Raw genomic sequence first — 72,089 nt, 5'->3', positions numbered from 1 at the left:
ATCAAAGCCTATGGCATCTCACAGTGCTGATTTGTTTGAAGCTATGAGCTCCAACCCTTCTGGTCTTCAAAACATGACTACAACAGTAGCCATGAATTCCATTTCCAACATTTCTCCATCTCATCATCAAGCTAAATGGAGAAAATTTTCTTCTATGCAGGGATCAACTTCTGCCAGTTCTCAAGGCCTACAAACTGATGGGCTTGATTGATGGTTCAGCCAAGGCACCACCAGAGGAAATTTCAGATCCCAATGATGGTAGTAAGAAAATTCTTAACCCAAACTATTCTTTATGGGTACAGTTGGACCAACTTGTTTTAAGTTGGCTTGTTGCATCTCTGACAAAGGGCGTATTAGCCCAAGTTGTTGGACTGTCTACTGCAACTGAAGTTTGGAGTGCCCTAGAAAGATCGTTTTCTTCTCACTCACGATCTAGGGTGCTACAACTAAGGTGGAAGCTACAAAATCTTAAGAAAGGCAATCTGTTCATAAGTGAGTATGTTCAGAAAGCAAAAACTATTGTAGACAATCTATCTGCTATTTCTGAATCAGTAGCTAAGGAAGACCTTGTTCTTTACATCCTATCTGGACTAGCAAGCCAATATGAATCTCTCATCACTGCTATTACAGATAGAACTAATGTTGATCATTTAGGCATCAATGATGTTCTTGGTCTACTACTTAACCATGAATCTTTGCTTGTTCAGCACAATGTTTCCAGTGAAGCTCCCAATGCCAATATAGCTGCAAATAACAATAATAATGGCAAGAATAGCAATGATAATTCTCAGTTTTAGAATAGCAAAGGGAACTATGGCCACGACAGAGGCAAGAGGTGTGGCAATCAGTCTGGACGTGGACAAGGTCGAGGTAGAGGTAATACAATTATCTACCAGGTAAGTAACAAGCCTGGCCACATTGCACTCAAGTGCTACAAACAGTACGACCTCTCGTACCAAGGAGAAAATAACCATACTTCTCTAGATCATGCGGTTGTGTTTCATAGTGGTATGTCTTCTTACAATGGCTCAACAAATAATTTCAATCCTGCTTGATACCCTGATAGTAGAGCAACTCATTACATGACTTCAGATGCTAACAACTTACAAAACAAGTCTGAATTTTTTGGTACGGACCAAGTGAAAGTTGGTAATGATGAAGGTTTGACAATTAAGAGTATTGGTTCTTCTTCATTAAATTATGATCATTATCAGTTTAATCTGAAAAATATTTATCATGTTCCTTCCTAACAAAGAATTTGATCTCTGTTAGCAAATTTATAAGAGATAATAATTTGGTAATTGAATTTCACCTGGATTTCTTTTTAGTGAAGGATCGTATGGGGAGAATTTTACTCAGCAGACCCAGTAGAGATGAACTTTATCAGTTCCTCGGAGCCATTGATGATAGAGAAAAATAAACTGAAGCACTTGTTGGAGAAAGTGCCTCTTTCCAGGATTAGCATCATCGCATAGGATATACATCATTGAAAACAGTTAAATTAGTAATTTCTAAATTTGGTTTACCTTATTCAGAACATGTAAATGATCAGTTTGTTTGTGAGGCTTGTCAATTAGGCAAAGCACATCATTTAAATTTGTCAATTTCTTCTAGTAAAGTCTCTCAACCTCTAAAGTTAATTTATTCAGATGTGTGGGGACCTGCCCTAGTTTTGTCTACAAAAGGCTATAAATATTATGTTTTATTTATGGATGCATATTCAAAGTTTTATTGGATTTATCCACTTGAAAGGAAATCAGAGGTGTTTGATGCTTTTGTTAAATTTAAGAGACACGTTGAAAATCTATTTTCCACTAAAATTAAGATGTTTCAAAGTGATTGGGGAGGAGAGTTTCGAAAATTATCCCCCTTCTTGGATAGTGAAGGAATTTCACACAAGGTCAGCTGTCCTCATACTCTTGAGCAGAACGGAAATGCTAAAAGGAAGCACCGGCATATTATTGAGTCCACTCTCTCTCTACTGACATCCTCCTCTCTCCCCAAATCCTTCTGGGTGAAAGCAGTAGCAATTGTAGTGTTTCTCATTAACAGGTTGCCTACTCCAACACTTGGTAATCTCTCTCCTTATGAAAAGTTGTTTGGTCGAAAACCTAATTATTCTATATTACGAAGTTTTGCTTGTGTTTGCTATCCTTTCATTCGGCCATATAACAAGCACAAGATGGACTATAGATTTATTAGATGCATTTTTATTGGATATAGTTCCTCTCATAAAGGGTACAAGTGCTATAATCCGATTACTTCACAAGAAACTATTGCAAGACATGTGATTTTTGATGAGACACAGATTTTGGGACTTTCTCAAGAGAGAAATTTTTCTAAAACTTTGAATACGACACCAGTCACCCTGCTACCTGTTCCTTCAGTCACTGATGCGTAGGAGAATGATATCACCTTTCATGACCTTCCGTCTCTTAAACAAGGTATAACTGCAAGTTCATCTTCTAGTGATACTAATGAGTCTTTGTCTCATGATGATAATCAGATAGTTCAACCATGACAGAGAGCACGGCTGATTCAAGATATTCTCAACACCACACCTGTTGTTCCTGCTCCGGCTGTATGGACATATTCTATGACTACTCGTTCCATGAGTTCCCACCATGTGCAGACTGTCACAAGGTATCCCTTACCTAAAGGGCTACTTGCAGATGGTAGTCTGAATGATCCAGAACTAACTTCTTACTCTCAGGCATCCATTTCTGCACACTGGCACATTGCTATGGCATTTGAATTTCATGCTCTCATATAGTATGGTACGTGGCAGCTTGTTCCTTATGACTCTTCCATGAATGTTGTTGGCTCTAAGTGGGTGTACAAAATTAAGAGAAAATTTGATGGTTCTGTGGAACAATACAAAGCTAGACTAGTAACTCAAGGTTTCTCTCAAGTTTCTAGTGTTGACTTCACTGATACTTTCAGCCTTGTTGTTAAGACAGCCATTGTCCGTACAGTTTTATCTTTGGCCACCTCACAAGGGTGGGGCATTAAGCAGCTATATGTTCATAATGCCTTCTTGAATGGATTTATTCAAGAAAATATTTATATGAAACAACCCCTTGGGCTTGGTTCTCTCGACTCAGTAGCAGACTTCATGAGCTTGGCTTCAGAAGCTCTCAGTGTGATCCCTCTCTCTTCATCTACACCAAAAATAATATTTCTCTATATATTTTGGTTTATGTTGATGATATTATTGTTATTGGTTCTTCTGCTGCTCATGTTTCTCAACTCATTTTGGAATTGTCTCGGAGTTTCTCTCTTAAGGATCTCAGATCTCTACACTATTTTCTTGGAGTATACGCTCATCATGACAAGACTGGACTGTTTCTTTCTCAGAGGCATTACATTTTGGGTCTCCTATAGAAAACTAATTTGGCAGGCTCTAAACCCTTGTCCATGCCTATGGCTCCCACGTCTAGATTGTCTAAATTTCATGGAGATCCGTTCCTTGATCCTACTTAGTATTGTAGCACTGTCGGGGCCCTACAGTATGTTACACTTACACGTCCAGATGTGGCATTTGCGGTGAACAAAGCCTATCAATTCCTTCAAAACCCGACCAATGATCATTGGATGGCAATGAAACGCATTCTGCGTTATCTCAAAGGAACAATTGAGCATGGACTATTTTTTGCATCAAATTCTCCTGGGTATTTAGTTGCTTTTTCAGGTGCTGATTGGGCTGGTTGCCTTGATGACCGCCGGTCTACTGGTGATTATGGTATTTTTCTTGGATTTCATTTAATCTCTTGGAGTGCGAAGAAATAGCCCACCGTTACCCGTTCTAGCACAGAAGCCGAATTTCGCTCATTAGCTAACTCCACAACCGAATTAGTGTGGCTTCAGTCTTTACTACGAGATTGGGTATTTGTCAATCTATTCTGCCTATTCTTTACTGTGACAATATTGGTGCCACATACTTGGCAGTGCATCCGGTGTTTCACGCTCGTATCAAAAACATCGAAGTGGACTTTTATTTTTTGCGTGATCATATTCTTCGAAAAAATCAGGATGTTCGATATATCTCTACTAATGATCAACTGGCCGACATATTTACTAAACCTCTTGCTCCAGTTCGGTTTGATTTTCTCCAGTTCAAGCTTCACATGCTTCCCGCCCCGTTTCGCTTAAGGGGGCATATTAAGGAAAGCTCTCCAGAAGGTAACTCCACAAGACTGGCAGTTACCAATGGAGGCTCTCAGTCCAGAATAGCAGCTACTAATAAAGGATATTTAGCATCTGCCAATGAGAGATCTCCTCCAGTTACCAATGAAGGCTCTCACACAGATTTGGCAACCACTAAATTAGAAAGAAGAATTAATTAGGAATTTTTGTACATTGACAACTACCTATTCTATTCTTAATTTCTCTATTTATTCTTTGATCTTTGTGTAAATATACTATAAGTCAAACAATACAACAATTCTTTTATTTATTTTTTTTATTTTCTCTCTTCTACAATTTTATCTCTTTAAAACTCGTTGCAATTCTGCCAAAGGAGGCGAGTTCTTTCTCATGAATTCTCATTCTTCCATTAGTTTTGACAATCATTCTTTCCATCCTATTCATAATTCTTCATCACATGCTGAGGTGTCTTTAACTTTGAATTCTATGGATGTGGATGAGGATATATTGGCACCTACTATTCACTCTCCCCCGATCTCTGTCAGCGACAAGTCCAATCATACTGCTGCTACTAATATCATGGATCTTCACATCAGGAAGGTGGGTCTACAACCAAACTTGTGGATAGTATACCCGCCAAATCAGGCAAGTGTTTACATAGACCGAAAGCCTCCCTCCCTTCCTTGATTGCCATCTCTCAATTAAGTATTGTCCAATCTAACGTATTCCCTTCTGTGGAGGTCTGTCTATCACTGACAAAGCATTTGCATTCACTTGTTCAACTTTTGAAGGGGAAACTGATCGAGGCTCCTAGTTCCTCAGTTGCCTCTTCTACGAAACATAAGCACAATTTCAAAAAACGTACACGTTCGTCAATCAACCTTCACGCTTTGGTTGGAGCATGGAATTTCAGTTTCCATTTCTCACTCATCTTCACATCTCATTATAGCTGACATTGTCAATCAACCTGCACACTTTGGTTGGAGCATATTTTGTACTTATGGACATCCAATTAGCTCTAAACGTCACATTGTTTGGTCTGAGATTCGAAGTTTGGCCCATTCGTCTGTGCGTGCATCATTGGATTAATTTATTATGGGAGATTTAAATTAATTCTCCTCTATTTCAGATAAAGAATGAGGTAGACCTGTTACTCTGCGTCAAACTGTTGGGTTAAATTCTCTTATTTCTGATTATGATCTTCTGGATCTTAGTTATCATGGTCCCCACTTCACTTGGTCTAACTGTCGACATGGGTATCTGATTCAAGAGAGGTTGGATAAGGTTTTGGTTACTCCACCTTGGCTAGCCTTTTTCTCTTCATCATGGATTAAACACTTGCCTGCAGTTGGTTCTAATCATACTCCGCTAATTCTTTAATATTACACAAAAAGGTACAATTCAAAGCAACTGTCGTCATGTAGATTTGAATCTAATTGGCTGCAAATTGATGGATTCAAAGACCGAGTGAGAGAGTCCTGGAACCTTGATTCCATTGATTTTCTTTCTAAGTCCAATGCTTGTATTCAAAAACTTCACGTACTGGTGGGCTCAAGATAAAGTTGGCAACCTCAAACACAAACGGCTACAATTGCTTGACCAAATTGCTACCTTACAGTCTCATGGTCGTGCTAATGGTATTTCATTCTTCTGAAGAAAAGAAGTTGACCTCTGATCTTGAACATCTTCTGGAAATGGAGGAGGCTTATTAGCATCAACGATCTCGATATAACTGGCTTCAGGCAGGCGATCGTAATAGTAAATTTTTTTTTTTCATTTATTTGCACCCAATAGGAAATGAAAAAATACAATTTGTTGCTTGAAAGATGAACATGGACTTTGGACTTATGATGACATGCATGCTATTGAAATTCTCATTCGAGATTATTATGCCAATCTATTCACTTCCACTGCACCACCAGATTTATCAAATTTCCAAAGCATGAACTTGCTCCTTTGTCTATTACTCCTGCTGACAATGAATTCCTATATATGTGTAGTGTACCTACCGTACGTAAAAGAAATTCAAAATGCTCTTTAATTTTGCAATTGATCCCACTAAATTCCCCGGCCCTGATGGTATCCCTGCTATATATCTTTTACCAAAAATTGGTCTGAGGTGCAGTTTCTTTTATTCAAACTTGTTTTATTGATCCAACTCTCATCAACAAAATCAATGGCACCAACATTGTGCTCATACCTAAGAAAGACTGTTCTGAAACTATCAATGCATGATTATAGACCCATTGGTCTCACTAATGTAAATTACAAGATTGTGGATAAGATAATAACTGCCCGGTTGTCCGCTATCGCCCTATTTGTTCATCTTGGCTCTTGATGTTCTATCTTGAATGTTGCTTTATGATCTCCACTTGAAACAAATGCATGAAGTTCGTCTAGGTGCTGGTGTCTGTTGATAAAACCTATTCAAGGACCTTACTTAACAATTTAAGCTTTTAGGTTCAATGGTTCTTTGAGATGGTATCAGAGCCACTTTGACCAAGTGGTCTAGTGTTAGATTCTCGTCACCCCATTATAATTAATTAAGTTTCAACAAAATGTATGGGTGGGCCTGCATTGTCCATGCTTCAATCCCAATGAGCTTTCGTGTGAGAGTCATGTTAGGGAATAAAACCTATTCAAGGACCTCACTTAACAGCTTAAGTTTTTAGGTTCAATGGTTCTTTGAGAGCGGTGCATGAGTGGTCTAGTGTTAGATTCTCATCACCCCATTATAATTAATTAAGTGTCAACAAAATGTATGGGTGGGCCTGTATTGTCCATGCTTCAATCCCAATGAGCTTTCGTGTGAGGGTCATGTTAGGGAATAAAACCTATTCAAGGACCTCACTTAACAGCTTAAACTTTTAGGTTCAATGGTTCTTTGAGAGCAGTGCATGACTCTTAATTATGTCAAGTATGCTGATGACATCTTAATTCGTGGGTGCCACTCCATGCATGAAAGAGATCATTCATTTAAAATCGGTGCTGGATGCTTTTTCTTCCTAGTCGGGACAGCAAATCATCTATTTGCTTTAGTAAAAGTATTGTTGTAAAAATTGTAAATAGAGACAGAATGGAACTTATCAGTAACAACTTTCCAAACCAAAGTTGCATTGCTGTGATGTTGTTGTAGAAACTCGGAACTGAGAATTACGAGGAGGGCTGAGTCGTGCCACTTGGTCACTCTCCTTAAAACCATATTTGCCCCCTATGGTGCAGCCGGGTGATCGCAAATCGGTCGACGGTCGCCAAGATGAAATACCCCACAGGCCAATGGTAGGTGTGTACTCGTTTACCAAACCTCCGCGAACCACAAAAATGATGCTCAGATTTCACAAAGATAATAGAGAAGAAGACTGTCGAAAATATTGTGTGTTGACTGGGTCGGCCAACACTCTTCTTAAAGAGTGCTCTCAGACCCGAATGGACATTTCAGATGGGAGCCTCTTCAGAATAGTGCACCTGTTCGAAGAGGCATAAGCAGGAAGAAGAGACACGAATGGGAGAAAACGTTTTTTATTTAGAATTGAATTCAAAAATGAAGAGACAATTTTAAAAATTGAAAAAGTTTAATTCAGTTAAAACAAAATGATTCGGTGCATCGTGTGTACAAGTACATGCACCGACACCTACGCCTGCGCCCGTGCCCACGCCCTAATCCGAACTAGCCTGGCCCAGCTCGGCTCGGCTCAGCACACGCGTGTGAAAAGCACCCCCAACACTCCTTCACATGCATTGAATATCTATAATGCTCTCCTCCTATGGGTTCCTACCCATAGAGAGAGAAAGAGAGAGAGAGAGCAAAGCTACAAATATACTCAACTTCAACTCTTTTCCAAAGCAATGTGGGACAAAGAGTCTTCCCATGCACTCAAATGTGAAAAGAGGTAAAAATAAGAGGGAGGAGATAGATTCTTGAAATTTTGAATCCCCCTTTAACAATCTCCCACAAGATTCAAAATTACAAGAAGGTCAAATAATCAGAGCATCACGATGACACAAGTATTCATGGTGATGTCTTTTGGTCTTTAAACAACACTTAGGTATGACTGGCTATGTTACAGAGTACGATTGGAGTCAGAATCCTTCAACCTTTTCTCTTTGTCATAACTAGCTAACCTTCCAACCAACTCAATTTACCATTTCTTTAGAGGTTCTTTTGTTTTGGAACATTTCAGCCTTGTTCCCCTCTTGGAATCATGAGTGTTTTAGAGAGCCAGCCCTAGATCTCTCTTAGAAGCGGCCATGCTTCACACTCACTCAGGTCAATTATTTAGCGTGCACTGCACACACTATTATTAATTGATTAAGAACCTCATGCTCAACCTCCTCAAATTACAATGAGCATTATCTTACCTCGACATCTTAAATGGAACACAAATTGATAGTGCTTTCCCAAGTCATCTAACGACTTGTTTTTACCCATTCAACCTAATTCTAGGGATCTCCTTTCACATAGGTTGGGTGTCCATCACTAATGACATTATAACGGGCTTCAACCTCATTCCTACCAAAATCTCAGAAACCACCTTAGAAGATTGTGGTTTGGTTAATGAATCTGCAAGGTTCTTTTTAGACCTTACAAAATCCAAAGTGATTGTACCTTCGCTGAGGTATTGTCTTATCAAGTTATGCATTAAGCGGATGTGCCTTCTTTTACCGTTGTATGCCTAGTTCTTGGCTCTAGATATTGATGCTTGGCTATCACAATGGAGAGATATGAACGGAACTGGCAGTGGCCAAAGTGGTATATCTACCAGCAAGTTCCTTAGCCACTCTCCCTCGGACCCTGCCAATTCTAATACAATGAACTCTGCCTCCATTGTTGAACTTGTATTACATGACTGCTTTACCGATTTCCATGATACTGCTCCTCCACCTAGAGTAAACACATATCCATTGGTGGAAGTACTATCCTTTGAATTGAAATCCAATTCACATCAGTAAAGCCCTCTAAAACAGAAAGAAAAACCTAAGTAGTGTAAACCAAAATTTATGATTCCTTTTAAATATTTTAATAATCTTACTAGAGTTTCCAAATGTTCATTTCCGAGATTATGAGTATGCTGACTTAATTTTCCCACAGCTATAGCTATGTCTGGTCTTGTACAGTTCATTAAGTAAGATACAGATCCAATTATACTTGCATACTCGTTTTATGAAACAGGTTCTCCTACATGTTTCCTTAAGTGAATACTATAGTCAAGAGGTGTTTTAACCGGTTTACAATCATAGTGTCCAAATTTCCTAAGGATACTCTCTACATAATTTGATTGGGAGAGAATAAAGTTTCCTTTTTGTTTATGGATTTTAATCCCCAAGATTACATCAGCCTCACCCAAGTCCTTGGTATCAAATTTGGACGTTAGAAATTGTTTTCTTTCTTTTACTACCTCTAGACTACATACAGAGACTTTTACATACTTTATTTTCTTGTCATGGCATTATGAAACCTTCAAGTTGCTTAATGTAAATTTCTTCCTCTAATTCCCCATTCAAGAAAGTTGTTTTCACATCATTTGATCAACTACCAGTTTGTAAATGGATGCTATAACAAACAAAACCCTAATTATTGTTAATCTTGTAACCGGGCAGTAGGTGTCAAAGAAGTCTACATCTTTCTTTTATCTGAACCTCTTAACAACTAATCTGGCCTGGAATTTATCTATTGTTCCATATGGTTTTAGTTTTTTCTTAAAAATCCACTTACAATCTAGTGCCTTAGTTCCAGGTGGGAGATCTACAAGTTCCCAAGTGTGATTAGTGACTAAAGAGTCTATTTCACTTTTTATGGCTTCTTTCCAAAATATTGCATCGGGTGAAGTTACAGCTCCCTGATAGGTTACTGGGTCCTTGTCCACCAGAAATGTGAACATTCTATCACCCAAGTTTATTTCTTTTCTTTGTCTTTTACTTCTCCTTAAATTTGGTTATTGCCTAGGTGAAGTACTAACTCCTTGAGCATCCACTTGTTCTTGCTTTCTAATTTGGTGTTGGGAAGGTTCCCTATTTATTGTTTCTTTTCTCCAAGGAAAGATGTGCTCAAAGAACACTACATCAAGGGACACTGTTATTGTGTTGTTTTCGACAACATTTTCTATTGTTTTAATTACGAGGAACCGATAAGTCGCACTGTTGTGTGCATATCCAATGAGCACACAGTCACAGGTTTTCGGTCCTAATTTCTTTCTTTTAGGTTCAGGTATTCCAACCTTTGCTAGGTAGCCCCAAACTTTTAGATAGTTCAAAATAGGTTTTTTGTTATGCCAAAGTTCAAAGGGTATTTGTCCTTTCTTCTTGGGTGGTATTTAATTATACAAGTGACAAGTTGTTAGGATTGCTTCCCCCCACAAATTCAGAGGTGCACCTGAACTAATCAGTATTGCATTCATCATTTCTTTTAATGTTCTATTCAGATTTTCTGCAACTCCATTAGATTCAGGTTGATAGAGAGTTGTGGTTCCATTTATGATTCCATTTTCTTCAAAGAATTTTCTAATGGTTTATCCATCATACTCAGTTCCTCTATTTGTTCTAAGTCTTTTTATTTTCTTTCCTAACTAATTTTCTACTTCAGTTTTTGTAGTTTATGAAAACTTGATTAGCTTCATCTTTTGATCTAAGTAGAAATACTTTTGCATATCTAGAGAAGTCATCTGTAAATGTTATATAATATCTTTTTCCTCCCCTAGTTTCATGACATTTAAAGTCTCATACATCACTATGTATAAGTTGTAAAAATTCAATTTCTCTTTATATACTTTTATGAGGTTTCTTAGTAAATTTAGCTTCTACACATACTTGGCATCTTTCATTTGTAAAATTAATAGGAACATTTAAAACTCCTAGTTTACATATTCATTTTAAATAAGGAGCACTACAATGTCCTAGTCTAGCATGCCAAATATCAAAAGATTCAACAATATAAGCAGAAGAAGTAGTTTTATTCATAATAATATCAGAAATATTTAGTACAAACAATCCTCCTGCATTGTATCATTTTCCAATAAATACATTATTTTTAGTCAACACGGCCTTGTCTGCTTCAAATGTGAGTTTCAGTCCTACTTTGTTGAGGAGTGCTCCTGATACCAAGTTCCATCGGATCTCTGGCACATGTAACACATCATTCAACATTAGAATTTTTCCTGAAGTCAGTTTCAAGAGCACCTTTCATTTGCCAATAACCTTTGAAATTTGTGAGTTTCCCAAAAAGACTTGCTCTCTTTCAGTCTAAGTTGTATACACATAGAAGGAACTATGGTCCCCACAGATGTGCTTGGTAGCACCAATGTCTAGTACCCACTCCTTCGGCTTATCAACTAAGTTTACCTCAGTTACCATGGATGCGATAACATCCTCAGTCAAATAGACTTTTGGTTTTCCAAAGTCCTTCTTTCGGTGCCAGTAGTCCTTGTAATGTCTAGGTTTGCCACATACATAGCAATTTCCTTTCTTTTGTTTCTTCTTGAATTTCTTATCATTTTTCACATTCAAGTTCTTTTTGAATTTTGCAGTCTTTTCCTTTACCAAATTGGTTTTGGAAAACTAGTCCTCATCTTTCTTTTTGTTCTTTTCTTCTATCTTAATTCGAATCACTACTTAGTCCAAAATAGCATCCTTCTACTTATGCTTCATACTGGTCTTGAAATCATTCCATGTATGTGGCAGTTTCTTTATGAGAGAACCGGCAACGAATTCATTTGGCAGTACCATGCCTTCCTTTGCTAGTTCCCCCACAAGAACTTGGAACTCATCTATTTGGGCAGACACATCCATGTCTTCTTTCATGGTGAAATGCAGGAATTTGGTAATTATATATTTATGATTCCTGGCATTTTCTAGAGCATACTTAGTGTCCAATGCATTCCAAATTTCATAGGCATAAATGTAGGAAGAATAAACATTGTACAGTTCATTGGACAAGCAGTTTAGGATATGGTTGGTGCAGAGGTGGTCGGCTGTAGTCCAGTGTTCTACAACAACAGAACGGGCTGGTTCCTCCATGTTTAGTGGGTTCGGTTCGGTCAAGGCAAAAGCTACCCCTAATTGCACTAAGGCAAACAGTAGATGTTGTCTCCAACGCTTGTAGTTGGTTCCACTAAAGGGTTCAATCTTAAAGAAATGAAGAACTGTTGACAGTATCCGGTTCCTCATGAAGGGGTTAACAGAGATAGGTTCCAAAAATGTGGTTTTAAGATTGTTGTAAAAATAGTAAGTAGAGATACAATAGAACTTATCGGTAATTGCTTTCCAAACCGAAGTTGCACTTTGTGATGTTGCAGAAGCTCGGAATTGAGAATTGCAGGGAGAAGGGGGGCTGAGTCGTGCCACTTGGTCACTCTCCTTAAAACCGCATTTGCCCCCTATGGTGCAGCCGGGTGATCGCAAAGCAGTCACCAACATAAAACAGCCCACAGGCCACTATAGGCGTGCACTCGCTTACTAGAGAAAAGATGATGCTCAGATTTCATAGAGAGAACAGAGAAGAAGACTATCGAAAATGTTGTGTTGACGGGGTCAGCCAGCACTCTTCTTAAAGAGTGCTCTCAGACCCAAATGGACACAGATGTGTCCTTTCAGACATGAACCTCTTCAAAACAGTGCAGGATAGTGCTCATTGCAGTTACATAATGTCTACTAAGCTCTTTCCTAAAACACATTGTTGTACTCAATTCACATCTCTTGCTCATAAGTCTTGGTGGGGTCACTCCATTAATCAATGCCACATCTACCTTAAAAGTTGGTCTTCTTGCTGCCAACCAAAGTGGTATGGGTGGTTTGGGTTTTAAAGAATTTGGGTACTTGAATTTTGCCCTTGTACAAATGAAACAATATATGTGGGTGTTTTTTTTTACTAAACGAGATCACTTATGGGCTAAGGTCTTTGGCATCTAAATACCTCCATCACACTCAAAATTTTTATCCAACTGGTAGAGTCACATTCTCGTTGCACTCATATTTGGAAGAGTATGCTTCAATGCAAGGATCTATTTCGCAAAGGTTGCCGACTCGTTGGTAATGGTTGGTTTGTGGATGCTGTGTATGATCCTTGGTTACCATTAGACATTACTCTCGACATAAAACGTCTGAGTTCACAGGGCATTCAGAACAATTGTCTATCAATACAGATCATCCCCCTATGCTTTTTGGTGGAATGTCTTGGATTAGGCCTCCTCATGTTAAAATCAAATTTGGTGGTGCCTTAAATAATTCTCATGAAGGTCTTGGTATAGTTATTCGGGACTCTTTGTTGGAAAATAATAAAGGAAGAATGGAACTTATCGGTAATCGCTTTCCAAATCAAGAACTTGTAGGAGTGAAGTGTTGCAGAACTATGAAACCGAGAACTAGTAGAGAGAATGAGGGATGATATGTGTCACTTGGTCACTCTCCTTAAAACTGCATTTGCCCCCTACGGTGTAGTCGGGTGATTGCAAATCGTTCACCAAGATAAAACAGTCCACAGGCCATTGGTAGACGTGCACTCGCTTACCAGACCTTTGCGAACCACAAAGAATGATGCTTAGATTGACAGAGAAGAGAGGATTGTCGAATGTTGAATTGGTGCATAAATCTAGGTTGACCAGCACTCCTTTTATAGAGTGTTCTCAATCACCTGAATGGACACAGAGATGTCCTTTCAGATAGACATATCTTCAGAATAATGCACCTGCTCGAAAAGACACAGAGAGGAATGGACACGAACCAGAAAAGAAATGGTTTAAAAAATAAAAAATAAATTTGAAATTTAAAAGTCAAATGCTTAAATTAGTCAAAATCAAAAACATCCGGTGTAGCACGCGTGTTAAAAGCACCCCCAACCCCCCTCACATGCATGAGAATACCTATAGTGCTTTCCTCCTATGAGTCACTACCAATAAAGAGAGCAAAACTATAGATATACTCCACCTCTACTCATTTCCCAAGCAATGTGGGACAAGGAGTCTTCCCATACACTCAAGAGAGGGAAGAGTAAAAGACAAAACTCAAAATACAATGGAGGGAGGAGAATCTCACTCTAACAATCCCCTACAAGAATCAAAATTACAAGAAGATCGAACAATTAGAGCATCGCGGTGACAAAAGTATTCATGGTGATGTCTTTTGGACTTCAATCAACACTTAGGTATGACTAGCTATGTTACAAAGTACGAGTGGAATCAGACTCCTTCAACCTTTTCTCTTTGTCGTAACTAACTAACCTTCCAACTAACTCAATTCACCATTTCTTTAGAGGTTCTTTTGTTTTGGAACATTTCGGCCTTGTTCCTCTCTTGGAATCATGAGTGTTTTAGAAAGTCAACCCCAGATTTCTCTTAAAAGCGACCACACTTCACACTCACTTAAGTCAATTATTTAGTGTGCACTGTACACACTATTATTAATTGATAAAGAACCTCATGCTCAACCTCCTCAAATTACAATGAGCGCTACCTTACCTCGGCATCTGAAATGGGACACAAAATGATAGTGCTTTCCCAAGTCATCTAGTGACTCGTTTTTACCGATTCAACCTAATTCCAGGGATCTCCTTTCACATAGGTTGGGTGTCCATCACTAATGACTTATGTAACGGGCTTTAACCCCATTCCTACTGATGCCTCATAAACCACCTCAAAAGTTTGTGGTTTGGTTAACAAATCTGCAAGGTTCTTTTCAGACCTTACAAAATCCAAAGCGATTGTACATTTGCTAAGGTATTGTCTTACCAGGTTATGCCTTAAGTGAATATTCCTTCTTTTACCATTATAAGTATGGTTCTTGACTCTGGCTATTGCTACTTGGCTATCACAATGAAGAGATATAGACAAAACCAGTCGTGGCCAAAGTGGTATATCTGCCAGCAAGTTCCTTAGCCACTCTGCCTCAAATCCCACCAATTCTAGTGCAATAAATTCAACCTCCATTGTTGAGCTTGTATTACACGACTGTTTTATCGATTTCCAAGATACTGCTCCTCCACCTAAGGTAAAAACATGGCCACTGGTGGAAGTATTATCCTTTGAATCTGAAATCTAATTCACATCAGTAAAGCCTTCTAAAAAGGGAGGAAAACTTGAGTAATGCAAACTAAAATTTATAGTTCCCTTTAAATATTTTAACAACCTTACTAGAACTTCCCAATGTTCATTTCCAAGATTATGAGTATGCTGACTTAATTTTTCCATAGCTATAGCTATATCTAGTCTTGTGTAGTTCATTAAGTAAGACACTGATCCAATTATACTTGCATACTCATTTTTTCTGAAACAGGTTTTCTTACATATTTCCTTAAGTGAATACTACAGTCAATAGGTGTTTTAACATGTTTATAATCATAGTGTCCAAATTTTCTAAGAATAAAGTTTCGTTGTTGTTTATGGATTTTAATCCCCAAGATTACATCGGCCTCACCCAAGTCCTTGGTATCAAATTTGGACATTAGAAATTGTTTTGTTTCTTTTACTACCTCTAGACTTACTCCCATTGTTAGCATATCATCAATTATAAACAGATCATGACTCCTTTATCATCTACAATTTTTATATAGATGCATCTATCAGAATCGTTTCTATTATATCCATTAGTTACTAACACATTATCGAATTTTTCATGGCATTGTTTGGAACCTTGTTTTAAGCCATGCAGAGACTTAATTAATCTACATACTTTATTTTATTGTCCTGGCATTATAAAGCCTTTAGGTTGCTTCATATATATTTCTTCCTCTAATTCCCCATTCAAGAAAGTTGTTTTTACATCCATTTGATGAACTACTAGTTTGTAAATGGATGCTATAGCAAACAAGACTATAATTGTGGTGAACCTTGCGGCCGAGGAGCAAGTGTCAAAGAAATCTATATCTTTCTTTTGTTTGAACCCTTTAGAAAGTAATCTGGCTTTAAATTTTTCTATTGTACCATCAGGTTTTAATTTTTTCTTAAAAATCTATTTACAATCCAATGCCTTAGTTTCAAGAGGGAGATCTACAAGTTCCCATGTGTGAATAGTGACTAGAGTCTATTTCACATTTTATGGCTTCTTTTCAAAATACTGCATTAAGTGAGGTTACGGCTTCCTGATAGGTTATTGGGTCCTTGTCCACCAGAAATGTGAACATTTCGTCACCCAAGTTTATTTCTTTTCTTTGTCTTTTACTTCTCCTTAAGTTTGATTCTTTATTCCTAGAATCGGTGTTGTCTTGACTAAGTGAAGTATTGATTCCTTGAGCATTCAATTGTTCTTGGTTTCTATTTTGGATTTGGGAGGGTTCCCTATTTATTATTTCTCTTCTCCATGGAAAAATGTGCTCAAAGAATTCTGCATCTCGGGACTATTATTTTATTGTTTTCTACAATATTATCAATTGTTTTAATTACAATGAACTGATAAGTTACATTGTTTTGTGCATATCCAATGAACACATAGTCATAGGTTTTCGGTCCCAATTTATTTCTTTTAGGCTCCGTTTGATTTGTGGAATGGGGATAAGAAAAAGGGAATATTCCAAAATCATTTTGGGATGTTAGATCCCAAAATCATGGATTTGGGGTTGCACCAAAACCGTGCGACCCCGGTGGAAAATTTTGAGAAAGCATTGTTACCATCGATGATGAATAGAGAAGGCAACCAATGACGACAAACAGAGGGGGAGAGAACCAGTGCCTTCCCCGTTACCATCAGCGATTTGCTACCTCCCCTTCCTCGTTCAAACCCAGAAGGTAGAGCTGGTTCGGTGAGATTTCACCAACGGCTCTAGTAGTTCTTCCTAAGTTTAAGGCGAATCGAGCAGAGTAATACCTCCTGTGTCTGGACTAAACTCAATTGGCAAATCGAGTAGAGTAGTATCTCTCTTTAGACAAGAACAATAATTTGTGGTTGGTTTGGAGAGATTCACTTAAGAAAACCAAACTTACCAACCATAGCTTTGCAAGTGTTGGGTTTATGTTGAAAACAATACGAGAAACACGATCTACTTTGGTGTACTTCTTTCCTCACCGCCAATAGAGACATTCGGTAGAGGACTAACAAACGGAGAAGAGGATGAAGGGAAGAAGGGAATATGTGAGTAAGATTTAGAAATGGAGAGAGATGGGGGTTCGGTCTGCTGTTACCTATCAATCCGAAGGTAGGAGATGATGAATAGTCACTCCCCTTCCTCCTTTTTCTTCTTCCGAATAGGAAAATTAGGTTTCTCTTTAGTCCAAACGGTTTGTTGCTACCTGTTAGTTCGAACTACTATCTCCGGCGGCACTATTCGCTTTCTAATGGTGACTAGCGACACTGTTCATCGTCTTCACTTTTTGCCGGCGAACTACTGTTCGTCTTCCTCTTGGTGAAAGAGAGCACCCCACAGTGAAGAAGTAGCTCGTCACAGTGCTTTTCCCATTATTTTCCCATATATAAAACCAAATAATGGAAGTGTAAATTTTTACACATTCCCATACCATCCCATCCCATCTTTTCCCATCCCACCCAAATCTTCCCACAAACTAAATGGAGCCTTAGGTTCAGGTATTCCAACATTTGCTAGGCAGCCCCAAACTTTTAGGTAGTTCAAAGTAGGTTTTCTGTTATGTCATAGTTCAAAAGGTATTTGTCCTTTCTTCTTCAATGGTATTTTATTATATAAATGACAAGCCGTTAGGATTGCTTCCCCCTACAAGTTCAGAGGTGCACCTAAACTAATTGGCATTGCATTCATCATTTCTTTTAGTGTTCTATTAAGTCTTTCTACAATTCCATTAGATTCAGGTTGATAGGGGACTGTGGTTTCATGTATGATTTCATTTTCTTCAAATAATTTCTTAATGGTTTCTCCATCATATTCAGTCCCTCTATCTGTTCTAAGTCTTTTTATTTTCTTACCTAACTGATTTTCTACTTCAGTTTTGTAGTTTATAAAAGCTTGATCAGCATCATTTTTTTATCTAAGTAGAACTATTTTTGCATATCTAGAAAAATCATCTGTAAAAGTTATATAATATATTTTTCCTCCTCTAGATTCATGATATTTAAGGTATCCTAGATCACTATGCATAAGTTGTAATAATTCAGTTTCTATCTGTACACTTTAATGACGTCTCTTAGTGAATTTTTCTTCTACACATACTAGGCATTTTTCATTTATAAAACTAATAGGAATATCCACAGCTCCTAATTTACATATAAGTAGAAGAAGAAGTATTCTTATTCATGATAATATCAGAAATATTCAATACAAATAGTCCACCAACATTGTATCATTTTTCAATAAATATATTATTTTTAGTTAACACAGCCTTGTCCGCTTCAAATGTGAGCTCCAATCCTACTTTGTTGAGGAGTGCTCCCGATACCAAGTTTCGTCGGATCTCTAGAACATGCAACACATCATTTAGCATTATAATTTTTCCTGAAGTTAGTTTCAAGAGCACATTTCCTTTGCCAATGACCTTTGAAGTTTGTAAGTTTCCCAGGAAAACTTGCTCTCCCTCAGACTGAGTTGTGTACTCATAGAAGAAGTTGTGGTCCCCACATATGTGGTTAGTAACACCAGTGTCCAATACCCACTCCTTCGGCTTATCAACTAAGTTTGCCTTAGTTACCATGGTCGCAATGACATCCTCAGTCAAATTGATTTTCGGTTTCCTAGAGTCTTTGTTCTTTCAGTACTGGCAACCTTTCTTGTAATGCTTGGGTTTGCCACATACATAGCATTTTCCTTTCTTTTCTTGTTTCTTGAATTTTTTGTCATTTTTCACATTCACATTTTTTTTTGAATTTTGTAGTCGATTCCTCAACTAGATTGGTTTTGGAAATTTGATCCTCATCTTTCTTTCTGTTCTTTTCTTCTATTTTGATCCGGACCACTACTTGATCTAAAGTAGTATCCTTCCTCTTATGCTTCATACTTGTCTTGAAATTATTCCATGTATATGGCAATTTATCTATGAGCAAACTGGCAATGAATTCATCTGGCAGTATCATGCCTTCCTTTGCTAGTTCTCCCACAAGCACCTAAAACTCATCTATTTGGGCAGACACGTCCATGTCTTCTTTCATAATGAAATGCAGGAAAATGGCAATTACATATTTTTTATTTCCAACATTTTCCAGAGCATACTTATTGTCCAATGCATTCCAAATTTCATAAACAAAGTTATAGGAAGAGTAGAAATTGTATAGTTCATTGGATAGGCAGTTGAGAATATGGTTAGTGTAGAGGTGGTTGGTCGTAGTCCAGTGTTTTACAACAATAGAAAGGGTTGGTTCCTCCTTGTTTAATGGGTTCGATTCAATCAAAGCAAAGGCTACCCCTAACTATTCTAAGGCAAACAAAAGGCGTTGTCTCCAATGCTTGTAGTTTCCATTGTAAGGTTCAATCTTAGAGAAATTGGGAACTATTGACAGTATTTGGTTCCTCATGAAGGGGTTAGAAGAGGTAGGTTCCATAAATGTGGTTTTAAGATTGTTGGAAAATAATAAGCAATGCAGAATGGAACCTATCGGTAATCACTTTCCAAACCGAGAACTTGTAGGAGTGAAGTGTAATAGACTATGAAATCGAGAACTTGAAGAGAGAATGAGGGTTAAGTCGTGCCATTTGGTCACTCTCCTTAAATTTGCATTTTGCCCCCTACGATGCAGTCGGGTGATTGAAAATTGGTCGCCAAGGTAAAACAATCCATAGGCCATTGGTAGACGTACACCCACTTACCAGACCTCCGCGAACCACAAAGAATGATGCTCAAATTGATAGAGGAGAGAGGACTGTTGAATATTGAGTTGGTGTGTAAATCTAGGTCAACCAACACTCATTTTATAGAGTATTCTCAGTCACCCGAGTGGATATAGAGGTGTCCCTTCAGATAGACGTCTCTTCAAAATAGTGCACCAGTTCGAAGAGACACAGAAAAGAAGGGACACGAACTAGAAAATAAATGGTTTAAAAAATAAATAATAAATTTGAAATTTAAAAGTCAAATGCTTAAATCGGTCAAAAGCAAAAACATTCGGTGTAGCACGCGTGTATACATACACATACGCGCACCCACGCCCCGACCTAGCTTACCGTGTGCGTGTGAAAAGCACCCCAAACCCCTCCCCCCCTCACATGTATGGGAATATTTATAGTGCTTTCCTCCTATGGGTCCCTACCCATGGAGAGAGCAAAATGTATGTGTATGTGTACACATACACGTACGCGCACCCACTCCCATTCCTCGACCCGGCTCGACATGGATGTTGAAAAGCACCCCTACCCCCCTCACATGCATGGGAATATCTATAATGCTTTCTTCCTATGGGTTCCTACCCATAAAGAGAGCAAAACTATAGATATACTCTACCTCTACTCCTTTCCAAAGCAATATGGGACAAGGAATCTTCTCATTTACTCAAGAGAGAGAAGAGGAAAAGACAAAACTCAAAATACAAGGGAGGGAGAAAAGAGATTCTTGAAATTTTGAATCTCCCTCCAATGGGGGATTTCTGTGTTGGAAGAGCTATTAAAATTTCTATTTTCTCTCTTGTGGAATTGAAAAACCAAGATGCTCTTGCTGCTATTCGACTTGCCCTTAAAGTCGGGTGCTCATTCTATCATTTTAGTGGGAGACTCTCAACTCGTTACAAAGAGTTTGCTTGAGCATGATTGCCCTATTCCTTAGCGTATCAAGTCCTTGATTTCTGATTGCAAACTCATAATGTCTTCACTCCCTCACTGCTCAGTTCATTGGATTTCAAGACATGGAAACAAGACTGCCTATGTGGTAGCCAAACATGCTCTTAGTATTGTTCATACCTGGAGATCTCCTCCAGCTTTCTTACTTGATACTCTTTCTTCTGATTGTATTTCTGAGCAGTAAGAAATGAATATGGCCTTGGTGCCATGGATATCCTGATTGTATTTCTTCTGATTACATATATATATAAGGTATTTTTTCTCTCAACGAAAATATGCCATGGATATCCTCACTGACATGGGCCTACCCATTTGATTGTCGACCATCTTCTCTTCCCATGGATCTGCTGAAGCGGAATTCCACTCTATGGCCAGTAAATCTTGCGAAATTCAATGGCTACAATACCTATTACATGAATGTATGAACACATTGAACTGGACTTCATGTGAGCTCCACTTCTCAATTGGCCCATATTTTCACTAAGCCTTTGGGCAAAGATACCTTCTGTACATTATTCAGCAAGTTATCGAATACAAACAAATTTTTCTTAATCTTTTTAAACTTAATTTATTAGTGATTTATAATTATCCTAATCTAATATGAATTTGGTGGATTGGATTTGATTAAAACTTGAATATTAATAGGTCAATTTTGGTTTTAGGTATGACTCCAGATCTCCTGTCCACAAAAACTTTGCCCACCTCTACCCACAATACACTACTCTCCGTGAATTAGAAACATCTCCCCCTGCATAATACTATGTAGAGGATGAGATGTTCTCCATGTATGGCTGTAATAAATATGAGCAGATTCCATTTTTAACTCTGACAGGATGCAGTTCTAACGTCCTTTGTGTACTATTGAGAAATAAATTATTAAAACGTGTTTCATTTATAATCATAAAATAAACTTTCATTTATTTAATAGTGCTTAACAATGTTTCAATTTCAGGCATTGAGAGATGGGAGTCCGGATCTCCTGCTCACAAGAATTCTGCCCACGTTTATCGGAACCAAACATGGAGAACATCTCATCCTCTGCATAGTATTATGCAGGGGCAGATGTTCCTAATTCACGGGGAGTAGTGTATTATGGGTAGGCGTGGGCAGAATTCTTGTGGGCAGATGATCCGGACTCTTGAGATGGCAATCTAGACCTGAGGCCATTTATGACCAAATAATATCACAGAAATAAAGGCTTTCTCAACAAAAAGCCCGTGCAAAAAGTATCCATCCAAACGCTTAAAAAGTGCTTTTTAAAAAAGCACTTAGGGTGTTTTCCCATGTTTAGAGTAAAAAACACTCCCAAATATCGCCTTCATCGACTTCTATTTACATTGGTAAGTGGTTCCCGAGCTGGGATCAAATCCTGCCTTCGCCCACCCTCAACTCAAGTTCCACCCCCACCCAAAAAAAGGGCAAACCAACATGTCAAGAATAAAAGTTTGGAAAAAATCTATACTGCCGGAAGGGCATTGAGTCAATCCCACCCCCTGAATTTAATAAACAATCACCTAATTGATCAACAGTTTTATGATACTGATCGTTGGTTACAAGTTTTCCCGATACTAAAGTCGAATCCTAAAAATTTTGGTCATTTATCAACCAAAACTGAGGTACCTGTTAACAGTGGAGTGCTGATGCCTTGTTTCGGATTTTGGAGTTGGAATTTTCAAAATCCTTCAACACCAACAATGAATCAGGGCCATTCATTGGTGATCAGGATGTGATTTTTTTTTTTTGTCATTTTGTACAATATGGCATATGCTTGTTCGTTTGTGGTTCTGGCGTTCAGAATTAGAGGACCCAAAATATGGTGGGTCCACTGAATGAATTGTTCAAATGTGGTGTGATTTTAAATCCCACTATCATCATCCCTATAATAAAAGAATTGTATGATTAAGGCTGTTGATGTGATATTATACTGCATGGTTTTTAAAACCGACCCGGTGACCGAACCAGTCAGGGGTTCGGTTACCTGGTCGAACGGTCCGATTGTTCGAATCAAATACTCAGCCCGTTCTACAAAAATTCTAAAAAAATAAAAAACGTTCAAAATTGTTCGAACGATTAATCGTTCGGTTCAACGGTTCATTGACCAAAATCAATGGCTTTGAGGAAAAATTCAGTTTTTGGGAAAAATAGAACCGAGATCACCTGACGGGTTCCCGATTTTTCCAGTCCAACTATCCAATTCCGGTCCGGTTTTGAAAACCATGTTATACTGTTTACTTGTGATTTTAAATCCCGCTATTATCATTTTTATAAAAAAAGAACTGTGTAATTGTTTAGACCGTTGATGTAATGTTATACTGTTCACTTAAAATAACCATCTCCGATTGTCAAATAGTGATTAATACCAAAAAAAAATATGGTGGGTCTGAAACCATACTCTCTTTTTTTATGAACACTACAAAACATAGTGCTTAGAAAGAGGGAATTCTTCGCTGGTGTAATACTTGATTCGACTTGTGATCTTTAATGAGACTTTGACCAGTTAAAAACGAAGGAAAAATCTATGGTGGCGGAAAGACCAATCAAAACCCCTCATTTTGATGAAACCCCACCTCTTTGGTTACCACTTTTAAATAAGAGTACGAAATTCCCGTATCAAAGTCAAGCCCAGGATATGATAGTCCTTGGTTCAGACTTCAGACGACCCTTCTGGCCAAATCATAGACGTCCGCCCTTAAATTGTGACAGGATATTCCATCATTCCCCCACCTGCCACTGTTGCCAACTGTACAAATTCATAAAAATTATGTGGTGGATTGAACAATAAAAACCCTATTTCTTTTGACTTCACATCAGCCTCCCACAAGGGGTTCTCCACCGTCCCACAGCACATCCCAGTCATGTATTGATAACATTTTCCTGTGATGATATCAGAAATGATGAAACATCATTTGGAGATGTTTCCAATACATGACTGGGATGTGCTGTGAGATGTTATGGGGCGCCCCCTAGTGGGGGCTGATGTGAATTCATTTCTTTTCTACGTGCTCATCATATCAATGCCACCTCAATGGCACTACAGCTGTACATTAGCAACATCCCCCCATGAACGGTAACATACAAACATGTGAGATGTTCTCAATGTACAGTTGTAACGAGGCACAGGTAGGGTTATAGTGTATAGGCGATCCTAACTCGAAACCGAATTCAGGCGGTGCAAAGCCCATTCAAACACCCATTATAATTTTGTATTAGAAATATCCCCCATGAAATAAAGCACAGAAGTGCAGAAATGTTCCCGATGCAAAGCTGTAAAGGCTGTTCGAAGAAGTACAGAAATGTTCCCGATGCAAAGCTGTAAAGGCTGTTCGAACTAATGGTGTTCGAACGGACCTTGCACTGACTGAAGCCGATCTCTCTAACTCACCCCAACCATCTCGTAATTCATCCCAATACAATTCGTAGTCTGTACTATCAGATAAACCACAAAGTCAAAGTTCACAAGGGACTGAATAGGTAGATGCATTGAAGTTGGATAAAAAGGTGGTTCAAGCCCTTATGCTTGGAAGGTTCAAAATATAGATACGCCCAATACGCCGGTAGGGGCATATCGGGCGTTTCGATACTTGTTTTTCTATTTTTTTTTTCAAAACTGGTTCAGGGGAGCCGATCTAAAACCCCTCCATCCCCTGAACCAGTCAGACCCCGATACACCCACTGTAGGGGCATATCGGAAGGGTCCTGGAACGATACGTATTGGCCAATATGGGCCGATACGTAACAATACTTGGAACCTTGGATGCTTGTGGTTCAAGCCGTTTAAGTTTACAGCATCAAGATCTTATGACAAGAATGACTAATAACACCAGTAGTCATAATTCTTTTTCCCGATTGAAACACAAATTTTAGAGAGAAATATCAAATCCAAATATGACAAGCATTTTCCCACTCATGCAGTAAAGAAATAGAATTTTATGCACCTTCCTTAGTTGACAAAGCTATAAAGATGAATGTTTCTTTAAGTCCCAACAGTAGCAACGAGTTACAAATTATAGTACCCGTCCTCATAGCTAGCAAGTGTTTTGTTCCAAATCCATCAACCCTCTTCTCCAAATTCTTTTGTGAATCTCTCGTGCACTTCAAGGTCAGCTTTGCTCACTGTAGGCTTCTGTCTTGCAAGCACTTTCTCAAAATCTATTCTTGTGATTGGTGGGGGAAGAATCTGCACATGTGGGATTTCCAGTGGATATTAAATTACTTTGGAATACTAAATCAAGCAAAAAAAAAGGAATACCTCCATTTTTTTAGCATTTCACTCACTAATTCATACCTTCGAAGCAAGGCCTTTTGCTTCAAGTTCCTGCATGGTAATCTGAATAGCTCCTGGTTGCTTTGGTCCACATGGGACCCATGTGTCATCAGATGTCTTTACAAAATACATGGCATCCTGGGTTTTACGAACAGGTTCAAAGAGCACATCCCTGACCTGTCAAGGTAGTAAAATTGGGAACAGATAGCATCACTTAAGCAGGCAAGAATACCACTAATAAGCATTGATGTAGGGGTATCTCCTACATCACTTAAGCAGGCCTTTTGTTTCTGTACTTACACAAACAGAAATATCTGAACCTGAGAACCCTTCAGTCCTACGGGCTAGCATTTCAAAGTCACTTTCAGTCAAATTGTTAGGGGTATCTCCTAGATGTACCTACTCAATGCAGAACAATAAATTAATTGGGAGACAATAATCATTTCACAAACTGTTAGAGAAAAACACAATTAGGAGTGGGGTGGGGGTGGGGGGGAAGAATCTTAAACCTTAAACATGTGTTGCCTGGCCTTCAAATCAGGGAGAGGAATGTATATTCGTTTGTCAAATCGTCGCCGGATGGCCTGTGATAAACTGTCTATCAACCACAGCAGTACAATTCTTTATTGTTTAAAAATAAATGAGCTTCCATCCATTTGTAAAATGTCACATTTTGTATGTTTCGATTGGTGCATCTTGAAATTTCCTGGTTTTACTTGACTATTCTTTCTGAAGAAAGAATCATAAAAACAAGTAAAGAAATGAATAGCACAGTTGAAACAAATGCATGAATATCCTATGTTTTAATTCTCTGTTGCTGGTTTGAGCAGTGATGGTAACCTAGAAGGTTTCCAGCTTTACCTGATCCAAAGCATAGGGAGTATTTGTGGCTGCAAGAACAAGAACTTTCTGATCATTGTGTCCAACACCCTATAGGAAGATACAGATCAAATTAGAACTGAACAATTAAAAACAAAAGTGGGATCTAAGTGTCAACAATCACACATTCAGGTCAAGAAAAGATTATAACTGAACTATGTGAACTAAAATAATAAGCTGATCATATTTGCAAAGTCTCCAATTTTAAATCCATCATAGATGTTCTAAATCTCATTTAGTTTTTTTTTTCGTTCTTTGGTATATTACCTCATTTAGTTCAAGCAGCATAACATTCTACTGATTTTGTATGTCCCTTGGAGAACTAACAATCAGATCAATGATAAAAATCTTTTTTCCCTATTTTCCTAAGAAGCTACTCAATTCTTGGTGCAACCAGCAAAATGCAAATTTTCCTATAGTGAGACAAGTTTAAGGCTTGTTTAGGAAATCTGAAGTTGGGTGGCCATCAATTGTTGACATCTTCTTGTATGGCAACTTGTATATGGGCAGAAACTACGGGTGCAAGTCAGGCCGGGTTAGGTTGGGTTGAGGTCAACCCTAACCAAACCAAGGTTAGGTTGGGTTGGGTTCAGGTCTGGCTCGGTTTGGGTTTGGGTTGGTCCAACTTCTCTACTTCCTTCTGTCAAATGTACTTATTTCTTAGATCCTAAGGGTTCATTTTAATTCAATATTAGCATATTATGTGTAAAAGAACATAGTATAATGTTTTAGAAAAAGATTGCCTTTAAACAAAAAAGGCTTGCAATCAATATGCATGCATACATGCTATCATTAATAAAATTCTGTTAATTATCCAAATATATGTATATATATATGCATACATGTATAGATAGATACATAAATAGATAAATATGTATATACATAAATACATTAATACTCGCGGTGAAAAAAAATACATAAATATATAGATATACATTTATGGGTGCATAGTTGCATGTGTACATGCATGAATAGTGAATATGCATATATACAAGAACTTACATGCATAAATACATATATATATATATAATATTTATACATGCAAATATGAAGTTAAGTCAGGTTTGGGTTGGGTCGGTTTGGTCAAGGCCTCAACCCTAACCCAAGGTTAAGTTAGGTTCATAGTTTTCAACCCAAACCCTAGTTTTTCGGGCTGGGTTTGGGCTAACCCAGCCCATGTTGCAGCCCTAGAAGAAACTGTATATGATATTAAACTTCTGATAAATACCTTGGCCAAGTGTCACCTCAATCAAGTGCCTGAAACACCAGTAGGATCTCAATTCTTAATCTTAATTCTTTTCAAACCCCAGAGAGGAACCTAATTTTAGGCCCTGGAGAAGGACAAATGCATCTGCTGCTCTAATGAAGTCTCCCTTCCCAACCGTTCCTAAATGGTTAAACATTAGAACCATCAAGCATATTGTTGCCAGAAATGCTGCAACTCTTTTCACTGTCTCTTATAAGACAGGAAGGTTATTTAATTGTGGGTGAATATCAAAATAATCAATATCAAATAAGATGCATATCCAATTAGCTTGACTTTTAGGTTCCAATTGTCTGCAATGCAGTTTCATTTGCACTGCATCAGAGTGCAAATTCTGTTTTTTTTTTGAATTCTGATTTAATTTTCTCTGGATTTTTGCTTCAGGTTTTATTTTACTTCATCTGCACTACAAACAAACATAACGAGGTAAAAGTTGAAACAAAAATAAACCAGACTTTGCACTTAATCCATTTGCACTAGTACGAATGAAAACGCAGTGTAAACAAACTAGGGCCTTTACTCATTTGTTTGTTTTATTTCAGTACCAAACTCCAAAATTTAAGCACTTTCTTACCCTACATATCATTTTAACACCTCTAATTGACTGAAATAAAACAAACAAAATATCCCTTGACATGAATACCCAACCAAACCCTTCCGTTGAACTTAAAACCCCTAAATCCAGCAATCCACCAAGTTTCACATTCAAGCTCCACTAATTCACCATTGATATCTGACATGATACCCTTTCAAAGCTCAATTAACGCCATAAGACTAAATCTACCATCTCACACTCAAACTCCAATAAATAAACACAATTAAAATGCAATACATCAAACCCTTCCATTGAACTCAAAACCCCTAAATCCAGCAATTCACCAAGTTTCACACTCAAACTCCACTAATTCATCCCATTTTAATGATTCCATTTGTCTCAAACCATAAGACTAAATCTACCATCTCACAGATCTGATAAAAATCAGATACTACCATCAAATCCCAATCACTCAAACATGATAACCACCAATTTTCCCTTCAAATCTAGACAATAAACTACTAAACCTTTTTACATGCCATTTTAATGATTCCATTTGGCTGAAACCTTCAAGCTTAAAATCCTATTAAATGACCATTTTGGGACCAATAAGACACTCCCATCAGATTCCAAAACATAAAATCCACTAGCCCACTAAATTTCACTGAAAAAATTCCCCCATTTGGCCATCTACATGACAACCTATATTCCATTTCGAGGTATTAGAATGAAAAAACCATTGAGGCCTATTTCTGCCTGTGATACACATCATTCTTCCCCATACTTGATCCTAGCCGTCCATAGAGCACCTCAAATCTCAGTTGCCCAACTGGTATCCCCATCTCAAATGACATATTACTATCATAAACAATGCTTTGTTCAACAGATCACTTAAAAGTCATTCATAGTTAGCATTATATGGCGTCTCTTGTATAAATGAACACAATTAAAATGCAACAATACAACTCCAGGGAGAATGTACAGGTGTACAAAAAAGTTGGGCATGAAGTATATTTTACATCACATTATTCATAAATTAGAACATATCAACCTATCAACCTCATGATGATAATGAATCAGTGTTAATTCCTTTCTCAAATATACTCGTACAAACACCATGGATATGTAATTTCAACCACATTTGTAATATCTAGTATAAAATAACAATGTAGTAAGTTAGAAAAGAAGATCATGCATTCACAAATTCCAATTCGGGAACAAATACCTGCATTTGTACAAGAAGTTCTGTTTTTATACGTCGAGAAGCTTCACTTTCATTGCCTTCACCACGCTGACCACATAAGGAATCTATCTCATCAATAAAGATGATGGAAGGAGCACTGTCACGAGCCATCTGGAAAAGGCTTGACACTAGCTTTTCACTTTCACCCATCCACTTAGAAACAAGGTCTGATGAAGAAACACTGGAGAAAACAGCATACTACATTTGTCAGTGTATCAGACCAAATCCATGTGCATGCAAACCTCACTTGTACATTTTTCATAAAACCACATCACAAAAAAAGAGATTTCATCAACTAGTTGTGTCCTGATTTCACAAGGATTCTACCAAAAAAACCAAAAGATTACTCAAAGATAACTTTACCTATCCAATTTACTAAAATAACTATTGATTCTTTCAATGTTTCCCCATTAAGAAATAGCATATTAAATACACATTTTTTATGAGTAATAATGGAATTTTATTAAATCAGAAACTGATTCAGGTTTATAATCTCATACAAGAGCCCTTGGAGAGGCACGAGCTACAGCCTCTCCTAACAGATTGCAAAGAAACTAGGAAAAGAGTACAGAAATCACAGCTGAGCCCAGAACAATTCTTCCCTATTTGCCCCTTGCTTGGCTAACACATCAGCCAAAGCATTTGCTGATCTCCCCACCCACTGAATAGAAACTGACATATTTCTTGTCAGTCATTAATCTTCTTAACTTCGTTCTTATAGCACCAAACAGCATCCTCAGGTGTCATTAACCAGCCCACCCCCACCTTGGAGTCCCCTTCAATAATTAGTTGTTGTACACCGACACCCAATTGGTATGCAAACTGCACCCCTTGTATAGCAGCTAGTAATTCTGCCCTAACAGAATCTCCGATTCCCAAAGGACTCGAGTATAGAACAACCTCTCCAAGCTCATTCCTCAAAAGTCCCCCCCCCCCCCAATTCCAGGCAGCCCAGGATTGCCCAAACTGCACCCATCAAAATTCAGCTTCAGCCAGAGGAAACTACCCCGAAAGGCCAAAACTACCCTGTTCTTGATGGAAGAGAACTAATGGAACAAATCCAATGTCTTCAACCAATGTATTGCCCTAACCAGCACACAGTCCTTCAATTCTTGGTTGCTCCTTTCCTTCTTTTGAAAGATTCTAGCATTCCTTTCTTTCCATAACATCCAAATCAAGGCTACTCGAGCACATCTCCACATTAATCTTCCTCTTTTTGAAGGCCAACTGAAAGTAGAATGGTCAAAGGTCAAGCGTACTTCTACTGGAAAGTTCCAACTACACTCAAACAAAGAATTTAGCCAAGCCCACAATTCTGCAAAGAACAGACAGGATATGAGTAGATGGTAACAATCCTCCCCCATGAGCTCTACAAAGGGTACACCAGTTGGGAGAAATACAAAGGGTCTTCTCTTTTGTAAGTTATCTAAAGTGTTTACTTTCCCACAATACACTTCCCAGCAGAAAGCCATAATCTTTGGGGGAACCGGCCTACACCAAATTTCCTTTGAGGGAAAAACCTGTTGAATAGAAGACTGAGACATGGACTTAAAGAAAGAGGAACAAGTAAAAATCCCTTTGGGACTAGGAGCCCACACCCTTTTGTCTGGCTTGGAAAGATCCAAACAAACTTGATTAAGGAGGTAAAGAAAATTAGATAGAGAGTTAATTTCAGCATCTCTTAACCCCTTACGAAATCCAAAATCCCAATTTGGAGCCAAGGGTGTTCCCAAAGATTAGACAAATTTTGAAACCACCTCTTTTTATATGACGAAATGGAGAACTAAAAAGGTAAAAGGTCCTTTAAAGGGGTATTTCCCACCCAAATATCCTCCCAAAACCGGACGGAGTTACCAGAAGAAACTTCATACCTGACAAACCTGAGAAAGTGAGGAAGAGTGTTATGGATGGCCTTCCACGGTGCATACCAGATTAGCCCACTTTGATACACCTGCATCCACCCATCCTCTGAGATGCCAAGAATGCTCCCCACCACTTCATGCCAAAGCCTCTCACTTTCCAATGACCAATGCCAAAGCCTTTTTTTTTTTGTGATCAATAATGCCAAAGCCATTTCCCTAACAATGCTAGATTTTTTTGAACCACCCTCCCTATCCCCAAACCCCCCTCCTCTTTGCTTCTACACACAATTTCCCACTTTAATCAAATGATCTTTTTTTTACATGCCCCAGTTCCCAAAGGAAGTTTTTCATTAACTTCTCCAGCTTCCTAGTTTCCCTAAGTGGTATCCTAAAGACAAACAAAAAGTAAGTGGGTAAGTTTGCCAATGTAGCTTTTATTAAAGTGATCCTACCACCCAAAGAAATGTAATTCTTTTTCCACAAAGCTAATCTCTTCTAAAACTTTTCTAGCACTGGATGTAGAACCTACTCTCCCTAGGGTTCGCCCTAAATAGGACAAAGGCCGAGATGAGATGGAACACTCGAGACACTCCACAATAGCCTTGACCTCCCTATCCTCCAAATTAATACCCGCTATGCAGCTCTTTTCCAAATTTATTTTCAGATTAGAGATTCTTTCAAAACCTTTGGTCAACTCTTTCAAATTTGATACCTTCTCACTAATGCCCCCTTCATAGAAAATCATCAAATCATCTGCAAACTAAAGATGGGTGACTGGGATCTTGTTCCTCCCTACTCTCCAACTCCTAATGGCATCTTCCCTATCGGCTTTAGCAATGATTCTACTAAACACATCAACTACTAAAGTAAGAGGAATGGAGAGAGTGGATCCCCTTGCCTAATACCCCTGCATGCTGGAAAGAAGTCCTTCACCACACCATTAACCAAGATAGAGTAATGACAGGTATTAACGCACCCAAGTATCCATCTACACTATTTCTCCCCAAGTCATTGGCCTTTTCAAGTTCAATTTGCAAGCAAAGTCTCTTTGCCTAGATCTTTTCATCTCCTCCACACATTCATTTGCAATTAGAATCTGATCTATTACTTGTCTTCTTTGAATGAAAGCCCCTTGATTTTGGCTGATGATAAAAGGAAGGACTTCTTTAAGCCTCAAAGAGAGCACCTTAGCCAATATTTTATAAACACTAATAGGCCTAAAGTCTTTTGGGTGATTGGCATCAATCTTCTTAGGGATTAGAGCCAAGAACATGGCATTGACTGCAAGGCTTACTAAGTAATTGTCTACAAATTCTTAAAAGACATCACATAGATCATCTTTTAGCACCTCCCAATAGTCTTGATAAAAAGCCATTATAAAACCATTTAGGCCCAGAGCCTTAGATCTATCCATTGAAAGACCGCCTCCTTGATATCTTCTTCCTCAAAATTCCTTTCTAGCCATCTTGCCTTTTTGTCCTCCAACCTACGTCAATCCACCCCTCCCACAACTGCTCTCTCATTCAAAGGCCTTCTAAAGATTGATTTAAAATGGTCAATGAAAATACACATTATTTATTAATACAATAACTGATTCTTTTCATAAGTTTGTGTTGGAATTTTGCCCTCAAAATAAAATATCATACTTATGCTATTATTTATAATGTCTTTCCATCTCTATTATCTTCAGATTCTAAATTCCACCCTTTTGCCACATCATTATATTGGATAATCATGATTTACTGTATAAATTTTCAAAAATAACAAAAGATTATGATGCCCTCCATGTGCTTGCCTTAAAGAAAATAGTGCATCAAGCAAACCTTATTCTTAGTATAATAATTGAATATCTACATAAGCATGTCTTACAAGTTTGCCCTCAAAAGTAAATATCACATTTATTGCTATTATTTGTAATGCCTTTCCATCTCTCCTCTCTTCAGTTTATGAACTCCACTCTTTTGCTACACTCTTATAGTGGATAATTATCATTTAGTGTATCAATTTTCAAAAGCAATAAAAGAGTGAGGCCCCCACATGCATTGCGACTTCACTAGTAGGCTCGAATTAACTAAAATAGAAAACAAAGTTATAGATATGAGAGACCAAGCTATAGGCTCCTATTGATTTCTTCACTTGATTGATTGGCTGGTTAAAATCAAAAATCAATAGGAGAATCCACTGAATAGAAAGATCACTGGTCATATGCAACTTTCCTACTCACAACATAATTGCTAACTTAGAAAATTTTAGGTCCCTGAGTCATGTAGCATACTGTAATTACTCAGGGAACAAAAGACAAAATCAGAAACCTGATCCTAACACTTTTTTTTTACAAAAAAAAAAGAAAGAAAGAAAGAAAGAAAAAGAAAAAGAATGTGTATCATCCCCTCAATCATTAACAACTCAACCCAAACAAAGCCTTTTTTCTGAAATATTTTTTGTGTTTCACCACCTTTCCACTCAAACACAAAATCATATGACGAATGGAAAAAAAAAGCAATTATAAATTCTAAAACATTCGGATGGGAAAACACAAGTTAATAAATTAACAGATGCCAGAGTATTTTGTGCCACAGAATACAAATGTCAATCAGGAAAGTTCCTGACTGTCAAAGATGTGCAACAGAGTACAGACATATGCAGTTTTTTTGGAGATAAGTGGACAAGATAGAGGATATTTAAGGGGAAAATCATTAGGTTAGGTCCATATGTAAGAATGCAAGGTCTTTTTCCTTTGATTGGGCTTTTATTTGAAAAGAATCTGAAGCGGTCGACCAGTAGAATTCTTTTTGAAATGGTTTCTTGGCATTAGAGACTGTGAGAAACATTTTTGAGTTTCTTATTTTGTAAATTACATGTTAACTCAACAACTCAGTATGTTAAACTTGTAAATCCTCTCTTTCTAACCTATAGAAGATTTAACCATCTATCATAAAGAAAAAGTTGATGATTTGTTTTCTTTTCTCTAAGGAACCAAACAAAAGAGACTTTATTGTGATAATGAATAAATTACCTGAAAAAAGTTGAGTCTGCTTCTGTTGCAACAGCTTTTGCTAGGTAAGACTTTCCAGTTCCAGGTGGACCATATAAGAGAAATGCCCTCCAAGGTCGTCTCTTGCCTAAAGAGAACATCTGATTAAGTAAGACTTTAATTGCAAGACTACATGGTAATATTTAGGTACATTGCAGATTTTCACAAAACTTTCAGAATGAAACTTTTAAAATATTAAAGAGGAATGATTTGATAATGGTACATATGAAACATTTTTTAACAAAATGAAGGCCTCTCTGTTGTCAATCCTCAAATATTATTCATAATTTGTATACCATGGAATTAAATTAGATATTGTAGTGATCTTCCTCCTAATGCCTTCCCTACTTATGAAGGGGGGAGGAGGGGAAGGTCAAACAAAGTATTTTATGATTCTGTTTCACCACCATAAGATCTAAAATTTATATGCATGACTTAAACATTATAGACAAGTAGACAACACTATAATTCTTCATGGTAGCCTGGGCGACAACTTCCCTTCCAAAGCATACAACATGAGTATTTAATAATAGTAGATCAGAAAAAAAAGGTAGGGTTTTTCTTTAATAATAGTAGGTCAGAGAAAAAAAAAGTAGGGTTTTCACTGTTCATAATACACAATATATATATATATATGTTTGATTTAGTGTTGCCATCACCATGGGCTTTATACAATTAAACTGCTGATGAGACTACTAGACTACTCTTATCTGTAAAAGAAAAACAAACAATTTCTGGAACCTCATATCAACCTGCTGCAAAACTAATAGAAAATATTTTGAGTTTTTAGTTGGGTCAAAAACCAGATGCTCAATTAACTTGATTAAGTACTAACCTGTAAAAAATTGCGGGTACTTCACAGGCAATATAACTGCCTCCTGCAATGCCTGCTTAGCGCTTTCAAGTCCGGCAACATCATTCCACTTGACATTTGGCTTCTCTCTTATAATAGCTGAATTAAGGCCTGCTCTGAGCTTTGCTTGCTCGGGATCCTCTCCATCTCCCCCATCTCCATCCTTGGACTTTGTCTTCGGCCTTGTGGCAACCGCAGAATCACCATTCGAACCAGGGCCAGCTCCTCCCTCATCAAGAACAGCCCGGATCTCCTCAGCCCGCCTCAAGTACTCAGTGAATTTCTGAGTAATTGCTTCCTTAATCTTAGGATTCTTCTCGTACTTCAAGTGGGTCTTGAAGTACTCCAAGGCATTCATATAAAGGGGAAAGGCCTTGCTGTAATTCCCCGCATTATCTTCGTGAACCGCCTGCTTCACGTATTCTATAGCCTGCTCCTTGAAATTGCTATACATCTTCCTATTCCAACGAATTGCATAGAAAGCAAAACCCTAAACAAGATAAAAGGCTCCACCAAGACAATCCAGCTTAAAAAACCCTAAAATTCCCGGGAAAATCCATTCATCTTCCTTTCCTTTCCCTCGTTCTCTATACAAATACGCATAATCTCTGATCAGATCAGATATATATTTATAGGAACAAAGTGGCTCCAAATTCCGGGCTTCGATCTCTAGCGGTTGCTGATCTTAAAACCTTCGGAGAAACCCTAGCAAGCTCGCTGAGACCTTTTGTATATCTTCTCTGAAAAATCTTGAACTGAAAACCAAGAGTAACAACAGGTTACAAGAAACAGACCTTAACGCGCTTAGTCGAGAAAGGAGCCGCAGGTAAGATGGAAAGCAAATACCCCAACTTCTTTGTTAATCAACTACTTTCGACGATCTCTTTCTAATCTCCACGTTTCAATCAAATACCCCAACTTAGATTAGATCGCAGAGAGTAAGGTGGAAAGCAAAAGAGAGAGAGAGAGAGAGAGAGGGTCGTCGGGACTTTAGCGCTATGCCATCGGCAAGAGAGACGAGGACGACGAGGAACACAAACAGAACAGAGATCAGGATTGTGAGGGAAATAAAATAGAAGAATCTAATAAAGCCTGAGGAATCAAAAGCGTCCGAGAAGTAGAATAGAAATTTTATTTCAATATTCAGCAATCAATCAACAATCATTCATTTTCTTCACTTGCAGACGAAAAGTCCAATTGCAATTGCACACTTGGGAATTTTCCTCTTGTCTGACGAGAGAGGTGGTCAATGCTGGCCCGGCCCGCAATTGAAAAGTCTGGCTCATGTAGATCAGGCCCCCGGCCCATGATCTCCCTGTAATGGCCCATCAAGCGAAACGATGTCTTTTGACCGAGGAGGATTTGGAATTTTCACTGGTTTTGTAATGGTAACTCGTAATTGAGAGCAAGGCCGACGATGCTGTCAGGCTGCCTTTATCTTCCCTCGTCTCAAGTCAGACTCAAGATTTGCTGCGTTGAACAGCGCGCCTCATACCGATCTCACAGCACGTTTCACCATGCATATACAACATTTCCTTATGAAAAAATTTCAAGCACAGAGATGCTCTAAATATACGGCGAAAACATGTTATGAGGTCGGTGTGAGACGTATTTGTGAAAGCAGATCCGAACTCTGGACTCTGGAGTGGATGGTCCCACCATATATTATTGAACAAAACATTTTGCCTCCAGCTACAAGGTGCAGCAGATCCATTGGCTTCAGGATGCAACTTGCTCGGGTAATGTTGAGAGTTTTGTTAAAGAGATATAATATAAAACATCATGTGTCTCTCTTTTAAGTTTCTGACAATCATAAAAACCTCCCCACAAGTTTTATTTTAATAAAACCTTCTGTGATTTTTTTAAAAGCTGAACACAAACCTCCCTTCCCTTAATACGTTAGATGGAAAACGGCTAATTGATGCATTATTCTTTTAATACCCATTTTACCATTTCATGTGTTCTGAATGAAGAAATCCAACGCCACCAAAATCTTTCCCGTCGATGCTCCTCACGAAAAACATAATGTGGTCTTCAGTGAAGTGCCCTCCCTCATCTCTAGGCTCCAACCATACATGTATTTGCACCCTCCCTCATCCCCACCCCTTCCCCCTTCTCTTGTCGGTGCTTCGTATCACCATCATAAAGTCATCCTCCATTGTAACCTTATATTGGACTTGAAGACGTCTATAGAATACATACGCCTTGGGGTTTTGAGGATGTCGATGGGGATGCTTGATGCACCTCCTTCAGTTGTTGCCTGTTGATAGTTTGGACAAGCGGGCGAACGAAAGGAAAATGAGCTTTTCTATGCTGGCCTCGGGGGAATTAAGCAACTAATTCACCGCCAATGCAAGGCTGCCATTAAGGAGCATCGACATTGCTCTCATCCTGGTTGCATGCCTTTTTCAGAATCAGGGTAAGATTGTTAGATTAGATAATGGAGAGATCAGGCAATAATAATGTCCGAAGAAAGTTGAAGCTAATGACGGACTTGACCAGAAGAACCAGCACTTTCTTATCTGACCACAATCACCACTGTTAGTTTCTATTGGTTTCGTGTCAGTTGGGGTCGAAGACTCGACCTTTGAACCTAAAGCAAAACAGGGAGTTAATCTTCTTGGTTTTGGTTTTTTAGAGTTTTGCGATTTCAGCCATTAAAGTTGGAGAGAGAAGAGGAAAAGAGATGCCTGGCATTGGCATGGAGAGGGGATTTAAAGCTGCAAAAGTCTGAAATGGCGTCATTGTAGAATCTGAAGCTAGAACCTATTGGAGCAGTTGAATGACTTGGAAAAATAAATGAATCTTCAAAAAAACCTGTGACGAGGAAGAGGGGTCTTGTGGGACCATGGCATTGAAGGGGCTTTTGTACTTGATTACAATAAAGTATCTTTGAAGAATCCATTAATGGAGTTGCAGCAGCTTTTATACTTGATTACAATTATCTTTATTTTTCCTCCACCAATCCGATTATGGAGTTCATCATAATGCAAGTCCAAGAAGAGAGGCGTTGGAGAAAATATCTTTAAAATGTGCAAAATTATATTGGAAGGGGTTTATTGGCTGCAAGCGCAGAGAATAATATTTTGTTTCTTGGGAAAATAACATTAACTTGATTCCATTCCTGTGTCCTGTTAATTAGTAAAATTATACAAAATAAAAAAGGGAATGATGGGGAGTGGGACGAAACAGCGGCGGTGACAGTGGTGGGGAGTGACAAAACAGGGATGGTGATAGTGGCAGGAAGTGGGACGAAGAAGAAGAAAGAGAAGAAAAAAAAAGTAGAGGGACAGAGAAGGAAAGGGAGAGAGAAGATAAGAGAGAGTTGGAGGGGATCGCTACTGTTACTCGGTGTTGGAAAGTCTATTTGCCGCCGCTCTTTCAACAAAGAAGATGAATGGTAAACTTTTGAATTGATTAGAGCCCATCTCCTAAGTAAAAACTTCAGATAAATTTCATTTACTACGGGGAGGTTTTCGTAACGAAGTGATAAGGATAGGGAAATGCTTTCCAAGTTTTCGTAAAAACAAGAGATTTTCAAGAACTAGAGAAGAAAGCTGCGTGAAATCTAAATGGAGATGGATACTAAAGTGGAGAAATTCACGCACAGCTTGACGTGGAAAAATTTTGTGTTTTGGATACCTTGAACACGAGCTATTTTACACTAGGGTAAAATGGGTATTTAGAAAAAAATATTATACATTGGTAAACGTTTTCTGTTTGGATTAGTAAGGGAGGAGAGGTTTTTTATTTTTGTCAATTTTTTGAAAAGTTAAGGGAGATTTTTGCTAAAATAAAACTATAAGGGAAGTTTTTACGATTGTTAGAAACTTGAAAGAAGGTCTTTATTTAAAATTTGAATGGGCCCAACTAACTAGGCCCAAAAGTAGTGTATGTAGGGGTAGGGGTTTTGGGAACCATTGCGTTTTCTATTAAGAAAACATCATATTAAATTATCAAAATACCCCACTAAACTTTTTTTATTTTTTATTTTATCTTTATTTCTCTTAAAACCTATTTAACTTACTGTTTTTCCTTTCTTCTTTTTTTCCCCTTTTCGTTGCCTTCTCTTATTCTTTTTAATTGAAATTACCAAAATACCCCACTAAACTTTTTTTATTTTCATTTTAAGCGCTTATTTCTTTTAAAACCTATTGTTTTCCCTTTCTTCTTTTCCCCCTCCCTCATTCTCCACTCTTATTCTTTTTAAATGAAAGGACAGAATATACCCATTTCTCATCTTCCTTTTCTTCTCTTCTCTTCTTCAATCTCGTCTCTATAGCTGTCGCCCGATAATGCTTTGATCCGCCTAGCTTTCTGGGCGCCCTTCAGACTGGTCAGGCAACGACCCTTCCATATGGACCTGCATTACTTGCGACAACAAACAAGTCACCAGATCTTAATCAACTCACCCAAACTGATCTGTTTAGAGAGTAGTAAATTTCACACTTCATCCGTTTAGAGAGATGATTGGGAAGAAATTGTTGAAATATGGTGTGAAAGCTCTCCGTGTTGGGGAAGGATCAGATTTGGCTGTTTCTGCTCTACGGAAATTAGGGTTCCCGGTTGCTCTTGGTGTCGAAAGAGACTTGTTTTTCTCTCTGAAGAGGAAAAGTTTTACTAATTACGGGCTGGATTCAAGGACAATTCTTTCGATTTTGGTTTTTCCAGAGATCTTGATAGGGTATCTGTACCTGCTCTTCTCGTGCTCGAGATTGAACGTGTTTTAAGACCAGGTGGCATTGGATCTGTGCTCATGGATATCACTAGTTCTAATACTGGTGGTCTTATAAAATCGGCTACCCCCATTTCCTCCTTCCTGAAAAGTCCCAATGTCATCCAAGTGTGCAGAATCAATTCCTTTACACTACTCGTATTCAAGAAAAGATTTGAGGGTGCCAACTCCTAGAAAAACTACCAACTCCTTGATGAATGCCTTTCTGTTACGAACAACAAGCCTTTCATGAAATGCTTAGAGCCTATCACCGATGAAAATGCAGTAGGAGCTTATAGAAATATTTCCTATTTATCGAGTTTCATGGATATCTCTTCTATGAACAACTTAATCTACATTGATGTAGGAGCAGGGGAATCCATAAAATCCAAAATTATCAACGACTCTCTATCCTTCTATCCTGCACAGTCTCGAGCCAATAATGTTTACATTGTCGACCATGATACATTTGTCCTCTCTTCCTATGTGAAGAAACCTGGTATTACTTTTGTTTACCACCCAGGCTTGGATGAGAATAAGGTCACTGCCAGTCGTGTTAGAGATTTGACCCCGTTGTCAGATGATGGATTTGATTTTCTTGTGTGGTTTAAAGGCACTGTGACAGCTGGGGATTTTGTGGTTCTAAGGATGAATGCAAGAGGGATAGAACTTTTGTGAAGAAGTCTTGCTCACGCTCCTGGAATTGGGCTGCTATTATTGAAAGCAGCCTGGGCCTTAATAAAGGAGAAGAGAAAAGGGAAGGGAAAGAAGAGAGATCAGGAGAGAGAAGGACAGAGAGAAATGCTAAGGAATCTGATGTACCACTGTTGATCGTGTATCCTGAGGTTGGAGAAGATGAACAGTGTTTTTCTCCCAAATATCCTTATTATAAGGGTAATATGGGGATTAAAAAATATGGTAAATTTGAAGAAGGGGGTCTTTGTCTCACGATCATAGTACAGGGGGGGTTTTGTTGTAAAATAAAGGACAAGGGGGTCTTTGTCACAGACCCCATAGTACAGGGGGTCTTTGTAATTTACCCTTTTTTATGGTGCTATTTGGTTCCATTGGTGTTTTCTCATAAAATGGATCCACATCCCATCATACTAGAAATGATGTGTGAAAAGGAAAACACTAAAAATGACATTTTCTAAGATGGATAGTTTTTTTTTAAATGACAAAATGCTTTTTGTCTACTATGTTTTGAGAAAATGATCTTTTTTTATGGAACTGGAAAGTGCTACACAAGGCACGGGTAGCATGTCTCCAACAATCACTCAAACAAATGAGGTCCAAATCCAAAAAGAAGCTTACAAAGATTAAGAAATAAAGATCCATTGGGAAAGAACTCGCAGCCTTTGCAATCCAAACCACCACTTGATTAGCCTCTCTGCACACTTGCCTATATTGAACTCCATGATCCAACCTAGTCTTCAGATCTTTGCAACATTTGATCTAAACAACATATGCCAATGCATTTTTTGTCGTCCTTTCAAATAAGGGCAATGGTCCCAAACACCATGGTAATTTCTTCAAATTTGATACTCGAATTGCACCCTATTATCTCCCTTTTAATATTCTTAAAACTTAGTGTGCAATTTGGGCATAGTTAGAATGGGTTGAGGACCTTATGGTCAACCCTAATCGAACTTGAGGTTCTGAACACCCCCCCCCCCCTCCCCCAACCCTAACTTTAACCCAACCTAGTTAATCCAGACCCTAACCCAACCTAAAATCATTCAACCCTAACCAAATCAATCCCAACCTTTTCCCAACTTCTTAAAATATTATAAAATGTAATTTTTTACTAAACTTTTATGATCATAGACTGAGCATATTTTTTAAAGGTATTTGATTGTTTGATGCTTTTTACTGATTTTTAGTACAAAGTGAAAAAGAAATATTTCAAATGATTGTAGTCTATTGTTGATACTATATAAAGGAGATACTTCTCTTGCATTTAGTGCAAATCATAAAAGTTAGATTCAATTATAAAATGTTAACTTATATATTTACCTTTTATTTTTACCTTAACAAACCTCCACTTTTTGGTTCTGACCACTCCTCCAAACAAAATAAGTGACCTTCTTAGGAAAATAATCCTACGAGGGAGATAATCCCATCTCAAGGAATCAGACAAGAGGACCCACTCTCTCCTTGATTTTTTTTTTTCTTTTGTATTGTGTGTTGAAGTTCTTACTAAGAATTGCTTAAAGAAGCCTCCACTACGAGTAGTAACATTGGTTGTAAAACATCTAAATATGGTCCACCCATACCAATTTTACAATTTGCGAGTGGTTGCATTATTTTTGCAAAATCCAACATCATGGCATGTATCAAAATTAGGGATATATTTAATAATTTTGCTAAAGCATTTGGACAAACCCCTAATTTCACAAAATCAAGTATTTTGTTTTCAAAGAACATCCACCCTAGAATTGAAAAGATTTTGTCTTAAATTGGCAAGATTCTTCTAGGGAGTAAAAACAATATTTACTTGGGAGCCCCTATCTTTAATAATAAATATTGTATGGAGACTTTTAGTTCTCTAAATGAAAAAGTTAGTAACAAACTTGCTGGATGGAAAAAACTCCCTCTCCCTTGCGGGCAAAGTCACCCTCATCAAAGCATCTACTAGCATAACTCCCAAATATTTGATGAGGGTTGTCAAAATTCCTAAGGGTGTCCTTGATGAATAGATAAAATGCAAAGGAATTTTCTATGGACAAATAATAAGGAAAAAAATCTTCTTCACCTTATCAATTGGAACTATGTTTGCACTCCCAAACACTGGGGTGGGCTTGGTATCAAGAATTTAGAATGGACCAACAAGGCATGCTTGACAAAATTAGGTTGGAAAATCCTAAATGAGAGATAATTTATGGGTGCAAGTTGTGACCAAAAAATATCTAAGCAATAGTGATTTTTGGGATATCAATCCAAAGAAAAGCCACTCATGGGCGTGGAAAGGCATTATTTCTACAAGAGAATTAATTAAAAGAGGAAAGGGTCGACTCATTTGTAATGACTCCTCTACCAGATTTTGGATTGATAGATGGGCCACTGAGGAGCCCATCCAAGAGTTAATAGAGAATAGTCTAATTGGTAATAGAGATCTTAGAGTCAGTGATACAATAGACCATTGGAGGAAAATTTGAAAGGAGCCTCTGATTAGGATCTGGCTATTTTTATTCCTTTGAGTGATCAAGAAGACAAACTCATTTGGAGGCTTAACCCAAAGGGGTAGTTTTAAATCAAGTTTGCCTATATTGAGGCAAGTATCAAGAATGACAATATTTCTAGATCCCTTGGTGGTGTGGGTCCTCATCCTCTCTCATCTACACACAAAGACGGTCTATAAATGTGAATTCCAAGAGTTCTGATCGAGTTACCTTGGTTCATTTTGTTCCAGACCAGTTATTCATTTTCCCCACATGAATCTACTTCAGATTTATGCTATAGAGTGAGTGATTTGCTCGTTCCTCGAAGGTTTCCATTGCCGAATTCACGAGACATTAGGATCCAGCACTGGAACTTGGAAGAAACTACACTTTTCGTGGTTGGTGCTTCAGACTTTTAAAGAGACAAGAACACCCCCTGTTTATTAATTTTCCATTATCCCGAGCAATTCGCAGGAGATGTGCCCTGTTTGTAACATTTGTAAAGCGAAAGTAGTGTTTGTGGGCGGCAGATTGTGTTAGAGGTGTTCATCATCTTCTTTTTCTCTCTCTCCCACTCACAAAGCACCTAAGGCAAAAGTAGTTTGGAGGAGGAAGAAAATGAACAGTATTTTTGTTCTTTCTTCATATATTTTATACAAAATTATCTTATTTTAAAAATTATATTTTTATTGATATTAGGACTCAAAATTTGCCCTTATCAGTTTATTTTTTAAAATAAAAACTTAAAAAAATTGGGCGTCAAATGATTATCCGAATAATCACTTATTTTTAACATAACCACTCCCAAGCATCAAACCTGGCTTAACACCCGCGGCTTCATTTTTGGTCTTATACACTTTTCGTGGACACCGGCCGGTCAGTTCTTCAAAGTTCACTGATAAAACAGTCAAACGGATGAGTTTTGATAGGCTGTATTTCGTTGCTCACTAATAACCATAAGTCATATGTAAACACCATTGCATTGGAACCTTATGTTGATATGTTCAATTTCTCATGCCATCTAGATCTCGATCATGTCTCAATCCAGCGGTTCTAAGGAGAGGAGAACGGAGAATCTGTGCGACAGCCACAAGGGGAACTTTCAACCTCGTCAGGAAGGATTCAGTGATCAGATTCATCAGAAAACTTCCATCCGTACATTGATTACTACAGCATTTTCCGGGCCCGCCTTTTACTTCATGCATGAACAAAAAGTAGAGCAAGAAAATCAAATGAAATCCGAGAATCCAGGGGAAATTGATTTCTCCTCCACAGACAGCAACAGCAGCACAGAACAGCACCGGGAACTGTTTCCCAGCTGGAAGATCGCCGGCATCTGACTGACGTTCATCTGAAACCGAAAGAGCAGTTTCAGGCGTCTCTGCTTCAACCATTCATCATCTGCATTTGCTTACATTTTTCAGTTTTCTTTCTCTGTCCCCTTAATTTCGTCTCTTTCTATCGTTTATCAACACATCTGTGCTTATCTCTGGCACTACAACTTCGTCATACCTTCCACTGGCATTTGGTTTGTGTTTTCTGATTTCTCATTTCCTTTGTTTTATTTTTGGGAAAAAATTTATTTTCTTGGTGACTGAGGAGTTAGAATGCATGCCCCATTATGTGTTGCTAACGTACGCTCTTTATGGTGATACTATTTAAATTACACTCCATTTTGCTACTCAAAAAGAAAAAAAAAGGCGATTTTAGCGAAATATTTAACTTCAACCATCTGGGTGGTGAACTTAGATTATTCAGTAATGGTGCTTCTGCTTCATTATATGTTATGTTCCTCTGTGCTAATGAATTGAGAGTTACTGTTTACCCAGCTTCAATCTGTGGGAGGAGGACTCGCACTTGCTTGCTCACAGCCATGGTGAAGAGGCGTTTGTATCAATCCTGGCATCCAATCGGTGAATATCGTAAGCATCTTAACTCAAGCTCTATCACGAAGTTCATTTGTTATATGATGTGCGGCTCTGGTTCTGGTTTCGTAGCTTTAAGTTCTAATACTGTCTTCATTGCCTGACAATGATAATTTGCTGGGTTACATCTACATGCAGGTCCCAGATTGATAGATGCATGCATGTTGTAAGCACAAAACTTCTTTGATTATCATGGACTTATGATTCAAACATGTTTGAATAGTACCTTGATCTTCCTGACTCTGGCAGAAGAATGAGTTCTGAGTAAAAAATTATTCTTTTTTCTTTTGAAACTAAAATTTTCAGCTTCAAAGAATCAAATGTAGGGGGTGTACTTTTTTTGGATTTTGAGAGGGGGAAGTTGGTCAATGGGATTTTGGTTCCCATTACCAAGAATCCCATGTTATTTTTTCAGATTTATGTGAGGATCATGGAAAGTTTAGTTTCCTGGGTATCACTTGCCAGGTAAATAACTTTCTCACCTAGGGAGAAGTTGCCAACACTTGAATGGGACAAAAATGCCCCTTTTAATAATGGATTTTTATGGCTAAAATGGTCATTATCTTATTTACATGAGAAATTAAAGAACATGGATAAATGCACTAGTAAGTGTTTCCCAAGAAAAACTTACCCAGATAACTGCATTTACCCGGGTAAGTAACTTACCGAAAAGCAAATAGGACCTTAGAGTGAGTTTTTGAGCCCAGAAAAGAATTGACTCCAACAAGTTTTATTAATCCAAACTTAAAAAGTGATTTTACTGATAAGAAAACGTTAAATATGATAATTAGAGTCACAAAATTTATCAAAATTAATTCTCTGAAAGCATGCCAAACATAACCTAAATCACTGACTGTGCCCTGCTTGATATAACCTAGTAAGAACTCACTGCTTGGACTTAAAAAGGCTATTACCAAATATTGGTTTCAGCTATCTGGGGTCTTGGGAGGGGTAGACCAGATATGGTCCAAATCTTTGGCATTTTATTGCACAAAGTGGCTGCTCTCTGACTCAAACTTGCGTTCTGATGCTTGTCAGCCCAGGATTTTACCATTTGATTAATATATTAAGGTATTTGCAAGGAAAACCTTGAGGGTCTCAATTAGTTGACATGGTCGAAGACCAGTTTGAATCTGGGACGATTCTCAATTTTAATATGTCTTTTTTCAAATCTATTTTTGTTTTCAAATTTCAAATGTAAATTCTTAGCAGTGTTTTCAAAACCGGACCGGACCAGATGGTCAGACCGAAAAAACCAGGAATTGGTCACCTCCATTTCACCCCAAAACTGCTTTTTGGCCAAAAAACCATTGATTTGGTCAGTGAACTGCTGACCTGGGCGCCGTCGACCCGGACAATGGTTTTTAGCTGTTTTTTGTTTTCTTTTTTATCAGAATGGGCCATCTGTTCAGACCAGACGGTCGGACCATTCGATCTGGAAACTGGTCCCCAGAACAGTTCCCTGTCCGGTCCAGTTTTAAAATCCTTGATTCTTAGTAATAACTTCTACTCTTTCCAAGATTTAGTTCCCCCAAACCCTATCTACACATCCAGTTCATGAAAAAGTTGTATATCAGTATCATTTTTAGTTCAGGATTATTATATATCAATGTCATTGCTGAAATAGTATGATCTTACAGCTTTTGAAGCATTTTGTCACGGATCATGGAAGACTGTAGAGCATTTAAGAATCCGGGATGGAAGTATAGCAATGCATTTTAAGAATCATGCTTATGAGATAGAAGATACAATCTCTATCAGTAACCTTCGCATACGATCTAGAAGAGCATGCCTTTCTGATTGCACATGCTTCTTGAGGCCTGGTCTAGATGTATGTATACTTCCATCACATTCTGATAAAGCTGCAGATGAAGGAGGTATACACTTGGTATGTTTGTCTCGTATTACTTTTATGCAGCATAGTTTGACCTTTATGATTTTACATGTACTCCATGTTCTACATTCTTAGTGAGCAGAGGATGAATGCTGTGGAGAGGCTTTCTGCAGTATGTAATATCAAAACTTATCCCATAGTTTGCTGAAGCCAATTGTTTCTATATCTCAAGAGTAATGGTTTCAAGTTTTACAATCTGCCTTTTCCAAATATTAACATTTAGATTAGTCTAGTTAATCTTATTGTTTGAAATTTCATTACCGTGTCAGTTTGTATGGTAGTGCTTCCTGGTCATGTTTTCTTGTTTATTTTGTTATGTACTAAAAAATCATAAGATTGATTCAGTCCTTCCTATGGTACTTTGGATTGCTCAAAGAAAATTGAAATCGAATGATTTTTTAATTTCTCAGCTTTCAAACTCTCCTTGTCAAATAAAGCACTAAATTGGATGTGCATGTTTCTAGCACTGTTTTCCACTATCTTTGGCTGGTATTTGAGATATTGTTGCTGTAGACATTACCAATGAATTATATGATCACATTTCTTTCTAGTAGCATCAAGATATTTAAAGATTAACTAAAATATAACTAATAAACTAACATTGTCATTCGGTGCTAGCAACAAGTAGGGAAGTGGCAAAATATTGCAACCAGTCATCTGTCATAACTAAATAGCTAATAAACATAACTGAGTGTTATATTGTTCAATGATGACTAATTAATTCTTATTTTTATTTTCACCTGTGCATTTGTGAATTTTATTTGGATATGGAACATGGTTTACATCTTTCTTTATATGTGCTTGATTTCAATAATGGTTTTGATGCCATAATATTGGTCCAGATGATTAACCCATTGAACAGAGGGTTGGTCTTAGAATGATGTTTAATTTAAAGCAAATATTTTTCTTATGCAGGAACATGTTGATGCTAAGATAAGTTCAATTGAGAGGAAGCCCCATGACTCTGGTTGTGCATGCCGGTTTTATGTAATATGCTATAGAGCCCAAGAACCTCACAGCATGGCAAAGATGACACTTGGGGAAGAAATCAGAGAAGTAAAACTTGAAAATATTGGTATCTTACAAAAACTTCAGAGAAAACCTTCAGAAGATGTCTACTATCGTTGGAGATACTCTGAAGACTGCTCCTTCATGCATAGAGCTATACTACATCGCGGTCAGTTCTCTTCTGATATATCATGGCTACTGGTTGCGTCCATTTGGAAAGGACTTGGGTTTGATGTCAAAACAGTGCAAAATAAAATGGTCTATCAACTTCTTGATAGTGATCATGACATGTGTCCTCCAACTTCCTTGAACAATGTAAAGACCATAAACTTCCAAATTGATAATGAAGTTATGAAGCCCAGTAATATGAACTTTTCCCCTGTGGTTCCTGTAAATACATTTGTTTTAAATGATCCTATGGATGTGGATCTTGTTCATGATATGAAAGAAGATAAGCCTTTTCCATTTTACAATTTCCTGGATTTGCGGCGTTCCAAACGCAGACATGTGCAGCCTGAGCGTTTTGTCAGCCATTGTGATTTTTCAAAGGCAAAGCCTTGTTCATTTAAAGCAGAAACAAGCAAAAAAACCAGATTGAAAGAAGAAGAAATATTGTCCAATATATCGTGTGAAGCTGGTAAAAGTCATTCAGTATGTTCCCACTTTGAGCAGAAGTTTCTGGTGGCCAAAAACATGACAAGGGAGGTCAAGTCAGGCATGTTTAATAGAAAGCAAAGTGGGAAACCACTTGTTGAGAATTACCAGAAGCATAAAACTGCTGCTGCATATAAAAGACCTGTAGAAAACAAGGGCTTGTCAACAGGTGTTTCATGCTTCAAGAAAGTGCCAGAGAGAACAACTGGAGGGGAAAATTCTTCATCAACTAACCATGATGTTTCAATCCCCTGTGCTTTCCCTGGTATTCCTATGCCTGTTACTGTCAAAATTGAACCTGAGCTGTATGAAAGGAACCATCTTTGTAAGAAAACCCATGCTAATCATGTAAAAGAGATATCTAAGATCGTAAGTAGGCATGATAGCAGAAAGCGAAATGATGTACCTGATAAGAGACGTAGGGAGGTTGAAAATAGATGGAAGGCAACGGTCTCACATGGGAAGAAGTTTTGTAAAGCAGCCAGTAGGAGGAAAATATTCTTAAGTACCAGTGAGTACAAAGAAATGATTGAAAGGTGCATGAAGAACATAGAATCTGAGACCAAGAGGGAACACCTGCCTGTTGTTGATCAGTGGGAAGCAATTCAAGCAGTAAATCTTTCAAGCAAGAGGTGGTTCTGTAACTTGACATCTATAACAATTGATCAGGCAGAAGAGCCAGAGCTTAAAGTTATGTGGGAAGAAATGGAGCTTTCAATGGCAACATTTCATTTTCTAGCAGAGAATCAGGTATGCTGCCTTAATTCTTATCAAGTTTCTGAATTCATGACTTATTGGATATTTAGTTGATGCAAGATAAAAATATATTCATTAATGTTTCTGCTGTTTTGTTGTTATCACCTCGTGGCTACTTCTATAAATAAAATTTAATTCAATCTTTATAAAGCAATATTTAGAATGACCCCACTTGTTTGACAGGATTAGCTAACTCTTCATGTTATTTATTTAACCATGTGGAGTTCAACTTGCAAATGCTATTAGATTTATTATTAGGATTCCTCCTTGTCTTGCAACTGTTTCACTCTCTCTCTCTCTCTCTCTCATGCACACACATAGATAAACTCATGTACATAGGCACACACAGACGCACACAAAACACTTGACTTGTTCAAGGAGGGAGTTCTCAATTGATGATATTATCAGGGGATGGAGTGCACTTGTGTGTTCCAACTTCAAAGCTGCAATTCATGAGAGTTGGGCCCTATCAGCACAGCAAAGGGTTAAGTTGAAATTTGATGGTAGTTCACTTGGTAACCCAGGACCATCGGGCATAGGAGGAGTCTAAAGAGATGAAGAAAGAAGATACTTGGCTTTATATTCTGAACCAATAGGTGGGAGATTCACTAAGAACTGAAGCTTTGGCCCTTCTCCAACAGATTGAAGAGGGGGACTCCATGTTGGTAATAGGGTGGATGCAAGCAAATAACTTGGGAATCTGGACCTACAGACAGGTTGTGAAGAAAATCAGGTGTCTAACAAGGGAGATTGGTGTAATCTTTCGATGGGTTAGAAGGTTAGACAATAGTTTAGCTGGCACTTTATCCAAAGAAGGGACTACTAGGGAAGAACTCTGTTGGGCTGCATTATAATAGTGGACTCCTTTGCAGCACCTCTTATTTTGGGTGCTTGACAGTTGTACTTAAATTAATCATTGAATGAAATCTACCATTTCCAATAAAAAAGTAATAAATAAAGATGCTTCAGTGTTCATGCATAGAAGCACATATGCATTCGCTTTTCTACATATTTTTCATTATTTTATTGTGATGCCTTCCTTGCTGAATTATCTTAGCTTAGCTGTACATTAGTTTTCCTGATCCCTGATGAAACGCCTGCTAATTTTTTATTTTTTCTATGAAGAAGAACCAAGGCGTGGACAGGATTTGGTTTTAAAAACAAGATGTTAGTTTAGTATGCAATGTTAAAGCCTTTATTGAGTGCACAAGAAGGCAGATAGTGAGTTGGATATGTTGGCAGAGAACCCAAAACCAGATGGTGTTTCCCAGACCTTCATATCATGAAGGATCAGAGAATATGATCCTTACTTGTCTTAATATACTTTCTACTCTTTTTTATGAACTGATACTTTATGGTTGAAAAATGCCAGGGTTCACATATTGGATTGTCCAGTGAGATTCCAAACTTGAGCAGAGATGGACAATCATGCCAACATGAATATAAGATGGATGAACAAATTGGGATTATATGTCAATTGTGTGGCTTTGTGAGCACTGAAATAAGAGATATATCACCTCCCTTTGTAAGTCAACTTTGTGATAAAAAATCCCAATGTATTTTACTTATTATAATTGATAATTCAAAGTTCCCTTACAGTGATCCCTTAAAGTACATCTTTATTGGTTGTACGTGCAGGGAAATGGAATGGGGCCTAACAAGATCCGATGGATCTTCTAGCAAATTGCCAATTTATTTCTCTGCATTTTTTTTCTTGAGTGTTGCAATATCTTAAATGGCACTCCAAAAATTAGTATTAGAATTATATGCTTTGGTAAACTGTTGCAAGGGTTTCCTTGTTGGGGCCATCAAACTGTGGCCTCTTCCCAAAACTTGTCAATTGTACTCATGCAGACATAGTGACCAGTGTATATCTTGATATTTATCTTTGATTAAATTGTGGTTTTAATTTTCGTTTACTTTTTCAAAATTTCTTGTAGTTGCAAAGAACAGGTTGGATCACGAGCAAGGAGCTGCACAATGGAGACAAATCAGGGACAACACTGACCAAACATGGCAACCTGGATCTTTTCCAAACTACTGTTTCTTCTAGGAACATATCATTTTCAGAAAGGAATGATAATGTCTGGGCCTTGATACCAGACCTCAAAATGAAATTACATTTCCACCAAAAGAAAGGATTTGAATTTCTGTGGAGAAATATTGCAGGATCTTTAATACCGGCAGATATGCAACCCACATTAAGAAGAACAGGTGGTTGCATAATCTCTCATTCACCAGGGGCTGGAAAAACCCTGCTCATAATATCATTCCTTGAAAGCTATCTGAAGTTGTTCCCTGGAAAAAAGCCTTTGATCCTTGCTCCAAAGACCACTCTGTACACCTGGTGTAAAGAGTTTAAGAAGTGGGATGTATCATTTCCAGTTCACCAGATCCATGTTCGGCGGAACTACATAAATGAGATCCGTAGTCAGCGATGCAGAGAATCTGTTGGTGGTCGTAGAGCTAACCAGGTGGTGATGCATGCAATTGATTGCCTGGAGAAAATACAAAAATGGCATGAACATCCAAGTATTCTTCTCATGGGTTACACTTCATTTCTCTCCTTGACCCGAGAAGACTCAAAGCATGAATACAGGAGATGCATGGGTAGAATCTTAAGAGAAAGTCCAGGAATTCTTATCCTTGACGAAGGGCATAACCCAAGAAACACCGGATCAAGATTAAGGAAATCATTGATGAGAGTGAACACTGGCTTGAGAATTTTACTTTCTGGGACATTGTTCCAGAATAATTTTGTGGAATACTTCAACACCCTCTGCTTGGCAAGACCAAGTTTTATTTCTGAGGTATTAGAGGAGTTTGATTCAAAATTTAAAAATCGTAAAGGGAAGAAGAATGTAAGTTCTTTGGAAGAGAGCAAAGCAAGAAGCATGTTCATAGAGAATATTGCAAAGAAAATCAACTCAAGAGTGGCAGAGGTTAGGAAACATGGTCTTGATATGTTGATGAGCATTACAAAAGGGTTTATTGATGTCTATGAAGGTGGGAAATTGGATGGGCTTCCTGATTTGCAAACTTATACTTTGTCATTGAAACCAACATCCATACAACAAAAGATTCTATCTAAGCTACAGGATTACAAGGATTCATGCAGGGGAAATCCTCTAGAACTGGACCTATTGATCACACTGGGGTCGATACACCCTTGGTTGATAAAAACTGTAGCAGGTGCAGGTAAATACTTAAGTTCGGAGGAACTAGAAAATCTTGCAGAAAATAGGGTTGACGTGAACAAAGGTCCAAAGTTGAGATTTGTGGTGAGCCTTGTGCATGGGTGCAGTAGCAAGAGGGAGAAGGTTTTGGTTTTCTGTCATAATATTGCACCCATTAATTTTCTTGTGGAGATATTTGAGAGGTTTTTTGGGTGGAAGGCAGGTGAACAGGTTTTGGTCCTTAAAGGTGATCAAGAGTTATTTGAACGTGCAAGAGTGATGGATCAGTTCGAAGAACCAGGTGGGGCCTCAAGGCTACTCCTTGCTTCTATTACAGCTTGTGCCGAAGGAATTAGTTTAACTGCTGCTTCACGTGTTGTTTTGTTGGATTCGGAGTGGAACCCTTCGAAGACAAAGCAGGCTATTGCAAGGGCATTTAGGCCTGGTCAGGAACGCGTAGTTTATGTTTATCAACTCTTGGCATCAGGGACTTGGGAAGAAGAGAAATATGGAAAAACCATATATAAAGAGTGGGTCTCAAGTATGATTTTCAATGGGGCCCTTGTAGAGGATCCTTCTTGCAGACAAACCCAGAACATTGATGATGACGTTCTGAGGCAAATAGTGGAGGATGATGCCAAATTATTCCACCAGATAACAAAACATGAGAAACTTTTCAATGCATTTGTCAGCAGTACTTGAGCTTCACCGACTTCTGCAAAGAAATCCATCTTTTTGTTTTTGGTCTATATTTGTACAGATCACCTGTACTTAATCGTTTATGAAGAAGGTAGGAGATGAAGGAGCATCAACTATGAAAATATGTAAAATAACTTTTCTTTTTGTTGTCTATCCATGTAAGGAAATCAGTGTTAAGGAGGAAAATTACTGAACTCTTAGAAAACTTTGGTGGATAAGAGAACTCTAATCGACTGCAAAATGAAGGATCTTGGTGGATTTGAACCACCATCCTCTTGAGATAAACATTCTTCATTTCCCAAGCACTCTACCAATTTGACCCAAAGACCTCATTTCATCCATTGAGTTGGTTATCGTTTAATGTTAAATGAGTACAGTAGTATTTAAGCCAACAGTGCTAAGCACACTGAATATGATTGTATTCACTATGTTGTTAATGTTATGGAAAAGTACCGACAGACTCGATGCAGATTTCTGATTTCCACAGAGCTATAAACATTCAAAATGTCAACAATTCACATTCTATGCACTTGACATCAATTCCGATCTGACACCTACCCCAATACTATTTTAGGCCTATAAATTTTGACCCTGGACTCAACCTTCATTCTCCCTTAATGGTGTGACTGAATGAAAAGCCACTTGAAGTGAAAGTTGACATTGACATCGCACATAAAAGTGAAGGGTGATACATGGATTTTACAATATATCTAAATTCTAAAGTAATCAGAAATTCAGAATGATGGTTAAAACAAATCAAATGATGCATAACTGAAAAGTCACATTTGCCTCCCAATGACTTCTCATTGCACGCTGAGATAAGCATGTGAGGCGCTTTTGGGGTGCCTTCTGTGGGGGGCAGATGTCAACTCCATAACTGAAGTTCAGTGACCAATATACTTGCATATAATGTTTGACGATAAAGACACTACCTGAATAGATCCACTTGAAGTATTTTCTGTTTAGGAGTCAAAACCACCTGGAGTACGGTACCATGTATCAAGTCTAAATTAAAGTCAGCAGTAAGCCATCGTTGGTTAAGACTTCAAATATTGAACCTCTCTTTACACAGAGACCGTAATCGGTGGAGATGGCTTTCTAAAGACATCACTGAGATACCTTCTTCAAGTGTATAACTCACAATGTTATTCATGAAATCCATTCCCTTAAGCCCGTCCCATTATGGGGATGAACCAGCTTCAGGGCCTTATTTTAGGTGGAAGGTGAAATGGACATCTTGAAAACATTTCCAATTACAGAGAAACCGGGAGAAGCCATAAAAATTACAAGCTAATTTTGTATCTTCTAGATAGAAAATCCAGGAGAAGTGTTGTTGCATGGAATGGGCCGAGGGCAATAATGTAAATTCATTTCAGAGATGAGGGCTGGCTAATGAGGCTAAGTGAGGGCTGCTAGAGCTGAGTGCCTGTAAGTCTGGCCTATAGAGAAAGAAGCACGTCAGAGGTCCCGGGCGTGATCTTAGAGGCGGAGACTCTAACGGTCAAGTTAGCAAAGGCATAGTGAAGAGGGCGGATGAGACCTAAGTAAGGTAGCTCAGACGAGGTCACCAGAAAGCTAGAGAGCTGGGAGCAATAAATGCCAAGATGTCTTACCTCATTGTGATGCCACTCATTTATATTTGAACCTGCCTAGAGTTAGTTACGAGTGGATAGCTAGGATGCCGCATGTGCGCGCTCCATTGGGCCTGCCATGTGGCACCTACATCATTTGCCCCCTACTCTCAAGGCCGTGGTAGAGGTTTGTGTGGTGACCTCGGCTTTGGCTGAAGAGAGTGTATCATCCTTGCTGGGAGGTGCTAAGTGGCTTGTAATGGCGAGGACCTCAGCTTCGGCTTTGGCTTGGCTAGGGAGAACTTTGTCTTTAAGCGCGGAGGCATCGACTTTGACTTTGGAGACATTGGAGATAGCCTGGCTCAGAAGTGGGGAGATGTTGACCTCGGCTTTAGAGGGCTTCTCTTGTCTTGGTGGCAGCTGCTTTTATGGGTATGCCTTGATTAGGGCTTTGGCTATGTCAGGGAGAGCCTTATTTCAAGGGCGTGGAGGTGTCAACCTCAGTCCCTGAGGGCTTCCCTTAGTTGTTTTGATGACAACTACTTCTTGGGTTCTGCCTCTTGGGAGAGGTTGTGGAGGACCGGGTGTGCGAAGGCATTGACCTCGGCTTTTGAGAGCTCGGTACTGTGTTGGATACGGGTCTGAGGGATACGTGCCCCCCCATTCGTGTGCTTCACAGGTGTGCTGATGTGTTTACGCATGAGCCAGGTGTTAGCCTCGATTGGTAGTTTTTGTATGAAGTATGGGTGATGAATGGGCATGTCGTGGCTGTCCACGAGATAGGTGTTGCCGTCAACAAGTTGGGGTCGTACAAGAGATGGGTGTCGACACCGGGTGCTAACCGTGCATGCTATGGGTCTCAATGTCGATGGGTCAGGACCATGCTCGAAACGGGCATTAGGCCATGTCTGTACGCAAGACGGGTCATCGCGTCGTGTCCGTACATGAGACGAGCGTCAGGTCGACTGGGTCAAGTTCCTTCTCGCTCAGGATCGTCAGACGAACTGCTTGATTCAGTTAGTGGACTAGCTGACTTGCTCGATGTCATTTCGGACTGTTAAGGCAGTTGCTCCATGGCCGTTGGAACGGAGATAACCTGAGCAGTCTGTTTTCCTTTAAATAGGGCACTTAGTCGAGACAGACTTCACCATTTTCCTTCGAGATCTTGAACCTTCAGAGACCTTGGCCTTCAACTTCGCTCACCTTTAGACCTTCCAAGATCTCACCCATTAGGTAAAAACTTCAACCGGTAGCCATGTCTTACTCCGATTCTGGTCTCGAGTGCTATGACCTCCCTGACTTCTCGGGAGCGAGCTCGTCTCGTATAACTACTTCGGCTAGTAGTAGTGAGGGCTACTCTGGCAAGTTCAAGGACCCTGCATCAAGGCCCAAGATCCAAGTGCTGAGGGAGAGGACTTCCTCTGTAGGCACCGAGTGCAGCCGAAGGGGTGATGAGTCTCCCCATGAAAGTGCTAGGTCGATGAAACTGAGGGAAGCTGAGGGGGCCTTGGGGTCGCTCGAGGTACTCGAGGGTGAGGAAGTCCTAGAGCCCAATCCAAGAATAGTGGTTGAGTATGTGGCTTGGGGGGTAGTAGTGGAGCGCCTTGCCCGCTCCAAGTTAGATAGCACCCTTAGCATAGAGCAAGTGAAGGCTCTTGCTAAGCAATATCATATCCCAAAGGGATATCGGCTTAGGGTCCCTGACATTGGTGATCGGCCGTGGCTGCCGGAGGAGGGTGAGGTGTGTGTCCATCAACACTACTTAAAGTTCGGCTTTAGGTTTCCACTTCATCCCTTCATCCCTGAGCTGCTGAGGTGGTACGACATCACCCTAAGCCACCTGATCCTTAATGCTGTCAGAACCATAGTCGTTGTGTCGGTGATGGCTCGGCTCCGAGGTGTTGAGCTGACCGAGAAGATCTTCTGTGGCATTTTTGTCCTGAGGCCGGAGCCCCATGAGATGCGAATATACTATTTCTAGGCCCGTCACGATAGAGTGGTTGACAACCCATCATTTGTGCATAACTGGAAGAGGAAGTACTTCTTCGCTTCTTGCCCCGAGGGTTGGTTGTTTAGGTCAAACTGGGGGAGGCTGAACCTGGTAGTCGAGACGGCATCCCCTTATCTTCGGGGCGAGGAGGCTGAGGTCATTACCCGTATCCGGATGTCGGGGAAGATTTGTGTCGAGCCCCTAGTGCAGGAGGAAGCCTTGGTGTAGGCTAGCCTCAGTCCCGCCTACCTCGGTAGGAGAACTCCTATTGTCGGCTTAACACATCGGTTGTTGTTTTACTTGTAAGTACTAACATGCTTGTTTTGTCCTTTTGCAGATATTCTTGAGGGTTCAATCCCTGAAATGTTTGTTGCAAATTAGGTAGAAACATTGGCATTAGCTTTCAAAAACTAGATGATGTTATCTCAGAGACTGTCCTAAAGTAGGGAGCCCTCTTGGACAATTTTTTCTAAGTCACCGTCGAAGAGAGGTACCTAAGTTAAACCTTCCACACATTGATCGTGTTGTGTGCGGAGCTCATCCCGGAGGTCTAGGTCATTCGTTAGTGGAAGGATCTTCTTAGGGGTTGGATTTTCCTTTGCAAGTAGCTACATAGCACTTTTGCATGGCGCATTGGTGTCCTCAGGTGATGCTAGTGTTGTGTGCTTGGTGGGGAATTTGAGTGCTAGATGGTAAGAAGAGACAAAAGCTCGAAGTGCATTTAGAATCCATCAACCGAGGATGACATTGTATGATGATTGAACTTTCACCACAAGGAATTCTACCATTAGAGTGCTCTTTGGGTACCATCTCCTATTGTTACTGGTATAGTGATTTTCCCCTCTGGTATTAATGAGTCGCTAGAGAAACCGACCGTGGGGCATTCATCGATCGTAGTTGGTCACATCTAATCTTCATCTTTGAGAAGGCCTCTTCAAAAATGATGTCAGGTGAGCTTCTTGTGACTATGAGCATTCGACGCACTTTGAAGTTAGCAATGTTCACCATTATGACCAAGGCATTGTCATGCGACATCTAGACTCCTTTGAGATCGTCCTCGGCAAGCATGATGGGTGTGTCGATGACCTTAGGCTTCTTCGGCATTCGGTCTTCTACTTGGTTGAACCAGGTGTAGGCCTTCAAGGCCAAGGTCTCTTCCTTCGAAGTCGTTCTACCGTGGATGGTGGCGATGACTCTGATTGAAGGAAGGTCTTAGTCATTGGGTGTATCGGTGCGGCCAGGGCTATCTCTACAAGGTACTTAAAGGATTAGCTACAAACTCACCAAGGTATCCTCGTCAAACGATGACTTCTATGTTATTGCAGTGGTCCATGTAGCTCTCCACGTCGTGGTCTTGGTCTCTATGGAATTCACAGTTTTTCTCTCAACTTCTCTTGTTGCCTTGGAACTTCAGCTTCTCTAGTCATTAGACAAAAGGTTGGTCACGGGTCTACATCATCACCTTAGTCCATGTAGCATTAGGGGCATGCAGTTTCTGAAAGTTTGCAGTAGAGTCCTCGGCCTATGGTCTCTATAGTAGTCTGACCTCTTTCGGTCGCAATGAACTTGATGGTCATCTTTGTGTTTGTGCTTCAAATCATATTAGTCCTTCTCGTCCTACCTTCACTGCATATGTGCTTCATTGGAGTTGATGTACTTTTGTGCATGTGCCGAGAGTTTGGTCATTTTGGTAGGGGCCTTTTTCTGTAGTGTGAAATTGAAGCAAAATGACCACAAGTTGTTCATTAGGGCGGTCACCACTATAGATTGGTTAAGGTTTTGGACTTTAATTGACTTGGTGTTGAACCTCACCAAGTATTCCCTCAGGGACTCTGTCTACTTGATCCACATGAGGTTGGCTAATGTCTTCTACTATCTCCAGTTGCAAGTGAACTGTGCCAGGAACTTTTCTTCAAACTAGTCCAAGTGGCTATAGACCAGCATGGCAGCATGGAGTACCACTATTGAGCAATTCCCTGTAGGGTAGAAGGAAATATTTTGAAACACCGAGGTTTCCGAGGTCCCATGTAGGAGCATAGTGGCCTTGGCCTTGGACCCTTCCAAGTGATCCGTGGAGTCTGAGGTACCATCATATTTTTCGAAATGAGGTGGTCGCGGGGGGGGGGGGGGGGGGGGAGTTCCAATGACAGGCACATTATGGTCGAAGTGGCTCATCTTGATCTTGTTTAGGCTTGTAGATATGTTTGATTTTGCTGTAGATGTCGGCATGCTTTGCTGGCTTTGGTGGCGCGCTACGGTCCTATTATTGCTACTATTGCACTTGGGGACCAAGCCGCTCGTTGGTTGGGCTGTGGATGTTGAAATGCTAGGATCCCCATAGTGAGCATTGTGGACTCAGTTCTAGGCTTTAGAGCTAGACTTCCGAAATAGCTTGGGCCATTCATGTTCAAGTTTTGGCTTCGAAAGGTCTTCTAGGCACCCTTTGGGGTCTACGATTGGAGGATTGGCCTAAGGGGGCACATGATAGGTAGGGCAATTGCTGTGGTACATCTGGGCTGCCCCATTGCTTCCATCATCATGACGAGCCGATTGACTATTCTCTGCAGTGGAATGAATTCTTTGTGGGTTACAGGTTTCAACTGCTAAGCCTCGTGGGGAGAGGAGGTACATTTGGAGTGAGATCCCCGTGATGGGGATTGCGCACTAGAGTGGTCGAAGGTGTTTTTTGGAGTCATGATCGCTAGTGCGTGAGAGATGAGAGAAACTAAAGGCTTTCCATACCGGTTCCCATTGATGACACCAATATGACGTTGTTTGAATCAAGTCAATGCCGAGGTGGATATGCAATAGATAATTCTATCAACCTAGATGAGCCGAAGTGGAAGGACATCATAATGCATTGTGCAGATCTATAACTAAATAGTGGTCAAAGGTCCTAAGGATGAGGTCCTCGGGGAAGGCACTCTGACGCTCAAGTCAATAAATTTTGGGCAGTGGTTAGCCGAGTTGAGCTATTGAGGATGAGTTGATCCATGCCAAAGAGGGAAGTATGATGTGGTTAGGAAAGCAAGAGGGCTAAAGAGCGAGAGAGAATAGAGAGCCTATATCTTGAGGGGAGATACCTTTAAATAGATGCATATCATAACCAGTTGAGTTTTGCTTTGCGTCCCACGTATCACATCCCTAAAGAGACCAAGGTCCATGATCTTTAGAGGTTCCATGGTCTATGGCGCGGGGTGTCATGGAACTTATCCGCCTAGGGTCTTCACAAGGCGGCCTGATCATCTACCTAGTGTTGACTCAAAACTGCAACGTGGCCAAAGTCATCAAATGGGCCCTCTCTAGGGGTGCCAATTGACTAGTTTTGGTTTGGATCCAATCCGATCCAAACCTTATCAAATCGAATTTGGACTGTTCACTATAATTATTGGATTAGGCCAATCCAAAATAAATTGGTCCATATTCTTATTGGTTTGAATTGGACCTGAACCGAATTTATAATAATCTAATCATGATGCCAAATCCTTGTCCAATTTGAAATCAATCAAGACTAAAGCCAGCATAAAATCAATTTTACGAAAGTACTTTTACGAAAATACTTTTATAAAAGCACTTTTATAAAAGTAATTTTATGAAAAGTATTTTTATGAAAGCACTTTTATAAAAATACTTTTACGAAAGCATTTTTAAAAAAGTACTTTTATGAAAACACTTTTATAGAAGTAGTTTTATAAAAACACTTTTACAAAAGCACTTTAATAAAATCACTTTTACAAAAGTACTTTTACGAAAGAACTTTTATAAAAGTACTTTTAAATGAAAACACTTTTATGAAATCACTTTTACAAAAAAACTTTTATGGAAATACTTTTATGAAAGCACTTTTATAGAAGTACTTTTATAAAAGAACTTTTATGGAATTACTTTTATAAAAGCACTTTTATGAATGCACTTTTATAAAAGCACTTTTATGAAAGCACTTTTATGAAAGCACTTTTATGAAAGCACTTTTACAAAAGCACTTCTACAAAAGTACTTTAATGAAAGCACTTTTATAAAAACACTTCTACAAGAAAAGTACTTTTATGAAAGCATTTTTATAAAAGTACTTTTATGGAAGTACTTTTATAAAAACACTTTTACGAAAATACTTTTATAAAAGTGGTTTTCTATAATTTTTTATTTCTCATTCGGTTTGGATATCCAATCCAATCCATTTATGTTTTAATGGATTGGATTGGATGTGGTTTGTATTAGATTTGGACTGAATTGGGTCCAGTCCATTTGTAAGTGAACTCACATTAGGCTGGATCGGATTGGACCAAATCCAGTCCAATTAACACCTCTAGCCCTATTGCATCAGTGCCTACACGATGAGCGATGGTGGCTACTGGGTCCGGATGTAGTAGGCACGTTAGGAAAGCACATTAAGTAAGCACCTAATAGCTGTGTGACACTTGTCCTAGCTATTAGGTGCCTTACGTCCAAACGTTTTTGTTCCGTTAGGTGCTTATCTATTATTTTATTATTTATGTAAAAAAATAAAAAAGGAAAACCTATCCCAATTAATGTGCCTTTCTCTCCATCTCAAACCTTTTGCCGTTTAGGGTTCTCCCACCTTGGGACTTTCAGCCGTTGCAACTGGTTGGTTGGGGCACCAGTTCTTGAAGCCCTCATTTGCGATTTCATCTCAAGAAACCCATTCATCCAATCTCTAGTCATCGTATTCCTCATTTGCAGGTTCTGAACTTCTCCCACCTTTGGACCTTTTAAGTAAATTACTAATTTTTGAAGAAATTGTTTATTTTATGATACTAGCATAGATGAATTTTAATGCTTATTGTATTTGTCTTGTTTTGTTTATTGAGAAAGACATAAACTATTATGATTCTGACTAAAAAAGACATAATTAATTCTGACAAAAAGATATGAATCAATTTTCTAGGAATACACATAAACTATTCTCACGAACTGATAGAGTTAATACCAGTGTTTCTACTTAGAGGTGTAAATCCGGTCGTGCCGCCTGCAACCCGACACGACGGTCCGCGGGCCGTGCCAAGCCCAACACGACTATGCAAGTGAATGAGGAATATGATGGCTAGAGATTGGATGAATGGGTTTCTTGAGATGAAATCGCAGGTGAGAGCTTCAAGAACTGCTGCCCCAACCAACCAATTGCAACGGCTGAAGGTCCATAGGTGGGAGAACCCTAAACCACTGTTTTCAAAACCGGATCGGACCGGATGGTCGGACTGGAAAAACCGGGAACCGGTCAATCTGTTTTCCTCCAAAACCGCTTTTCCCCCCCAAAACTGTTGATTTTGGTCAGCAAATCGCTGAACCGGTCGGTTAACCGTTTGAACCGTTCGAACCGTTTTGACCATTTTCCAATTTTTAAATTTTTTTATTATTTTTGTTAGAACAGGCTGGCCGTTCGGGTCGAATGGTCGGACCGTTCAAATTGATAACCGGACGCCTGACTGGGGTCACCGGTTCAATTTTAAAAACCATGCCCTAAACGACAAAAGGTTGGATATGGAGAAAAAGGCGCATTTATTTTATTTTATACAAATAATAAAATAATAGATAAACACCTAACGGAACAAAAACGTTTGGACGTAAGGCACCTAATAGGTGAGACAGTTGTCACACAGCTATTGGGTGCTTACTTAATGTGCTTTCCTAACGTGCCTACTACATCCCGACCGGGTGGCTAATATACGACCCCAACGCTACAAATGACATATCAAAAACAAAAAAAAAAACTCAATTGTGCCCATTGGTTTTTCTCTCTTACCAAATTATTCTTTCTTCTTCTTCTCTTGATATACTTATCTCTAATTCTCTATATTTCTAATTAATGAAAGGTAATCGTAGAAAAGCAACAATTATCGGCTCACCCTTGTTTTTGCCACGCCCGATCGAGGATCAGCTTGAGTTTTCTTCTTGTTCTCCGACGGTACTGCCTGAAACTTATTATGCCCGACAGTTCGAACCACAATTGGCCATGGACGCTGCCGGTCCAAGCTCCAACCTTAGTCATGGAGCCTCCTCCAAGAACATCTTTCGGTGTTTGGTTTGTTGTCCAAGAATCACAAAATCAAATAAGTAGGTTGAGGAATGACAATGGAAAAATAGAAGAAAGCCCATGCAGGCTCTCCTTTTTACTTTCTAATAATTGCACCTGGTTAATCAATTAACTAAAATATATATATATATATATATATATATTTTTTTTTTCCTTCTCCCTTAAACTTTAATGTTCTAATGAGATGCGAGAATGACAGTGAGTTTGTCGTTAACAAGCTGAGACTAGATCACGAATTAATTAGAGGTACCCAAAACCATCTCTACAGATGGTTTAAGTACGTTTAAATGCCCATAGAAATTGTTGGGGTATACGGTATACCGTCTTTAGCCATCGTATCCTGGTCCATGTCTACGAAATACTAATTACTCATTTTTAATTAACCACAGACCGACGACAGACGCTCAAGTTTCTTCTTCTACAAAAGTTGACTTCAGCCATTTCAATTACAACCCTTTTCGGGAATTTTCAAAATGAAAAATCGGAAACTACCATTTTTTTTTGACAAACGAAAATAACTATTACTTAGAAGCAAATATAACAGGGTCCACATCAGGGGGAAGGCTAGCCCATACAAACCTATTTACAAAAAAGTATTTTGCCACCCTGGGCTACATAATGGGCTGCCCTATATACAGACCTAGGAATAGCCCATACAATACACTTTATTCTAACGAGTATCGGATAAATATAGGTTGTGTTTGGTGCCACTATTGTTTTTACTTCAAACTTCTTGAATTGATCAATATAAGTTAGGTGAGAAATATGTGTCATTACATCACATATGAAAGTCATTTCAGCTATAGAAAAATGTATGTGTAGGACTGATGTTGATGTTTATAGTTAAGATTGTGAAGTTTCATGTTTCATGTAGAAACAACAATTTGGGGCCTTTGGACCATTGAAAATTTGATAAATTCTAAACCGAATTCGACCCAATTTAGTGCTCCACAACAACCAATATATTATTTTTTTCTTGCTAAAATAGCAAATACGTTATTATACTGTTTTTTCCACAAGTAGTGGCATATATTGCCGACAAGTTATTGCACAATATAATTCAAAGCGTGGAAGAAGAGGCCACGCCTGACAGCCTACTGGCTTTCTTATTAACGTCACAAGGATTCCACAATTAATTAATAAAAGTAAACTTATGTTGATAATAGATTATCATCATCTCAGCATGTTTCTCTTTTCCCCCATCCCCCTTTCAGAGACAATTTGAACTATTTACGGTATAATGTATAATCTGGGTCCCATGTCTTCACATTATCCATACCATTATTAAACTGACCGAATTGGTCAGGGGTCTGGTTATCGGTTTAAACAGTTTGACCATTCGATCTGAACGGCCGGCCCGTTTTAACAAAAAAAAAAATTAAAAAATTAGAAAATGGTCAAAATCGTTCGAACAATTAATCGGTTGGTTCAGCGGTTTACTGACCAAAATCAATGGTTTTACGGGAAAAACAGTTTTGGAGGAAAATAGAACCGGTCAGATGACCAGTTCCCGGTTTTTCCAATCCGGTTTTGAATTAATACAGATTTATCAACCAATACATATATATGGCAAAAATAATGTTTTATGGATTTAATCTGAATTAACCCAATTAGGAATATACAACAAAGCTCGTGCATCACACTGGCCATGACTGGTATAAGAATATAACAAATACATTGGGCTATTGAAAATTTGATAAATTCCAAACCGAGCATGACACGAGTTGCATACCTAGTAAAGATCTTAAGTGGTATTAAGAATGGCAATATTAGTGCCCAACAATAACCCATATATTATTTTTTCTTGGTAAAATAGCAAATACCTTATTATACTAAAGTTTCTTTCCGCATGTGGCGTATATTATCCACAAATTATTGCACAGTATAATTCAAAGCGTGGAGAAGAGGCCACGCCTGACAACCTACTGGCTTCATATTAACGTCACAAGGATTCCACAATATATATATATATATATATATATATTTTTTTTTTTTTTTGACAAAGGTAAAGATTATTAAAAGTAAACTTTATATATAGTTGATAATAGATTATCACCACATGGAATATTATATGATAAGGGGAAAAAGTTATAACCAATCAACCAGCATATAAAAGGGTTAACGTACCAATCAGATGAATATTCATCAAAATTAATTTATATAGGGTACTTTTGATTGTTAAAATTTTTTGCGGTATTATATCTTATTCGACATCTACACACGCAAAGCTAATGAATCTATAAATAGGAGAATTCACAAAGCAACTAATTACTTCTTTTCTTTTCTTCTGATATTTGCCCCCAACCTCCTCTGATCTTGTCCTCTATCCTCTAAACCCGACCAGCTTGTTCTATTAAAATTATGCTGAGACTTGGCATAATTCTCACCCTACTCATTTTCTGCACAACTTATTGGTCACATGGAACTAGCACAACTGCCATCCTTAAGGTAAGGTTGCTAGCTTTTTACACACACAAACGGGATGGGATGGGAATGGGATGGGTTATCTGAATTCTGATGAAGGCCAGGCGATATGGATGTACATTTGGAAACAATTTATGATACTGTGGATGTACATCAGAATTCAGATAACCCATCTGAATTCTGATGGGTTATCTGAATTCTAACATCCTACCCACAAGACACTATGGATGTACATTTGGAACATTTACTACGAATGGTAATATACAAGTACAAGAGATGACATTGTGCTGTAGTGTTTTGTGGATAGGAAAATCTCTGATCAGTTCAGACTTCAGAGTTCTCATATAGAAACAATTTATGATACTTAACTTTATGGAGTAGAGAACTTGATTCCTGTTCTCTTTTATCTTATTAACTAATTATATGTAGGAAGATAATGCATGTGTATATTTATTGATAAAAAATGGCAGCACTACATAGTTTACATGGGAGATCACTCGCACCCAAACTCAGATTCTGTGATCAGTGCCAATCATGATTTGCTTGCTTCAGTCCTTGGCAGGTAGGACATTAATTGGATTAGATCATGAGAGTACACCTACCCTTTAGGAAGTTCTGAACCTCTATGACCCCAACCTTTTTTCCAGTTATGAAGGAGCACAAGAGGCAGCGGTTCTCCATTATACGAAAAGCTTCAGAGGCTTCTCTGCCATGCTTACACCAGAATAAGCACAACTCCTTTCTGGTAAGTTTGTTCAACAAATATGAATGTGAGGCCGGGCTACCAAGGATTTTTGCAACACCAGCTGGAATTAATGAATGACTCTCCCTTGATGCTGCAGAGAGCGAATCGGTTGTTTCTGTCTTCGAGAGCAGGGAAAGTCATGTCCATACCACACACTCATGGGAGTTCCTAGGAGTCGATTCCATGTATCAATATAAGCAACTTCCAATTGACGTGAAATCCGATATGATTATCGGTGTTATCGACACCGGTAAATGCTCTTTTTGTTTATTTACTATAGAATGACACTTATAATATGGCTTTACGCAAGATTACCGATTTGTATTAATGTAAAGGAGTACGGAGAGTAACTTCATGACTGGTGGACTTGACAGGAATTTGGCCGGAATCAGAGAGCTTCGATGATAGAGGGTTAGGGCCAGTGCCCAAGAGATTCAAGGGGAAGTGTGTCCCCGGACAAAATTTTACAGTGGCTAATTGCAACAGGTATATATTATTAAGAGGTTAACGATAGGGGCCAGCCGATTGAATAGTAGATTTGAATACTGTATAAAGCATGAAATCTGGATTTCCAAGCTTTCTGCAATTACGTATATATGGGTATTGTTGATTTGAATTATGCAGGAAAGTTATAGGTGCCCGGTACTACACGAAAGGATATGAAGCAGAAATCGGTGCACCTCTTGAAGCTCTCGGCGTTCCTTTCTTCCGGTCAGCTCGAGATGAGAATGGGCATGGCACACACACTGCCTCAACAGCGGCAGGATCTGAAGTGAGCAATGCCAGCTTATTCGGCATGGCTGCTGGTGTTGCAAGAGGAGGTGCACCCACTGCTCGGCTTTCCATCTACAAGGCTTGTTGGCTTGCCGGGTGCAGTGATGCAGACCTACTCTCTGCCATTGATGATGCTATTGATGATGGTGTCGATATAATCTCGGTCTCAGTGGGCGGGACAAGTCCTACTTACTTTGTGGACACAATAGCCATCGGAGCCTTTCATGCATTTAAGAAGGGAATTCTGTTTTCAGCATCAGCTGGAAACAAGGGAGTTAGTCCGCTGTCATTGTCTAATGGGGCTCCTTGGATCCTCACGGTGGCAGCAAGTACTGTGGATCGAGAATTCAGATCGGATGTGTATCTTGGAAATTCCAAAGTTTTGAAGGTAATTATTAACTTACCAGCTGCTGGAATCTGTCTTTATTTGAGACGATTTATAAATTCCTGCAGATCAAAGTGCCTTAATACATTTTGATTGATCAGGGATACGCATTAAACCCATTCAAGATGGAAGGGTATTATGGTGTAATAAATGCTAGTGCTGCAGCTGCTCCAGGCGTTCCTTCTCGTAATGCAAGGTATGCATGTCCGCGTCTCATGGCTTAACCCCTTTAATTAATACCAATCGATATTATTTAGTTGTTCATGAAAATATTCCATCCAATCTTATGTCCTGAAACAAATGCTGCTGCCTTACTACTAGTTCTTTTCTAATGGGGTTTCAGTATTTCTTTGTTTGTTTAGCTTGTGCCAGAACAATACTCTTGATCCCACGTTGATTAAGGGAAAAATTGTGGTCTGCATCATGGGGTCGACGGACTCAGGGAAAAGCTTAAAACAGGGTGGCGCTAGAGGAGTTATATTCATTTATGAATTTTCCAAGGAGAAAGCAAACCTCCAGTTTGTCCTTCCAGCCACAATGATTGATGAAAATGAAGCAAAAGTTCTCCTAGCATATCTAGCTACAAAAAAGTAAGTAAACGACGATGGAATGTCGAGCAATTCAATGATTCATAAGCATGCAATTTGGCCCGGGTTGAACACCGACCTGATTAACCCAATTAAACGGATTAATGGGCTAATTTAACTTGGACCTGACTAACCCAATTTGGGTCGGGCTGGGTTGAGAATTTGCCAAAATTTTCAATGGGGGCAAGCCCTAACCCGGCTCAGCACGATGAAGTTGAAATTGTTCTCGTGCATGTATGGATGATTAATGTTTATTTTGCAAATAGGAATCCAACTGCAAAAATATCTCCCACGAAGACTGTTCTCAACACAAGTCCAGCACCGGTTGTGGCTAGGTTTTCTTCAAGAGGTCCTAATTTCATAACGCCTGATATTATCAAAGTATGTTTTATTTATTTATTTATTTATACCATCTATTGCTATTTTCTCTTGGAAATTCATAACATCAATGTTACTAAATGGATCAGGGTTGAACGCTACTAATTAAATTCGGGTAGGGTTGAGGAAATTGTGGTCGGGTTAGGTTCAGGGTTAATTATCGGCTATGTATAAGGTTCAAGGGTAAAGTAATCAACCCAACATCAGCTTAAGTCATCTATCCAGATGATTGAACCATTTCAGTCTAACTTTCGAATTTAAATCAACCTCCCACAATGTCCCATAGCACATCCCTATCATGTATTAGAGACATTTCTCGATGATAAAATCATCATTTATGATATTATCATCGGAAGATGTTATCAATATATAGCTGAAATATGCTGTGAAACATTGTGAGGGGCTGATTTGATCTCCTAACTTTCCCTCGTATATAAATATATATATATATATATATACACCCTGCTCTAATTCTTCTGGAGTAGAGTCATGTATCCACTGACCGAGTACCAATTTAAGATTGTACCAATTTCGGGCTCAAATGGGTAGCATTATATGTATTAAGGAACAAAAGAGAAATAAGTTATAAACTTTTACATAACACAAAATGAAGTATAAAAAATTAATTTCTATTTTTCAACAAATTTTCATACTAATACAAAAGAAAAATATATGTTGCAGCCTGACATTACAGCCCCTGGAGTGCAAATTTTGGCAGCTTGGCCGCCAATAGCAACCGGCATAACTGGTGGTCGGCCTACTGACTATAACATAATATCTGGAACCTCCATGTCCTGCCCACATGTTGCAGGAGTTGCTGCTATTATAAAATCCCTTCATCCTTCATGGAGCCCATCAGCCATAAAATCGGCAATCATCACAACGGGTGAGAATATTATATGTTTATTTTAATTTACATAATTCATGGGTTTGATCTTCCACGTCAGCACCTCCACTTTAGGAGGGACAGTGTGAGATTAGAGATGTTCATATTAAAGAAAAAAAAAAACACCAACCAAATTCAGAAAACTGAACCAAAAAATCCGACTAACAGAACTGATTGATTAGTATTTTTCAGTAAACCTAAAAAAAAATCGGTGGTTGGTCGAACTGATCAGTATATATATATATATATATATATATATTTATAATTATTTATTTGTAATAATTTATTTATAATATATATTATAATATTATAAAACTAAAAAGCAAAAAACTGAAATGATCAACTTGCTAATCGATTTATTTTGGTTCTGTTTCAGTTTGGGATTTTACAAAAACTGAGTATATGTTTGGCATCGATGCTACAGAAAATGGTGCTGTTGATGTGTGGGTTGGAAGCACCGTTTTTTAAGAAACAGTGTCTTTTTTTTTGTTTGGAAACGTCGTTGTCAAGTAGGATGTTTCCTGGAACAACAACAATACTTTTTGTTTGGTATCAGTACTCCATATCTGTTTTTGGCACTCGTACCCATTATAAGAAATCCACGTCACTGCCACATCATATCTTTTTTGACAGCAACGAGCTCTAATCTAAAAAATGTCAAATTTAACATTGTTTCAAACCATACTTTCTCGATTTCTAAAGAGTGACTTGAAGCACTGTTTTTTATGAAAAACAGTTCCAAATAAACAAATGTTTCCTGGAACACCATTTTTTCCGACATAACACTGATGTATCACTGTTTTGTGGAACAACGACAATGATACCAAACAAACACTGAGAGACTGGTTCCCCCGAACTGTGAGCATCTCATGTAAGACTAGCCCAATTATTGGATCATGGGAATATTGTCAATATTTTGAGAGTGGTCCTATTTAACCAATAATAACACCCCATGTTTATTTATCCATCAAGTGTGCTGTGCATATTACCCCACAACTACTCCAATATCTCATTTTGCATATATTATTGGTTTAGCAGCCTGGAAAGGAACCTTCAAGTGCAGCTAATTTAGATTAATTGGCTCTATAGAACCTTAAACTTATTACAATAACAGCTAAGCAGGGTGTTGTGGCTTTAAGATCCAACATAAAAAAAGCATATCTGATATCCCTCCTTTCTAAAAATATTCAAAGTGAATTCTTCTTCTTTCTCCTCTTTCACATATTGACCATAACAGTTAGCTAGGTTGGTAGCTCAAGACCTTGCATTTTTAAGACATGCATTAAGTCTCAATCAATCCATATACATTTGTTTAAGAATAAATTAATTCTTCAAAGTGTTACTACTAATAGGAAACATGCATGCTCAACTCCTGACGAGCTCAAACAATAGTTTAATGCCAAATTACGTACCTATATATGAGCACATGATCATATTTATAATGTTCTTACAGTTTGTTTCTTTTTCCTACAGCTTCGGTACTTGACAACACTCAAAAACCCATATTAAGTATCTCATCAAGTGACTCTCTAGCGACACCTTTTGATTATGGGTCGGGACACATCAACCCAATTGCAGCAATAGATCCTGGACTAGTATATGAATTTGATTCCACAGATATCATCCAATTCCTCTGTAGTTATAATACTACAGCTTCTGAATTCTTCAACTTAGCAAGAAAGAGAATTGTTTGCAAAAGCCCATCAATTCCCTCCTACAATCTCAATTATCCTTCAATTGGAGTGGTAAATATGAATAGGAGCATAGCAGTACATCGAACAGTTACTTACTATGGTAAGGGCCGAACAATTTATGTTGCATCTATAAACAAGCCAGCAGGTGTGGACGTTGTGGTCAGACCTAGCAAGCTCAAATTCAGCAAAGCTGGTGAGAAGAAGTCTTTTGAGGTGCATTTTAAGCCCTACAAGAAAAGTAAAGAAAGCTTTGTCTTTGGGGACTTGACATGGAGCAATGGCATCCATAATGTTAGGAGTCCCATTGGCCTCAAAGTTCTCTCAGTCTAGCAATTTGGTGTTTAAGCAGCCTAGCTAACTATATTATGTACTCTTTTTCTCTTCTCCTAGACGATATTTCCGATAAAGAACCGTAGCAGGGAGTACACACACATGCTACTCCGTGGTTCCCAAGGAATAATAAAGAAGGACCTAGCTAGCAATTTCAGGCTTGTAAGTTGCATTACCATATGTAACTTTAGAATCTACTGAAACATACATAATGTAATTATAGCCAATGGTTCTTATGTTGTTGTCTTAGATTGTTTACATTCATATATGCAATTAATATTTTCTTTTAACACTAAATGCGTTTGAGGCTGGTCTAATTGAATAATTGTTCCAATCAACCTGGATTAAACACCAATAATTTTGTACCTTCCCTTCATTTGAACTAATTGAAGGGGAGGGGTGGGTGGGATTATTACGATCATCATCATAATCCAAGCCTTGTCCCATTTGTATAGAGACTATATATCATATGAATCATGTTTCACCATTCTATTTTGGTTAATTTTTATTGAATTTTGAGTGTTTGAATCATATCTTACTACCTTGACCAATGTCCCTTTTGGTCTTCCTCTAGCCCTCCTACCCCCTTTATCTTGCAACAAAGTTGTGAGATTATAATAAGTATTAATTAGTTACATGAGTTAATTTATATTAGTTACATGACCTATGTCTCTATTGTTGTGTGTCTTTAGAATCATGGTGATATGGTTTCTTTGCTTGGTTGCGCTAGACGACGCCAATTTGTTGTAAACAAAATTTGGTCAATTGATAAAAAAGATCCTATAAAGGGTAGAGTCCTAGAGTATGTCTCCTAGTTAGTTCTTTGATGCATAAGTCAAGAAGTGGGAAAGGGGTCACCAGGCCAAGCTGAGGAGGTTTGTCAGTGAGAAAAGCAAGGAAGCAGGGATCTAGAGTTCCAACTTTGATCTTTCCTGAGTAGCTCTGTCAATGGTCTACTGATCATCCCATAACCTTGGACAAATTTTCTAGAATACCCTATATATCAATCCTAAAAATCTTTGCAAGGACTTGATGGTAGTAGGTTTAGGTCATTGAAACATAATCTCAATCTTAAGCAGATCTTCTTTTACTACCTCAATTGTACTGATATGCCCTAAGTATTCATCCTGAGCTTGCCTAAATGAACATTTGAACATTTTGGCATAGAGATGATGTTGTCTTAGTGTAGAAAATATTGTTCTTAAGTGATCCAAGCGACTCTTCAAATATAGGCTATCAACTGAGATGTCATAAAAAAATATGATGACAAACATCCTCAAATATGGTGCAAATACCTCATTCATAAGGGTTTGAAAGGTGGCTAGGACATTGGTCAAGCCAAAAGGAATGGCCCTAAACTCATACTGACCATGATGAGTTTTAAAGGCACTAGTTTGTGGCATCCTCCTCTCTCACCTTGGTTTGATGGTGCCTTAACTCTAAGTCCAATTCTGAGTGCACCTTAGCACCATACAACTCATCTATTAACCATCTAAGGTAGGCATAGGAAACTTGTCATGATAGTCATCTCATTGACTTCTCTATAGTCTAAACAAAA

General features: G+C 38.6%; 3 protein-coding genes and 1 pseudogene across 9 annotated transcripts; 3 read left to right on the top strand and 1 right to left on the bottom strand.

Annotated features, from left to right (window-relative positions):
• Positions 1 to 24,618: 24,618 nt before the first annotated feature.
• LOC104607712 (protein SUPPRESSOR OF K(+) TRANSPORT GROWTH DEFECT 1) lies at positions 24,619 to 35,960 on the bottom strand. Its single transcript, XM_010273405.3, has 8 exons — positions 34,711 to 35,960; positions 33,858 to 33,963; positions 28,962 to 29,160; positions 25,920 to 25,988; positions 25,568 to 25,642; positions 25,359 to 25,457; positions 25,080 to 25,235; positions 24,619 to 24,971 (listed from the first exon to the last, which is right to left on the bottom strand). Exons 1-8 carry the CDS (start codon positions 35,180 to 35,182, stop codon positions 24,846 to 24,848), a joined length of 1,302 nt encoding a protein of 433 aa, XP_010271707.1. The 5' UTR covers positions 35,183 to 35,960; the 3' UTR covers positions 24,619 to 24,845.
• A 3,234-nt stretch (positions 35,961 to 39,194) lies between these two features.
• Positions 39,195 to 40,120, top strand: LOC148802265 (uncharacterized). Its single transcript, XM_088897856.1, has 3 exons — positions 39,195 to 39,319; positions 39,400 to 39,509; positions 39,810 to 40,120. The coding sequence occupies exons 1-3, from the start codon at positions 39,195 to 39,197 to the stop codon at positions 40,118 to 40,120; spliced, it is 546 nt and encodes a 181-aa protein (XP_088753982.1).
• A 2,756-nt stretch (positions 40,121 to 42,876) lies between these two features.
• LOC104607713 (SNF2 domain-containing protein CLASSY 1-like) lies at positions 42,877 to 53,193 on the top strand. Of its 7 annotated transcripts, XM_088899390.1 has the most exons (7): positions 43,489 to 44,131; positions 44,433 to 44,525; positions 44,667 to 44,694; positions 46,169 to 46,416; positions 47,338 to 48,834; positions 50,213 to 50,365; positions 50,781 to 53,193. In XM_088899390.1, exons 3-7 carry the CDS (start codon positions 44,682 to 44,684, stop codon positions 52,716 to 52,718), a joined length of 3,849 nt encoding a protein of 1,282 aa, XP_088755516.1. In that variant the 5' UTR covers positions 43,489 to 44,131; positions 44,433 to 44,525; positions 44,667 to 44,681; the 3' UTR covers positions 52,719 to 53,193. The 7 variants fall into 7 exon arrangements, with proteins under 7 accessions (XP_088755513.1, XP_088755516.1, XP_088755514.1 ...); XM_088899387.1 differs by lacking the exon at positions 44,667 to 44,694 and adding an exon at positions 42,877 to 43,001 and having other exon boundaries at positions 43,629 to 44,525; XM_088899388.1 differs by lacking the exon at positions 44,667 to 44,694.
• A 2,348-nt stretch (positions 53,194 to 55,541) lies between these two features.
• LOC104607753 (subtilisin-like serine-protease S) lies at positions 55,542 to 70,630 on the top strand (annotated as a pseudogene).
• The last annotated feature ends 1,459 nt before the right edge of the window (positions 70,631 to 72,089 follow it).

This window comes from Nelumbo nucifera, chromosome 2 (genome assembly GCF_055504915.1).
Source record: "Nelumbo nucifera cultivar China Antique chromosome 2, China Antique-T2T, whole genome shotgun sequence".
Lineage (NCBI taxonomy): Eukaryota > Viridiplantae > Streptophyta > Magnoliopsida > Proteales > Nelumbonaceae > Nelumbo > Nelumbo nucifera.
The sequence above is the reverse complement of the archived record's forward strand: the minus strand, read 5'-3'. Positions and strand labels throughout refer to the sequence as shown.

What these genes read in the sequence shown, in the direction of transcription:
- LOC148802265 (XM_088897856.1), top strand. Translation starts at nt 39,195, where the DNA reads ATGATTGGGAAGAAATTGTTGAAATATGGTGTGAAAGCTCTCCGTGTT. An exon ending in CTTGGTGTCGAAAGAGACTT is followed by an intron (nt 39,320 to 39,399) that starts GTTTTTCTCTCT and finishes TGGTTTTTCCAG; the next exon opens with AGATCTTGATAGGGTATCTG. An exon ending in TATCACTAGTTCTAATACTG is followed by an intron (nt 39,510 to 39,809) that starts GTGGTCTTATAA and finishes ACATTGATGTAG; the next exon opens with GAGCAGGGGAATCCATAAAA.
- LOC104607712 (XM_010273405.3), bottom strand. Translation starts at nt 35,182, where the DNA reads ATGTATAGCAATTTCAAGGAGCAGGCTATAGAATACGTGAAGCAGGCG. An exon ending in GCAGACTCAACTTTTTTCAG is followed by an intron (nt 29,161 to 33,857) that starts GTAATTTATTCA and finishes TGTTTTCTCCAG; the next exon opens with TGTTTCTTCATCAGACCTTG. An exon ending in CAAAAGGCCTTGCTTCGAAG is followed by an intron (nt 24,972 to 25,079) that starts GTATGAATTAGT and finishes CCACATGTGCAG; the next exon opens with ATTCTTCCCCCACCAATCAC.
- LOC104607713 (XM_088899387.1), top strand. Translation starts at nt 44,249, where the DNA reads ATGGTGATACTATTTAAATTACACTCCATTTTGCTACTCAAAAAGAAA. An exon ending in GCATCCAATCGGTGAATATC is followed by an intron (nt 44,526 to 46,168) that starts GTAAGCATCTTA and finishes ATGATCTTACAG; the next exon opens with CTTTTGAAGCATTTTGTCAC. An exon ending in ATTTTCTAGCAGAGAATCAG is followed by an intron (nt 48,835 to 50,212) that starts GTATGCTGCCTT and finishes GAAAAATGCCAG; the next exon opens with GGTTCACATATTGGATTGTC.